Source organism: Heterodontus francisci, chromosome 22 (genome assembly GCF_036365525.1).
Source record: "Heterodontus francisci isolate sHetFra1 chromosome 22, sHetFra1.hap1, whole genome shotgun sequence".
Classification (NCBI taxonomy): Eukaryota; Metazoa; Chordata; class Chondrichthyes; order Heterodontiformes; family Heterodontidae; genus Heterodontus; species Heterodontus francisci.
Window position 1 is genome coordinate 6,875,319 of NC_090392.1, and position 72,089 is coordinate 6,947,407.

Below are 72,089 nucleotides of genomic sequence, written 5' to 3' on the forward strand. Positions count from 1 at the left end.
TGACAGTTCAGTATTCCCTCCAGGCCTTGTGTTTAAATTTGTGACAGTTCAGTATTTCCTCCAGGCCCTGTGTTTAAATTTGTGACAGTTCAGTATTTCCTCCTGGCGCTGTGTTTAAATTTGTGACAGTTCAGTATTTCCTCCAGGCCCTGTGTTTAAATTTGTGACAGTTCAGTATTTCCTCCAGGCCTTGTGTTTAAATTTGTGACAGTTCAGTATTTCCTCCTGGCGCTGTGTTTAAATTTGTGACAGTTCAGTATTTCCTCCAGGCCTTGTGTTTAAATTTGTGACAGTTCAGTATCTCCTCCAGGCCTTGTGTTTAAATTTGTGACTGTTCAGTATTTCCTCCAGGCCTTGTGTTTAAATTTGTGACTGTTCAGTATTTCCTCCAGGCCTTGTGTTTAAATTTGTGACTGTTCAGTATTTCCTCCAGGCCTTGTGTTTAAATTTGTGACAGTTCAGTATTTCCTCCAGGCCTTGTGTTTAAATTTGTGACAGTTCAGTATTTCCTCCAGGCTCTGTGTTTAAATTTGTGACAGTTCAGTATTTCCTCCAGGCTCTGTGTTTAAATTTGTGACTGTTCAGTATTTCCTCCAGGCCTTGTGTTTAAATTTGTGACAGTTCAGTATTTCCTCCAGACCTTGTGTTTAAATTTGTGACAGTTCAGTATTTCCTCCAGGCTCTGTGTTTAAATTTGTGACAGTTCAGTATTCCCTCCAGGCCTTGTGTTTAAATTTGTGACTGTTCAGTATTTCCTCCAGGCCTTGTGTTTAAATTTGTGACTGTTCAGTATTTCCTCCAGGCCTTGTGTTTAAATTTGTGACAGTTCAGTATTTCCTCCAGGCCTTGTGCTTAAATTTGTGACAGTTCAGTATTTCCTCCAGGCTCTGTGTTTAAATTTGTGACAGTTCAGTATTTCCTCCAGGCTCTGTGTTTAAATTTGTGACTGTTCAGTATTTCCTCCAGGCCTTGTGTTTAAATTTGTGACAGTTCAGTATTTCCTCCAGGCCTTGTGCTTAAATTTGTGACAGTTCAGTATTTCCTCCAGGCCCTCTGTTTAAATTTGTGACTGTTCAGTATTTCCTCCAGGCCCTGTGTTTAAATTTGTGACAGTTCAGTATTTCCTCCAGGCCTTGTGCTTAAATTTGTGACAGTTCAGTATTTCCTCCAGGCCCTGTGTTTAAATTTGTGACAGTTCAGTATTTCCTCCAGGCCTTGTGTTTGAATTTGTGACAGTTCAGTATTTCCTCCAGGCACTGTGTTTAAATTTGTGACAGTTCAGTATTTCCTCCAGGCCCTGTGTTTAAATTTGTGACAGTTCAGTATTTCCTCCAGGCCCTGTGTTTGAATTTGTGACAGTTCAGTATTTCCTCCAGGCCTTGTGTTTAAATTTGTGACAGTTCAGTATTTCCTCCAGGCCCTGTGTTTAAATTTGTGACAGTTCAGTATTTCCTCCAGGCCCTGTGTTTAAATTTGTGACAGTTCAGTATTTCCTCCTGGCGCTGTGTTTAAATTTGTGACAGTTCAGTATTTCCCTCCAGGCCTTGTGTTTAAATTTGTGACAGTTCAGTATTTCCTACAGGCCTTGTGTTTAAATTTGTGACAGTTCAGTATTTCCCTCCAGGCCCTGTGTTTAAATTTGTGACAGTTCAGTATTTCCCTCCATGCCCTGTGTTTAAATTTGTGACAGTTCAGTATTTCCTCCAGGCCCTGTGTTTAAATTTGTGACAGTTCAGTATTTACTCCAAGCCCTGTGTTTAAATTTGTGACAGTTCAGTATTTCCCCCAGGCCCTGTGTTTAAATTTGTGACAGTTCAGTATTTACTCCAAGCCCTGTGTTTAAATTTGTGACAGTTCAGTAATTCCTCCAGGCCTTGTGTTTAAATTTGTGACAGTTCAGTATTTACTCCAGGCCCTGTGTTTAAATTTGTGACAGTTCAGTATTTCCTCCAGGCCCTGTGTTTAAATTTGTGACAGTTCAGTATTTCCCTCCAGGCCCTGTGTTTAAATTTGTGACAGTTCAGTATTTCCTCCAGCCCCTGTGTTTAAATTTGTGACAGTTCAGTATTTCCTCCAGTCCTTGTGTTTAAATTTGTGACAGTTCAGTATTTCCTCCAGACCTTGTGTTTAAATTTGTGACAGTTCAGTATTTCCTCCAGCCCCTGTGTTTAAATTTGTGACAGTTCAGTATTTCCTCCAGACCTTGTGTTTAAATTTGTGACAGTTCAGTATTTCCTCCAGGCCCTGTGTTTAAATTTGTGACAGTTCAGTATTTCCTCCAGCCCCTGTGTTTAAATTTGTGACAGTTCAGTATTTCCTCCAGACCTTGTGTTTAAATTTGTGACAGTTCAGTATTTCCTCCAGACCTTGTGTTTAAATTTGTGACAGTTCAGTATTTCCTCCAGACCTTGTGTTTAAATTTGTGACAGTTCAGTATTTCCTCCAGCCCCTGTGTTTAAATTTGTGACAGTTCAGTATTTCCTCCAGACCTTGTGTTTAAATTTGTGACAGTTCAGTATTTCCTCCAGCCCCTGTGTTTAAATTTCTGACAGTTCAGTATTTCCTCCAGGCTCTGTGTTTAAATTTGTGACAGTTCAGTATTCCCTCCAGGCCTTGTGTTTAAATTTGTGACTGTTCAGTATTTCCTCCAGGCCTTGTGTTTAAATTTGTGACTGTTCAGTATTTCCTCCAGGCCTTGTGTTTAAATTTGTGACTGTTCAGTATTTCCTCCAGGCCTTGTGTTTAAATTTGTGACAGTTCAGTATTTCCTCCAGACCTTGTGCTTAAATTTGTGACAGTTCAGTATTTCCTCCAGGCCTTGTGTTTAAATTTGTGACTGTTCAGTATTTCCTCCAGGCCTTGTGCTTAAATTTGTGACAGTTCAGTATTTCCTCCAGGCCCTGTGTTTAAATTTGTGACAGTTCAGTATTTCCTCCAGGCCCTGTGTTTAAATTTGTGACAGTTCAGTATTTCCTCCTGGCGCTGTGTTTAAATTTGTGACAGTTCAGTATTTCCTCCAGGCCCTGTGTTTAAATTTGTGACAGTTCAGTATTCCCTCCAGGCCCTGTGTTTAAATTTGTGACAGTTCAGTATTTCCTCCAGCCCCTGTGCTTAAATTTGTGACAGTTCAGTATTTCCTCCAGACCTTGTGTTTAAATTTGTGACAGTTCAGTATTTCCTCCAGGCTCTGTGTTTAAATTTGTGACAGTTCAGTATTTCCTCCAGCCCCTGTGTTTAAATTTGTGACAGTTCAGTATTTCCTCCAGACCTTGTGTTTAAATTTGTGACAGTTCAGTATTTCCTCCAGGCCCTGTGTTTAAATTTGTGACAGTTCAGTATTTCCTCCTGGCGCTGTGTTTAAATTTGTGACAGTTCAGTATTTCCTCCAGGCCCTGTGTTTAAATTTGTGACAGTTCAGTATTCCCTCCAGGCCCTGTGTTTAAATTTGTGACAGTTCAGTATTTCCTCCAGCCCCTGTGTTTAAATTTGTGACAGTTCAGTATTTCCTCCAGACCTTGTGTTTAAATTTGTGACAGTTCAGTATTTCCTCCAGACCTTGTGTTTAAATTTGTGACAGTTCAGTATTTCCTCCAGGCTCTGTGTTTAAATTTGTGACTGTTCAGTATTTCCTCCAGGCCCTGTGTTTAAATTTGTGACAGTTCAGTATTCCCTCCAGGCCCTGTGTTTAAATTTGTGACAGTTCAGTATTTCCTCCAGCCCCTGTGCTTAAATTTGTGACAGTTCAGTATTTCCTCCAGACCTTGTGTTTAAATTTGTGACAGTTCAGTATTTCCTCCAGGCTCTGTGTTTAAATTTGTGACAGTTCAGTATTTCCTCCAGCCCCTGTGTTTAAATTTGTGACAGTTCAGTATTTCCTCCAGACCTTGTGTTTAAATTTGTGACAGTTCAGTATTTCCTCCAGGCCCTGTGTTTAAATTTGTGACAGTTCAGTATTTCCTCCTGGCGCTGTGTTTAAATTTGTGACAGTTCAGTATTTCCTCCAGGCCCTGTGTTTAAATTTGTGACAGTTCAGTATTTCCTCCAGGCCCTGTGTTTAAATTTGTGACAGTTCAGTATTTCCTCCAGGCCCTGTGTTTAAATTTGTGACAGTTCAGTATTTCCTCCTGGCGCTGTGTTTAAATTTGTGACAGTTCAGTATTTCCTCCAGGCCCCTGTCTTTAAATTTGTGACAGTTCAGTATTTCCTCCAGACCTTGTGTTTAAATTTGTGACAGTTCAGTATTTCCTCCAGACCTTGTGTTTAAATTTGTGACAGTTCAGTATTTCCTCCAGGCTCTGTGTTTAAATTTGTGACTGTTCAGTATTTCCTCCAGGCCTTGTGTTTAAATTTGTGACAGTTCAGTATTTCCTCCAGGCCTTGTGCTTAAATTTGTGACAGTTCAGTATTTCCTCCAGGCCCTGTGTTTAAATTTGTGACAGTTCAGTATTTCCTCCAGGCCCTGTGTTTAAATTTGTGACAGTTCAGTATTTCCTCCTGGCGCTGTGTTTAAATTTGTGACAGTTCAGTATTTCCTCCAGGCCCTGTGTTTAAATTTGTGACAGTTCAGTATTTCCTCCAGGCCCTGTGTTTAAGTTTGTGACAGTTCAGTATTTCCTCCAGGCCTTGTGTTTAAATTTGTGACAGTTCAGTATTTCCTCCAGGCTCTGTGTTTAAATTTGTGACAGTTCAGTATTTCCTCCAGGCTCTGTGTTTAAATTTGTGACTGTTCAGTATTTCCTCCAGGCCTTGTGTTTAAATTTGTGACAGTTCAGTATTTCCTCCAGGCCTTGTGTTTAAATTTGTGACAGTTCAGTATTTCCTCCAGGCCTTGTGTTTAAATTTGTGACAGTTCAGTATTTCCTCCAGGCCTTGTGTTTAAATTTGTGACAGTTCAGTATTTCCTCCTGGCGCTGTGCTTAAATTTGTGACAGTTCAGTATTTCCTCCAGGCCTTGTGTTTAAATTTGTGACAGTTCAGTATTCCCTCCAGACCCTGTGTTTAAATTTGTGACAGTTCAGTATTTACTCCAGGCCCGGTGTTTAAATTTGTGACAGTTCAGTATTTCCTCCAGGCCTTGTGTTTAAATTTGTGACAGTTCAGTATTTCCTCCAGGCCTTGTGTTTAAATTTGTGACTGTTCAGTATTTCCTCCAGGCCTTGTGTTTAAATTTGTGACTGTTCAGTATTTCCTCCAGGCCTTGTGTTTAAATTTGTGACTGTTCAGTATTTCCTCCAGGCCTTGTGTTTAAATTTGTGACAGTTCAGTATTTCCTCCAGGCCTTGTGCTTAAATTTGTGACAGTTCAGTATTTCCTCCAGGCTCTGTGTTTAAATTTGTGACAGTTCAGTATTTCCTCCAGGCTCTGTGTTTAAATTTGTGACTGTTCAGTATTTCCTCCAGGCCTTGTGTTTAAATTTGTGACAGTTCAGTATTTCCTCCAGGCCTTGTGTTTAAATTTGTGACAGTTCAGTATTTCCTCCAGACCTTGTGTTTAAATTTGTGACAGTTCAGTATTTCCTCCAGGCTCTGTGTTTAAATTTGTGACAGTTCAGTATTTCCTCCAGGCCTTGTGCTTAAATTTGTGACAGTTCAGTATTTCCTCCAGGCCCTGTGTTTAAATTTGTGACTGTTCAGTATTTCCTCCAGGCCTTGTGCTTAAATTTGTGACAGTTCAGTATTTCCTCCAGGCCCTGTGTTTAAATTTGTGACAGTTCAGTATTTCCTCCAGGCCCTGTGTTTAAATTTGTGACAGTTCAGTATTTTCTCCAGGCCCTGTGTTTAAATTTGTGACAGTTCAGTATTTCCTCCTGGCCTTGTGTTTAAATTTGTGACAGTTCAGTATTTCCCTCCAGGCCTTGTGTTTAAATTTGTGACAGTTCAGTATTTCCTACAGGCCTTGTGTTTAAATTTGTGACAGTTCAGTATTTCCCTCCAGGCCCTGTGTTTAAATTTGTGACAGTTCAGTATTTCCTCCAGGCCCTGTGTTTAAATTTGTGACAGTTCAGTATTTCCTCCAGCCCCTGTGTTTAAATTTGTGACAGTTCAGTATTTCCTCCAGACCTTGTGTTTAAATTTGTGACAGTTCAGTATTTCCTCCAGGCCCTGTGTTTAAATTTGTGACAGTTCAGTATTTCCTCCAGCCCCTGTGTTTAAATTTGGGACAGTTCAGTATTTCCTCCAGGCCTTGTGTTTAAATTTGTGACAGTTCAGTATTTCCTCCAGGCTCTGTGTTTAAATTTGTGACAGTTCAGTATTTCCTCCAGGCCTTGTGTTTAAATTTGTGACTGTTCAGTATTTCCTCCAGGCCTTGTGTTTAAATTTGTGACTGTTCAGTATTTCCTCCAGGCCTTGTGTTTAAATTTGTGACTGTTCAGTATTTCCTCCAGACCTTGTGCTTAAATTTGTGACAGTTCAGTATTTCCTCCAGGCTCTGTGTTTAAATTTGTGACTGTTCAGTATTTCCTCCAGGCCTTGTGTTTAAATTTGTGACAGTTCAGTATTTCCTCCAGGCCTTGTGTTTAAATTTGTGACAGTTCAGTATTTCCTCCAGGCCCTGTGTTTAAATTTGTGACAGTTCAGTATTCCCTCCAGGCCCTGTGTTTAAATTTGTGACAGTTCAGTATTTCCTCCAGGCCTTGTGTTTAAATTTGTGACAGTTCAGTATTTCCTCCAGGCCTTGTGTTTAAATTTGTGACAGTTCAGTATTTCCTCCAGGCCTTGTGTTTAAATTTGTGACAGTTCAGTATTTCCTCCAGGACTTGTGTTTAAATTTGTGACAGTTCAGTATTTCCTCCTGGCGCTGTGCTTAAATTTGTGACAGTTCAGTATTTCCTCCAGGCCTTGTGTTTAAATTTGTGACTGTTCAGTATTTCCTCCAGGCCTTGTGTTTAAATTTGTGACTGTTCAGTATTTCCTCCAGGCCTTGTGTTTAAATTTGTGACTGTTCAGTATTTCCTCCAGGCCTTGTGTTTAAATTTGTGACAGTTCAGTATTTGCTCCAGGCTCTGTGTTTAAATTTGTGACAGTTCAGTATTTCCTCCAGGCTCTGTGTTTAAATTTGTGACAGTTCAGTATTTCCTCCAGGCCTTGTGTTTAAATTTGTGACAGTTCAGTATTTCCTCCAGGCCTTGTGTTTAAATTTGTGACAGTTCAGTATTTCCTCCAGGCCTTGTGTTTAAATTTGTGACAGTTCAGTATTTCCTCCAGGCTCTGTGTTTAAATTTGTGACTGTTCAGTATTTCCTCCAGGCCTTGTGTTTAAATTTGTGACAGTTCAGTATTTTCTCCAGGCCTTGTGCTTAAATTTGTGACAGTTCAGTATTTCCTCCAGGCCCTGTGTTTAAATTTGTGACTGTTCAGTATTTCCTCCAGGCCCTGTGTTTAAATTTGTGACAGTTCAGTATTTCCTCCAGGCCCTGTGTTTAAATTTGTGACAGTTCAGTATTTCCTCCAGGCCCTGTGTTTAAATTTGTGACAGTTCAGTATTTCCTCCAGGCCCTGTGTTTAAATTTGTGACAGTTCAGTATTTCCTCCAGGCCCTGTGTTTAAATTTGTGACAGTTCAGTATTTCCTCCAGGCCCTGTGTTTAAATTTGTGACTGTTCAGTATTTCCTCCAGGCCCTGTGTTTAAATTTGTGACAGTTCAGTATTTCCTCCAGGCCCTGTGTTTAAATTTGTGACCGTTCAGTATTTCCTCCAGGCCCTGTGTTTAAATTTGTGACAGTTCAGTATTTCCTCCAGGCCCTGTGTTTAAATTTGTGACTGTTCAGTATTTCCTCCAGGCCCTGTGTTTAAATTTGTGACAGTTCAGTATTTCCTCCAGGCCCTGTGTTTAAATTTGTGACAGTTCAGTATTTCCTCCAGGCCCTGTGTTTAAATTTGTGACAGTTCAGTATTTCCTCCAGGCCCTGTGTTTAAATTTGTGACAGTTCAGTATTTCCTCCTGGCGCTGTGTTTAAATTTGTGACAGTTCAGTATTTCCCTCCAGGCCTTGTGTTTAAATTTGTGACAGTTCAGTATTTCCTACAGGCCTTGTGTTTAAATTTGTGACAGTTCAGTATTTCCCTCCAGGCCCTGTGTTTAAATTTGTGACAGTTCAGTATTTCCTCCAGGCCCTGTGTTTAAATTTGTGACAGTTCAGTATTTACTCCAAGCCCTGTGTTTAAATTTGTGACAGTTCAGTATTTCCCCCAGGCCCTGTGTTTAAATTTGTGACAGTTCAGTATTTACTCCAAGCCCTGTGTTTATATTTGTGACAGTTCAGTAATTCCTCCAGGCCTTGTGTTTAAATTTGTGACAGTTCAGTATTTCCCTCCAGGCCCTGTGTTTAAATTTGTGACAGTTCAGTATTTCCTCCAGGCCCTGTGTTTAAATTTGTGACAGTTCAGTATTTCCTCCAGGCCCTGTGTTTAAATTTGTGACAGTTCAGTATTTCCTCCAGGCCCTGTGTTTAAATTTGTGACAGTTCAGTATTTCCTCCAGACCTTGTGTTTAAATTTGTGACAGTTCAGTATTTCCTCCAGGCCCTGTGTTTAAATTTGTGACAGTTCAGTATTTCCTCCAGGCCCTGTATTTAAATTTGTGACAGTTCAGTATTTCCTCCAGGCCTTGTGTTTAAATTTGTGACAGTTCAGTATTTCCTCCAGGCCTTGTGTTTAAATTTGTGACAGTTCAGTATTTCCTCCAGGCCTTGTGTTTAAATTTGTGACAGTTCAGTATTTCCTCCAGGCCTTGTGTTTAAATTTGTGACAGTTCAGTATTTCCTCCAGGCCCTGTGTTTAAATTTGTGACAGTTCAGTATTTCCCCCAGGCCTTGTGTTTAAATTTGTGACAGTTCAGTATTTCCTCCAGGCCCTGTGTTTAAATTTGTGACAGTTCAGTATTTCCTCCAGGCCTTGTGTTTAAATTTGTGACAGTTCAGTATTTACTCCAGGCCTTGTGTTTAAATTTGTGACAGTTCAGTATTTCCTCCATGCCTTGTGTTTAAATTTGTGACAGTTCAGTATTTACTCCAGGCCTTGTGTTTAAATTTGTTACAGTTCAGTATTTCCTCCAGGCCCTGTGTTTAAATTTGTGACAGTTCAGTATTTCCCCCAGGCCTTGTGTTTAAATTTGTGACAGTTCAGTATTTCCTCCAGGCCCTGTGTTTAAATTTGTGACAGTTCAGTATTTCCTCCAGGCCTTGTGTTTAAATTTGTGACAGTTCAGTATTTACTCCAGGCCCTGTGTTTAAATTTGTGACAGTTCAGTATTTCCTCCATGCCTTGTGTTTAAATTTGTGACAGTTCAGTATTTACTCCAGGCCTTGTGTTTAAATTTGTGACAGTTCAGTATTTCCTCCAGGCCTTGTGTTTAAATTTGTGACAGTTCAGTCTTTCCTCCAGGCCCTGTGTTTAAATTTGTGACAGTTCAGTATTTCCTCCAGGCCCTGTGTTTAAATTTGTGACAGTTCAGTATTTCCTCCAGGCCTTGTGTTTAAATTTGTGACAGTTCAGTATTTACTCCAGGCCTTGTGTTTAAATTTGTGACAGTTCAGTATTTACTCCAGGCTCTGTGTTTAAATTTGTGACAGTTCAGTATTTCCTCCAGGCCTTGTGTTTAAATTTGTGACAGTTCAGTATTTCCTCCAGGCCCTGTGTTTAAATTTGTGGCAGTTCAGTATTTACTCCAGGCCTTGTGTTTAAATTTGTGACAGTTCAGTATTTACTCCAGGCCTTGTGTTTAAGTTTGTGACAGTTCAGTATTTCCTCCAGGCTCTGTGTTTAAATTTGTGACAGTTCAGTATTTACTCCAGGCCTTGTGTTTAAATTTGTGACAGTTCAGTATTTCCTCCAGGCCCTGTGTTTAAATTTGTGACAGTTCAGTATTTACTCCAGGCCTTGTGTTTAAATTTGTGACAGTTCAGTATTTCCTCCAGGCTCTGTGTTTAAATTTGTGACAGTTCAGTATTTCCTCCTGGCGCTGTGCTTAAATTTATGACAGTTCAGTAATTCCTCCAGGCCTTGTGTTTAAATTTGTGACAGTTCAGTATTTCCTCCAGGCCCTGTGTTTAAATTTGTGACAGTTCAGTATTTCCTCCAGGCCTTCTGTTTAAATTTGTGACAGTTCAGTATTTCCTCCAGGCCTTGTTTTTAAATTTGTGACAGTTCAGTATTTCCCCCAGGCCCTGTGTTTAATTTGTGACAGTTCAGTATTTCCTCCAGGCCTTGTGTTTAAATTTGTGACAGTTCAGTATTTCCTCCAGGCCCTGTGTTTAATGTTGTGACAGTTCAGTATTTCCTCCAGGCCCTGTGTTTAAATTTGTGACAGTTCAGTATTTCCTCCAGGCCTTCTGTTTAAATTTGTGACAGTTCAGTATTTCCTCCAGGCCCTGTGTTTAATGTTGTGACAGTTCAGTATTTCCTCCAGGCCTTGTGTTTAAATTTGTGACAGTTCAGTATTCCCTCCAGGCCTTGTGTTTAAATTTGTGACAGTTCAGTATTTCCTCCAGGCCTTGTGTTTAAATTTGTGACAGTTCAGTATTTCCTCCAGACCCTGTGTTTAAATTTGTGACAGTTCAGTATTTCCTCCAGACCCTGTGTTTAAATTTGTGACAGTTCAGTATTTCCTCCAGGCTCTGTGTTTAAATTTGTGACAGTTCAGTATTTCCTCCAGGCCCTGTGTTTAAATTTGTGACAGTTCAGTATTTCCTCCAGGCTCTGTGTTTAAATTTGTGACAGTTCAGTATTTCCTCCAGGCCTTGTGTTTAAATTTGTGACAGTTCAGTATTTCCTCCAGGCCCTGTGTTTAAATTTGTGACAGTTCAGTATTTCCTCCAGGCCTTGTGTTTAAATTTGTGACAGTTCAGTATTTCCTCCAGGCCTTGTGTTTAAATTTGTGACAGTTCAGTATTTCCTCCAGGCCCTGTGTTTAAATTTGTGACAGTTCAGTATTTCCTCCAGGCCCTGTGTTTAAATTTGTGACAGTTCAGTATTTCCTCCAGGCCCTGTGTTTAAATTTGTGACAGTTCAGTATTTCCTCCAGGCCTTGTGTTTAAATTTGTGACAGTTCAGTATTTCCTCCAGGCTCTGTGTTTAAATTTGTGACAGTTCAGTATTTCCTCCAGGCCCTGTGTTTAAATTTGTGACAGTTCAGTATTTCCTCCAGGCCCTGTGTTTACATTTGTGACAGTTCAGTATTTCCTCCAGACCCTGTGTTTAAATTTGTGACTGTTCAGTATTTCCTCCAGACCCTGTGTTTAAATTTGTGACAGTTCAGTATTTCCTCCAGGCTCTGTGTTTAAATTTGTGACAGTTCAGCATTTCCTCCAGGCACTGTGTTTAAATTTGTGACAGTTCAGTATTTCCTCCAGGCCTTGTGTTTAAATTTGTGACAGTTCAGTATTTCCTCCAGGCCTTGTGTTAAAATTTGTAACAGTTCAGTATTCCCTCCAGGCCCTGTGTTTAAATTTGTGACAGTTCAGTATTCCCTCCAGGCCTTGTGTTTAAATTTGTGACAGTTCAGCATTTCCTCCAGACCCTGTGTTTAAATTTGTGACAGTTCAGTATTTCCTCCAGGCCTTGTGTTTAAATTTGTGACAGTTCAGTATTTCCTCCAGGCCTTGTGTTTAAATTTGTGACAGTTCAGTATTCCCTCCAGGCCTTGTGTTTAAATTTGTGACAGTTCAGCATTTCCTCCAGACCCTGTGTTTAAATTTGTGACAGTTCAGTATTTCCTCCAGGCCTTGTGTTTAAATTTGTGACAGTTCAGTATTTCCTCCAGGCCTTGTGTTTAAATTTGTGACAGTTCAGTATTCCCTCCAGTCCCTGTGTTTAAATTTGTGACAGTTCAGTATTCCCTCCAGGCCTTGTGTTTAAATTTGTGACAGTTCAGCATTTCCTCCAGACCCTGTGTTTAAATTTGTGACAGTTCAGCATTTCCTCCAGACCATGTGTTTAAATTTGTGACAGTTCAGTATTTCCTCCAGGCCTTGTGTTTAAATTTGTGACAGTTCAGTATTTCCTCCAGGCCTTGTGTTTAAATTTGTGACAGTTCAGTATTTCCTCCAGGCCTTGTGTTTAAATTTGTGACAGTTCAGTATTTCCTCCAGGCCCTGTGTTTAAATTTGTGACAGTTCAGTATTTCCTCCAGGCCTTGTGTTTAAATTTGTGACAGTTCAGTATTTCCTCCAGGCCTTGTGTTTAAATTTGTGACAGTTCAGTATTTCCTCCAGGCCTTGTGTTTAAATTTGTAACAGTTCAGTATTTCATCCAGGCCTTGTGTTTAAATTTGTGACAGTTCAGTATTTCCTACAGGCCTTGTGTTTAAATTTGTGACAGTTCAGTATTTCCTCCAGGCGCTGTGTTTAAATTTGTGACAGTTCAGTATTTCCTCCAGGCCTTGTGTTTAAATTTGTGACAGTTCTGTATTCCCACCAGACCCTGTGTTTAAATTTGTGACAGTTCAGTATTTCCTCCAGACCCTGTGTTTAAATTAGTGACAGTTCAGTATTTCCTCCAGGCCTTGTTTTTAAATTTGTGACAGTTCAGTATTTCCTACAGGCCCTGTGTTTAAATTTGTGACAGTTCAGTATTTCCTCCAGGCCTTGTGCTTAAATTTGTGACAGTTCAGTATTTCCTCTAGACCCTGTGTTTAAATTTGTGACCGTTCAGTATTTCCTCCAGGCCTTGTGTTTAAATTTGTGACAGTTCAGTATTTCCTCCAGGCCTTGTGTTTAAATTTGTGACAGTTCAGTATTTCCTACAGGCCTTGTGTTTAAATTTGTGACAGTTCAGTATTTCCTCCAGGCCCTGTGTTTAAATTTGTGACAGTTCAGTATTTCCTCCAGGCCTTGTGTTTAAATTTGTGACAGTTCAGTATTTCCTCCAGACCCTGTGTTTAAATTTGTGACCGTTCAGTATTTCCTCCAGGCCTTGTGTTTAAATTTGTGACAGTTCAGTATTTCCTCCAGGCCTTGTGTTTAAATTTGTGACAGTTCAGTATTTCCTCCAGGCCTTGTGTTTAAATTTGTGACAGTTCAGTATTTACTCCAGGCCTTGTGTTTAAATTTGTGACAGTTCAGTATTCCCTCCAGGCCCTGTGTTTAAATTTGTGACAGTTCAGTATTCCCTTCAGGCCCTGTGTTTAAATTTGTGACAGTTCAGTATTTCCTCCAGGCCTTGTGTTTAAATTTGTGACAGTTCAGTATTTCCTCCAGGCCCTGTGTTTAAATTTGTGACAGTTCAGTATTTCCTCCAGGCCTTGTGTTTAAATTTGTGACAGTTCAGTATTTCCTCCAGGCACTGTGTTTAAATTTGTGACAGTTCAGTATTTCCTCCAGGCCTTGTGTTTAAATTTGTGACAGTTCAGTATTTCCTCCAGGCCTTGTGTTTAAATTTGTGGCAGTTCAGTATTTCCTCCAGGCCTTGTGTTTAAATTTGTGACAGTTCAGTATTACCTCCAGGCCCTGTGTTTAAATTTGTGACAGTTCAGTATTTCCTCCAGGCCTTGTGTTTAAATTTGTGACAGTTCAGTATTTCCTCCAGACCTTGTGTTTAAATTTGTGACAGTTCAGTATTTCCTCCAGGCCTTGTGTTTAAATTTGTGACAGTTCTGTATTCCCTCCAGACCCTGTGTTTAAATTTGTGACAGTTCAGTATTTCCTCCAGGCCTTGTGTTTAAATTTGTGACAGTTCAGTATTTCCTCCAGACCTTGTGTTTAAATTTGTGACAGTTCTGTATTCCCTCCAGACCCTGTGTTTAAATTAGTGACAGTTCAGTATTTCCTCCAGGCCCTGTGTTTAAATTTGTGACAGTTCAGTATTTCCTCCAGGCCTTGTGTTTAAATTTGTGACAGTTCAGTATTTCCTCCAGGCCTTGTGTTTAAATTTGTGACAGTTCAGTATTTCCTCCAGGCCTTGTGTTTAAATTTGTGACAGTTCAGTATTTCCTCCAGGCCTTGTGTTTAAATTTGTGACAGTTCAGTATTTCCTACAGGCCTTGTGTTTAAATTTGTGACAGTTCAGTATTTCCTCCAGGCCCTGTGTTTAAATTTGTGACAGTTCAGTATTTCCTCCAGACCCTGTGTTTAAATTTGTGACAGTTCAGTATTTCCTCCAGGCTCTGTGTTTAAATTTGTGACAGTTCAGCATTTCCTCCAGGCACTGTGTTTAAATTTGTGACAGTTCAGTATTTCCTCCAGGCCTTGTGTTTAAATTTGTGACAGTTCAGTATTTCCTCCAGGCCTTGTGTTAAAATTTGTAACAGTTCAGTATTCCCTCCAGGCCCTGTGTTTAAATTTGTGACAGTTCAGTATTCCCTCCAGGCCTTGTGTTTAAATTTGTGACAGTTCAGCATTTCCTCCAGACCCTGTGTTTAAATTTGTGACAGTTCAGTATTTCCTCCAGGCCTTGTGTTTAAATTTGTGACAGTTCAGTATTTCCTCCAGGCCTTGTGTTTAAATTTGTGACAGTTCAGTATTCCCTCCAGGCCTTGTGTTTAAATTTGTGACAGTTCAGCATTTCCTCCAGACCCTGTGTTTAAATTTGTGACAGTTCAGTATTTCCTCCAGGCCTTGTGTTTAAATTTGTGACAGTTCAGTATTTCCTCCAGGCCTTGTGTTTAAATTTGTGACAGTTCAGTATTTCCTCCAGGCCTTGTGTTTAAATTTGTGACAGTTCAGTATTTCCTCCAGGCCCTGTGTTTAAATTTGTGACAGTTCAGTATTTCCTCCAGGCCTTGTGTTTAAATTTGTGACAGTTCAGTATTTCCTCCAGGCCTTGTGTTTAAATTTGTGACAGTTCAGTATTTCCTCCAGGCCTTGTGTTTAAATTTGTAACAGTTCAGTATTTCATCCAGGCCTTGTGTTTAAATTTGTGACAGTTCAGTATTTCCTACAGGCCTTGTGTTTAAATTTGTGACAGTTCAGTATTTCCTCCAGGCCTTGTGTTTAAATTTGTGACAGTTCAGTATTTCCTCCAGGCCTTGTGTTTAAATTTGTGACAGTTCAGTATTTCCTCCAGGCCTTGTGTTTAAATTTGTGACAGTTCAGTATTTCCTACAGGCCTTGTGTTTAAATTTGTGACAGTTCAGTATTTCCTCCAGGCCCTGTGTTTAAATTTGTGACAGTTCAGTATTTCCTCCAGGCCTTGTGTTTAAATTTGTGACAGTTCTGTATTCCCACCAGACCCTGTGTTTAAATTTGTGACAGTTCAGTATTTCCTCCAGACCCTGTGTTTAAATTAGTGACAGTTCAGTATTTCCTCCAGGCCTTGTTTTTAAATTTGTGACAGTTCAGTATTTCCTACAGGCCCTGTGTTTAAATTTGTGACAGTTCAGTATTTCCTCCAGGCCTTGTGTTTAAATTTGTGACAGTTCAGTATTTCCTCCAGACCCTGTGTTTAAATTTGTGACCGTTCAGTATTTCCTCCAGGCCTTGTGTTTAAATTTGTGACAGTTCAGTATTTCCTCCAGGCCTTGTGTTTAAATTTGTGACAGTTCAGTATTTCCTCCAGGCCTTGTGTTTAAATTTGTGACAGTTCAGTATTTCCTCCAGACCCTGTGTTTAAATTTGTGACCGTTCAGTATTTCCTCCAGGCCTTGTGTTTAAATTTGTGACAGTTCAGTATTTCCTCCAGGCCTTGTGTTTAAATTTGTGACAGTTCAGTATTTCCTCCAGGCCTTGTGTTTAAATTTGTGACAGTTCAGTATTTACTCCAGGCCTTGTGTTTAAATTTGTGACAGTTCAGTATTCCCTCCAGGCCCTGTGTTTAAATTTGTGACAGTTCAGTATTCCCTCCAGGCCCTGTGTTTAAATTTGTGACAGTTCAGTATTTCCTCCAGGCCTTGTGTTTAAATTTGTGACAGTTCAGTATTTCCTCCAGGCCTTGTGTTTAAATTTGTGACAGTTCAGTATTTCCTCCAGGCACTGTGTTTAAATTTGTGACAGTTCAGTATTTCCTCCAGGCCTTGTGTTTAAATTTGTGACAGTTCAGTATTTCCTCCAGGCCTTGTGTTTAAATTTGTGGCAGTTCAGTATTTCCTCCAGGCCTTGTGTTTAAATTTGTGACAGTTCAGTATTACCTCCAGGCCCTGTGTTTAAATTTGTGACAGTTCAGTATTTCCTCCAGGCCTTGTGTTTAAATTTGTGACAGTTCAGTATTTCCTCCAGAACTTGTGTTTAAATTTGTGACAGTTCAGTATTTCCTCCAGGCCTTGTGTTTAAATTTGTGACAGTTCTGTATTCCCTCCAGACCCTGTGTTTAAATTTGTGACAGTTCAGTATTTCCTCCAGGCCTTGTGTTTAAATTTGTGACAGTTCTGTATTCCCTCCAGACCCTGTGTTTAAATTAGTGACAGTTCAGTATTTCCTCCAGGCCCTGTGTTTAAATTTGTGACAGTTCAGTATTTCCTCCAGGCCTTGTGTTTAAATTTGTGACAGTTCAGTATTTCCTCCAGGCCTTGTGTTTAAATTTGTGACAGTTCAGTATTTCCTCCAGGCCCTGTGTTTAAATTTGTGACAGTTCAGTATTTCCTCCAGGCCTTGTGTTTAAATTTGTGACAGTTCAGTATTTCCTCCAGGCCTTGTGTTTAAATTTGTGACAGTTCAGTATTTCCTCCAGGCCTTGTGTTTAAATTTGTGACAGTTCAGTATTTCCTCCAGGCCTTGTGTTTAAATATGTGACAGTTCAGTATTTCCTCCAGGCCCTGTGTTTAAATTTGTGACAGTTCAGTATTTCCTCCAGGCCTTGTGTTTAAATTTGTGACAGTTCAGTATTTCCTCCAGGCCTTGTGTTTAAATTTGTGACAGTTCAGTATTTCCTCCAGGCCCTGTGTTTAAATTTGTGACAGTTCAGTATTTCCTCCAGGCCTTGTGTTTAAATTTGTGACAGTTCAGTATTTCCTCCAGGCCCTGTGTTTAAATTTGTGACAGTTCAGTATTTCCTCCAGGCCTTGTGTTTAAATTTGTGACAGTTCAGTATTTCCTCCAGACCCTGTGTTTAAATTTGTGACAGTTCAGTATTTCCTCCAGGCCTTGTGTTTAAATTTGTGACAGTTCAGTCTTTCCTCCAGGCCTTGTGTTTAAATTTGTGACAGTTCAGTATTTCCTCCAGGCCTTGTTTTTAAATTTGTGACAGTTCAGTATTTCCTCCAGGCCCTGTGTTTAAATTTGTGACAGTTCAGTATTTCCTCCAGGCCTTGTGCTTAAATTTGTGACAGATCAGTATTTCCTCCAGCCCCTGTGTTTAAATTTGTGACAGTTCAGTATTTCCTCCTGGCGCTGTGTTTAAATTTGTGACAGTTCAGTATTTCCTCCAGGCCTTGTGTTTAAATTTGTGACAGTTCAGTATTTCCTCCAGGCCTTGTGTTTAAATTTGTGACAGTTCAGTATTTACTCCAGGCCCTGTGTTTAAATTTGTGACAGTTCAGTATTTCCTCCAGACCCTGTGTTTAAATTTGTGACAGTTCAGTATTTCCTCCAGGCCTTGTGCTTAAATTTGTGACAGTTCAGTATTTACTCCAGGCCCTGTGTTTAAATTTGTGACAGTTCAGTATTTACTCCAGGCCCTGTGTTTAAATTTGTGACAGTTCAGTATTTCCTCCAGACCCTGTGTTTAAATTTGTGACAGTTCAGTATTTCCTCCAGGCTCTGTGTTTAAATTTGTGACAGTTCAGTATTTCCTCCAGGCCTTGTGTTTAAATTTGTGACAGTTCAGTATTTCCTCCAGGCCTTGTGTTTAAATTTGTGACAGTTCAGTATTTCCTCCAGGCCCTGTGTTTAAATTTGTGACAGTTCAGTATTTCCTCCAGGCCTTGTGTTTAAATTTGTGACAGTTCAGTATTTCCTCCAGGCCCTGTGTTTAAATTTGTGACAGTTCAGTATTTCCTCCAGGCCCTGTGTTTAAATTTGTGACAGTTCATTATTTCCTCCAGGCCTTGTGTTTAAATTTGTGACAGTTCAGTCTTTCCTCCAGTCCCTGTGTTTAAATTTGTGACAGTTCAGTATTTCCTCCAAACCTTGTGTTTAAATTTGTGACAGTTCAGTATTTCCTCCAATCCTTGTGTTTAAATGTGTGACAGTTCAGTATTTCCTCCAGGCCTAGTGTTTAAATTTGTGACAGTTCAGTATTTCCCTCCAGGCCTTGTGTTTAAATTTGTGACAGTTCAGTATTTCCTCCAGGCCCTGTGTTTAAATTTGTGACAGTTCAGTATTTCCTCCAGGCCTTGTGTTTAAATTTGTGACAGTTCAGTATTACCTCCAGGCCCTGTGTTTAAATTTGTGACAGTTCAGTATTTCCTCCAGGCCTTGTGTTTAAATTTGTGACAGTTCAGTATTTCCTCCAGGCCCTGTGTTTAAATTTGTGACAGTTCAGTATTTCCCTCCAGGCCTTGTGTTTAAATTTGTGACAGTTCAGTATTTCCTCCAGGCCTTGTGTTTAAAGTTGTGACAGTTCAGTATTTCCTCCAGGCCTTGTTTTTAAATTTGTGACAGTTCACTATTTCCTCCAGGCCTTGTGTTTAAAGTTGTGACAGTTCAGTATTTCCTCCAGGCCTTGTGTTTAAATTTGTGACAGTTCACTATTTCCTCCAGGCCTTGTGTTTAAAGTTGTGACAGTTCAGTATTTCCTCCAGGCCTTGTGTTTAAATTTGTGACAGTTCAGTATTTCCTCCAGGCCTTGTGTTTAAAGTTGTGACAGTTCAGTATTTCCTCCAGGCCTTGTGTTTAAATTTGTGACAGTTCAGTATTTCCTCCAGGCCTTGTGTTTAAATTTGTGACAGTTCAGTATTTCCTCCAGGCCTTGTGTTTAAATTTGTGACAGTTCAGTATTTCCTCCAGGCCTTGTGTTTAAATTTGTGACAGTTCAGTATTTCCTCCAGGCCTTGTGTTTAAATTTGTGACTGTTCAGTATTTCCTCCAGGCCCTGTGTTTAAAGTTGTGACAGTTCAGTATTTCCTCCAGGCCTTGTGTTTAAATTTGTGACAGTTCACTATTTCCTCCAGGCCTTGTGTTTAAATTTGTGACAGTTCAGTATTTCCTCCAGGCCCTGTGTTTAAATTTGTGACAGTTCAGTATTTCCTCCAGGCCCTGTGTTTAAATTTGTGACAGTTCACTATTTCCTCCAGGCCTTGTGTTTAAATTTGTGACAGTTCAGTATTTCCTCCAGGCCTTGTGTTTAAATTTGTGACAGTTCAGTATTTCCACCAGGCCTTGTGTTTAAATGTGTGACAGTTCAGTATTTCCTCCAGGCCTTGTGTTTAAATTTGTGACAGTTCAGTATTTCCTCCAGACCCTGTGTTTAAATTTGTGACAGTTCAGTATTTCCTCCAGGCCTTGTGTTTAAATTTGTGACAGTTCAGTATTTCCTCCAGGCCTTGTGTTTAAATTTGTGACTGTTCAGTATTTCTTCCAGGCCCTGTGTTTAAAGTTGTGACAGTTCTGTCTTTCCTCCAGGCCTTGTGTTTAAATTTGTGACAGTTCAGTATTTCCTCCAGGCCCTGTGTTTAAAGTTGTGACAGTTCAGTCTTTCCTCCAGACCCTGTGTTTAAATTTGTGACAGTTCAGTATTTCCTCCAGGCCCTGTGTTTAAATTTGTGACAGTTCAGTATTTCCTCCAGGCCCTGTGTTTAAATTTGTGACAGTTCAGTATTTCCTCCAGGCCCTGTATTTAAATTTGTGACAGTTCAGTATTTCCTCCAGGCCCTGTGTTTAAATTTGTGACAGTTCAGTGTTTCCACCAGGCCCTGTCTTTAAAGTTGTGACAGTTCAGTATTTCCCCCTGGACCTGTCTTTAAAGTTGTGACAGTTCACTATTTCCACCAGGACCTGTCTTTAAAGTTGTGACAGTTCAGTATTTCCACCAGGACCTGTGTTTACAGTTGTGACTGCTCACTATTTCCGCCAGGACCTGTGTTTACTGTTGTGACCGCTCACTATTTCACCCAGGACCTGTCTTTAAAGTTATGACAGTGCCTTATTTCCCCCAAGGCCCTGCGTTGATAGTTATGGCAGATCAGTATTTCCCCCAGGCCCTGTGTTGAAATTTGTGAGAATTCAGTATCTCCTCCAGGCCCTGTGTTCAAAGTTGTGACAGCTCAGTATTTCACCCAGGACCTATGTTTAAAACTGTGGCAGCTCAGTATTTCACCCAGGCCCTGTGTTTACACTTGTGACAGTTCAGTATTTCCTCCAGGCCCTGTGTTTAAATTTGTGACAGTTCAGTATTTCCTCCAGGCCCTGTCTGTAAATTTGTGACAGTTAGTATTTCCTCCAGGACCTGTGTTTACAGATGTGACAGTTCAGTATTTCCCCCGGACCTGTGTTTAAATTTGTGACAGTTCAGTATTTCCCCCAGGACCTGTGTTTAAAGCTGTGACAGTTCAGTATTTCCCCCTGGCCGTGTCTTTAAATTTGTGACAATTCACTATTTCCGCCAGGACCTGTCTTTAAAGTTGTGACAGTTCAGTATTTCCACCAGGACCTGTGTTTGCAGTTGTGACAGCTCACTATTTCCGCCAGGACCTGTGTTTACAGTTGTGACCGCTCACTATTTCACCCAGGACCTGTCTTTAAATTTATGACACTCAGTGTTTCCTCCAGGCCCTGTGTTTACAGTTGTGACAGCTCAGTGTTTCCTCCAGGACCTGTCGTAAAGTTGTGACAGTGCCTTATTTCCCCCAAGGCCCTGCGTTTATAGTTATGGCAGATCAGTATTTCCCCCAGGCCCTGTGTTGAAATTTGTGAGAATTCAGTATCTCCTCCAGGCCCTGTTTTCAAAGTTGTGACTGCTCAGTATTTCACCCAGGACCTATGTTTAAAACTGTGACAGCTCAGTATTTCACCCAGGCCCTGTGTTTACACTTGTGACAGTTCAGTATTTCCCCCAGGCCCTGTCTGTAAATTTGTGACAGTTAGTATTTCCTCCAGGACCTGTCTTTAAAGTTGTGACAGTTCAGTATTTCCCCCTGGACCTGTCTTTAAAGTTGTGACAGTTCAGTATTTCCCCCTGGACCTGTCTTTAAAGTTGTGACAGTTCACTATTTCCACCAGGACCTGTCTTTAAAGTTGTGACAGTTCAGTATTTCCCCCAGGCCCTGTGTTTACAGTTGTGACAGCTCACTATTTCCGCCTGGACCTATCTTTATAGTTGTGAAAGTTCAGAATTTCCCCCAGGGCCTATGTTTAAAACAGTGACAGCTCCGTCTTTCCTCCAGGCCCTGTGTTTAAATTTGTGACAGTTCAGTATTTCCTCCCGGCCCTGTGTTTAAATTTGTGACAGATCAGTATTTCCCCCAGAAACTGTGTTCAAAACTGTGACAGCTCAGTATTTCCACCAGGACCTGTGTTTAAAGTTGTGACAGTTCAGTATTTCCACTAGGACCTGTGTTTAAAGTTGTTACAGTTCAGTATTACCCCCACACCCCATGTTTACATTTGTGACAGTTCAATATTTCCTCCAGGCCCTATGTTTACAGTTGTGACAATTCAGTATTTCCTCCAGGCCCTGTCTTTAAAATTGTGACAGTTCAGTATTTCCTCCAGCCCTGTGTTTACAGTTGTGACAGCTCACTATTTCCGCCAGGACCTGTGTTTACAGTTGTGACAGCTCACTATTTCACCCAGGACCTGTCTTTAAAGTTATGACACTCAGTGTTTCCTCCAGGCCCTGTGTTTACAGTTGTGACCGCTCACTATTTCACCCAGGACCTGTCTTTAAAGTTATGACACTCAGTGTTTCCTCCAGGCCCTGTGTTTACAGTTGTGACAGCTCAGTGTTTCCTCCAGAGCCTGTCGTAATGTTGTGACAGTGCCGTATTTCCCCCAAGGCCCTGCGTTTATAGTTATGGCAGATCAGTATTTCCCCCAGGCCCTGTGTTGAAATTTGTGACAATTCAGTATTTCCTCCAGGCCCTGTTTTCAAAGTTGTGACAGCTCAGTATTTCACCCAGGACCTATGTTTAAAACTGTGACAGCTCAGTATTTCCCCCAGGCCCTGTGTTTTAAGTTGTGACAGCTCTGTATTTCCCCCAGGCACTGTCTTCAAAACTGTGACAGATCAGTATTTCCTCCAGGCCCAATGTTTAAAATTGTGACAGTTTAGTATTTCCTCCAGTCCCAATGTTTACCGTAGGGAATGTTCAGTATTTATTCCAGGCCCTGTATTTACAGGTGTGACACTTCAGTATTTCCCCCAGGCCCTGTGTTTAAAATTGTGACAGTTCAGTATTACCCCCACACCCCATGTTTACATTTGTGACAGTTCAGTATTTCCTCCAGGCCCTATGTTTACAGTTGTGACAGTTCAGTATTTCCCCCAGGGCCTGTGTTTAAAATTGTGGCAGCTCAGTATTTCCTCCAGGCCCTAAGTTTAAAATTGTGACAGTTTAGTATTTCCTCCAGCCCTGTGTTTACAGTTGTGACAGTTCAGTATTTCCCCTAGGACCTATCTCTAAAGTTGTGGCAGCTCAGTATTTCCCCCAGGGCCTGTGTTTAAAGTTGTGGCAGCTCAGTATTTCCCCCAGGGCCTGTGTTTAAAATTGTGGGAGCTCAGTATTTCCCCCAGGGCCTGTGTTTACAGTTGTGGCAGCTCAGTATTTCCCCCAGGGCCTGTGTTTACAGTTGTCACAGCTCAGTATTTCCTCCAGGACCTATCTTTAAAGTTGTTACAATTCAGTGTTTCCCCCAGGCCCCGTGTTTATCAATCTGACAGATCAGTATTTCCCCCAGGGCCTGTGTTTAAAGTTGTGGCAGCTCAGTATTTCCCCCAGGGCCTGTGTTTAAAATTGTGGGAGCTCAGTATTTCCCCCAGGGCCTGTGTTTACAGTTGTGGCAGCTCAGTATTTCCCCCAGGGCCTGTGTTTAAAATTGTGGGAGCTCAGTATTTCCCCCAGGGCCAGTGTTTAAAGTTGTGGCAGCTCAGTATTTCCCCCAGGGCCTGTGTTTAAAATTGTGGGAGCTCAGTATTTCCCCCAGGGCCTGTGTTTACAGTTGTGGCAGCTCAGTATTTCCCCCAGGGCCTGTGTTTAAAGTTGTGGCAGCTCAGTATTTCCCCCAGGGCCTGTGTTTACAGTTGTCACAGCTCAGTATTTCCTCCAGGACCTATCTTTAAAGTTGTTACAATTCAGGATTTCCCCCAGGCCCCGTGTTTATCAATCTGACAGATCAGGATTTCCCCCAGGGCCTGTGTTTAAAATTGTGACAGTTCTGAAGTGGCTCAGTGTCAATTTTTTGTGTTTTTTTAAAAAGTTGATTCAAGTGACATGTGTGTCACTGGCAAGGCCAACATCTATTACCCATCCGTAATCGCCCTTTGAGAGGGTGGTGGTGAGCCATGTTCTTGTACCACTGCACTCCATGGCGGGTCGGTACAGCCACAGTGCTGTTAGGAAGGGTGTTCAAAAATGTTGACACCGTGACAGTGAAGGAAGTGCAATATAGATCCAAGTGAGGATGGTGTGTGACTTCAGTTGTTGTGTGTGGCCATATTTTTCAGATTTTGATCTTTTTGATATATTTTTAGCACGGTTTGATGTAAAATCTCTCCTAAAATCTGCCTGTCTCTCCCTCCATCTTTCTGCACATCGCTCCCTCCCTCTCTTTCTCCCCCTTACCCTGTATCTCCCTCTCTCTCCTCCTCACCTCTAAGACAAGTATATCCTTCCTTCAGTACCGAGACCAGGACTGTACACAGTACTCCAGGTGTGGGCTCACCAAACCCTGTACCATTACAGCAAGACTTCCTCACTCTTGTACTCTAACCTCCTTGCAATAAAGGACAACACTCCATTTGCTGCACCTGCATGTTAACTTTCTGTGATTTGTGTACAAGGATACCCAAATCCCTCTTAGTACCAACATTTAATAGTTTCTCAACATTTTTTTTTAGAACATTACAGCGCAGTACAGGCCCTTCGGCCCTCGATGTTGCGCCGACCTGTGAAACCATCTGACCTACACTATTCCATTTTCATCCATATGTCTATCCAATGACCACTTAAATGCCCTTAAAGATGGCGAATCTACTACTGTTGCAGGCAGGTCGTTCCACGCCCTTACTACTCTCTGAGTAAAGAAACTACCTCTCACATCTGTCCTATATCTATCACACCTCAACTTAAAGCTATGTCCCCTCGTGTTTGCCATCACCATCCGAAGAAAAAGACTCTCACTATCCACCCTATCTAACCCTCTGATTATCTTGTATGTCTCTATTAAGTCACCTCTCCTCCTCCTTCTCTCGAACGAAAACAACCCCAAGTCCCTCAGCCTTTCCTCGTAAGACCTTCCCTCATTACAAGGCAACATCCTAGTAAATCTCCTTTGCACCCTTTCCAAAGCTTCCACATCCTTCCTATAATGCGGTGACCAGAACTGCACTCAATACTCAAGGTGCGGCCTCACCAGAGTTTTGTACAGCTGCATCATGACCTCGTGGCTCCGAAACTCGATCCCCCTACTAATAAAAGCTAACACAACATATGCCTTCTTAACAGCCCTATTAACCTGGTTAGCAACCTTAAGGGATTTATGTACCTGGACACCAAGATCTCTCTGTTCATCTACACTACCAAGAATCTTCCCATTAGCCCAGTATTCTGCATTCCTGTTACTCCTTCCAAAGTGAATCACCTCACACTTCTCCGCATTAAACTCCATTTGCCATCTCTCAGCCTATCTATGTCCCTCTGTACCCTCCAACACCCTTCGGCACTATCCACAACTCCACCGACCTTCGTGTCATCCGCAAATTTACTAACCCACCCTTCTACACCCTCTTCCAGGTCATTTATAAAAATGACAAACAGCAGTGGCCCCAAAACAGAACCTTGCGCTAGACCACTGGTAACTAAACTCCAGGATGAACATTTGCCATCAACCACCACCCTCTGTCTTCTTTCAGCTAGCCAATTTCTGATCCAAAGCTCTAAATCACCTTCAACCCCATACTTCCGTATTTTCTGCAATAGCCTACCGTGGGGAACCTTATCAAACGCCTTACTGTAATCCATATACACCACATCCACTGCTTTACCCTCATCCACCTGTTTGGTCACCTTCTCCAAAAACTCAATAAGGTTTGTGAGGCACGACCTACCTTTCACAAAACCGTGCTGACTATCGCAAATGAACTTATTCTTTTCAAGATGATTATAAATCCTGTCTCTTATAACCTTTTCCAACATTTTACCCACAACCGAAGTAAGGCTCACAGGTCTATAATTACCAGGGCTGTCTCTACTCCCCTTCTTGAACAAGGGGACAACATTTGCTATCCTCCAGTCCTCCGGCACTACTCCTGTCGACAATGACAACATAAAGATCAACAACAACGGCTCTGCAATCTCCTCCCTGGCTTCCCAGAGAATCCTATGATAAATCCCATCTGGCCCAGGGGACTTATCTATTTTCACTCTTTCCAAAATTGCTAACACCTCCTCCTTGTGAATCTCAATCCCATCTAGCCTAGTAGGCTGTATCTCAGTAATCTCCTCGGCAACATTTTCTTTTTCTACTGTAAATACTGACGAAAAATATTCATTTAACGCTTCCCCTATCTCCTCCGATTCCGCACACAACTTCCCACTACTATCCTTGATTGGATTCACTCAGCAGGTCTGGCAACATCTGTGGAAAGAGAAGCAGAGTTAACATTTCGGGTCAGTGACCCTTCTTCGGAACTGACAAATATTAGAAAAGTCACAGATTATAAACAAGTGAGGTGGGGGTTGGGCAAGAGATAACAAAGGAGAAGGTGCAGATTGGACCAGGCCACATAGCTGACCAAAAGGTCACGGAGCTAAGGCAAACAATATGTTAATGGTGTGTTGAAAGACAAAGCATTAGTACAGATTAGGTGTGAATATACTGAATATTGAACATCAGCAAGTGCAAAGCTGAAGAAAAACAACCTGAAAAAAACAGTGGGTAAGCAAACTGAACAAACTAAGATGAAATGAAATAAATGCAAAAAAAGATTGTAAAAAATGTAAAAAGGAATGCAAACAAAAGGAAGAAAAAATAACTAAAAATGACTAAAAATGAAAGTAAAGTGGGGGGCTGTCATGCTCTGAAATTATTGAACTCAATGTTCAGTCCGGCAGGCTGTAGTGTGCCTAATCGGTAGATGAGATGCTGTTCCTCGAGCTTGCGTTGATGTTCACTGGAACACTGCAGCAATCCCAGGACAGAGATGTGAGCATGAGAGCAGGGGGGAGTGTTGAAATGGCAAGCAACCGGAAGCTCAGGGTCCTGCTTGCGGACTGAGCGGAGATCTTCCTCAAAGCGGTCACCCAGTCTGCGCTTGGTCTCCCCAATGTAGCGGAGACCACACTGTGAGCAGCGAATACAGTATACTACATTGAAAGAAGTACAAGTAAATCGCTGCTTCACCTGAAAGGAGTGTTTGGGGCCTGGGATAGTGAGGAGAGAGGAGGTAAATGGGCAGGTATTACACCTCCTGTGATTGCAAGGGAAGGTGCCCTGGGACGGGGACGAGGTGGTGGGGGTAATGGAGGAGTGGACCAGGGTGTCGCGGAGGGAATGATCCCTTTGGAATGCTGACAGGGGAAGGGAGGGGAAGATGCGACTGGTAGTGGCATCACGCTGGAGGTGGCGAAAATGGCGGAGGATGATCCTTTGGATATGGAGGCTGGTGGGATGAAAAGTGAGGACAAGGGGAACCCTGTCACAGTTCTGGGAGGGAGGGGAAGGGGTGAGGGTAGAGGTGCGGGGAATGGGTCGGACACGGTTGAGAGCCCTGTCAACCACAGTGGGGGGAAATCCTCGGTTGAGGAAAAAGGAGGTCATATCAGAAGCACCGTCATGGAAGGTAGCATCATCAGAGCAGATGCGTCGGAGACGGAGAAACTGGGAGAATGGAATGGAGTCCTTACAGGAGGTAGGGTGTGAAGAAGTGTAGTCGAGGTAGCTGTGGGAGTCAGTGGGCTTATAATGGATATTGGTAGACAACCTATCCCCAGAGATGGAGACAGAAAAGTCGAGGAAGGGAAGGGAAGTGTCAGAGATGGACCATGTAAAGGTGAGAGAAGGGTGGAAATTGGAAGCAAAGTTGATAAAGTTTTCTAGTTTGGGGCGGGAGCAGGAAACGGCACCGATACAGTCATCAATGTACCGGAAAAAGAGTTGGGGGAGGGGGCCTGAGTAGGACTGGAACAAAGAATGCTCGACATATCCCACAAAAAGACAGGCATAACTAGGACCCATGCGGGTACCCATAGCGACACCTTTTACTTGAAGGAAATGCATGGAGTTGAAGGAGAAGTTGTTCAATGTGAGAACAAGTTCAGCCAGGCGGAGGAGGGTGTTGGTGGATGGGGACTGGTTGGGCCTCTGTTCCAGGAAGAAGCGGAGAGCTCTCAAACCATCCTGGTGGGGGATGGAGGTGTAGAGCGATTGGACGTCCATAGTGAAGAGGAGGCGGTTGGGACCAGGAAACTGGAAATTGTCAAAATGACGTAGGGCGTCAGAAGAGTCACGGATGTAGGTGGGAAGAGACTGGACCAGCGGAGAAAAGATAGAGTCTAGATAGGAAGAAATAAGTTCAGTTGGGCAGGAGCAGGCTGACACAATCGGTCTGCCGGGACAGTCCCGTTTGTGGATTTTGGGAAGGAGGTAGAAGCGGGCTGTCCGGGGTTGTGGGACTATGAGGTTGGAAGCTGTAGAGGGAAGATCTCCAGAGGAGATGAGGTCAGTGACAGTCCTTTGGACGGTGGCTTGATGTTCGGTGGTGGGGTCATGGTCCAGAGGGAGGTAGGAAGAGGTGTCTGTGAGTTGGCGTTGAGCTTCTGCAAGGTAGAGGTCGGTACGCCATACAACAACAGCACCACCCTTGTCTGCAGGTTTGATGACCATGTCGGGGTTAGACCTGAGAGAACGGAGTGCCTCAAGTTCAGAGGGGGACAGGTTAGAGTGAGTGAGGGGGGCAGAGAAATTGAGACGACCAATGTCTCGCCGACAGTTTTCAATGAAGAGATCAAGAGCGGGTAAGAGGCCAGGTTGAGGGGTCCAGGTAGAGGGAGAATGCTGGAGGCGGGTGAATGGGTCTGCTGGTCGGGGGGAGGACTCCTGGTCGAAGAATTGAGCCCGGAGGCGGAGGCGACGGAAGAAGAGCTCAACGTCATGCCGAGCGCGAAATTCATTGAGGTGGGGGCGTAAGGGGATAAAACTGAGTCCTTTGCTGAGTACAGAACGTTCAGCATCAGAGAGGGGGAGGTCAGAGGGTATAGTGAATACACGGCAAGGGGTCAGATCAGAAGGGGTGGGGTCAGAGGGAAGTGAAGCGGAAGGAGGATCTGGAGGGGCATTAGTCCCCATCAGCTGCTGGAGCTTGCGTTCCTTAACACCTGAAAGGAAGAAAAAAAGTTTTTTGTTAATGCGTCGGATGAGACGTAAGATGAGATGAAACTGTGGAGTAGAACAGATTTGAGATAAGGTGAGACGGTGCTGCTGGAGAGAGAGGTCCAGTGTGTGCATATGGCGGCGCATAGCACTGAGTGTGGATCTCAGGATGCGGCGAGAGTAGCAGTCCGAGGAACGTTGTATTTCTCGGAGATACCTGTGATCCTGGGTGGTTTCAAAGCATGATGGGTGAAACTGCAGTTGGAATCCACGTGGAATCAGTCGGAGCCAGAGAAAGTCACTGAGGAAGGAGATGTGGCTGTGAAAACGAGTTTTGGTAGATACCTTATCAAACACCAGGAGGGAAATAGAAAGCAATGAAGGTGAACAAGGTAAAAGAGACAAACGAAAATCCCGTCGGACAGAAGAGCAGAACTTCTTCAAGGTAGGCATTCCTGGAAGAGAAGTGGCAGTGAATTAAACACTAAAATAAAAGCAAAATACTGCGGATGCTGGAAATCTGAAACAAAAACAAGAAATGCTGGATTCACTCAGCAGGTCTGGCAGCATCTGTGGAAAGAGAAGCAGAGTTAACGTTTCGGGTCAGTGACCCTTCTTCAGAACTGACAAATATTAGAAAAGTCACAGATTATAAACAAGTGAGGTGGGGGTTGGGCAAGAGATAACAAAGGAGAAGGTGCAGATTGGACCAGGCCACATAGCTGACCAAAAGGTCACGGAGCAAAGGCAAACAATATGTTAATGGTGTGTGACTTTTCTAATATTTGTCAGTTCCGAAGAAGGGTCACTGACCCGAAACGTTAACTCTGCTTCTCTTTCCACAGATGCTGCCCGACCTGCTGAGTGATTCCAGCATTTCTTGTTTTTGTTTCAGATTTCCAGCATCGCAGTATTTTGCTTTTATTATCCTTGATTGGCCCTGTTCTAACTCTTATCATTCGTGTATTCCTGATATACCTATAGAAAGCCTTAGGGTTTTCCCTGATCCTATCCACCAATGACTTCTCGTGTCCTCTCCTTGCTCTTCTTAGCCCTCCCTTTAGATCCTTCCTGGCTGGCTTGTAACTCTCAAGCGCCCTAACTGAGCCTTCACGTCTCATCCTAACATAAGCCGCCCTCTTCCTCTTGACAAGCGCTTCAACTTCTTGAGTAAACCGCGGCTCCCTCGCTCGACAACTTCCTCCCTGCCTGACAGGTACATACTTATCAAGGACACGCATTAGCTGCTCCTTGAATAAGCTCCACATTTTGTTTGTGCACATCCCCTGCAGTTTCTTTCCCCATCCTACACATCCTAAATCTGGCCTAATCGCGTCATAATTTCTTTTCCCCCAGCTATAATTCTTGCCCTGCTGTATATACCTGTCCCTGCCCATCGCTAAGGTAAACCTAACCGAATTGTGATCACTATCACCAAAGTGCTCACCTACATCTAAATCGAACACCTGGCCGGGTTCATTACCCAGTACCAAATCCAATGTGGCATCGCCCCTGGTTGGCCTGTCCACATACTGTGTCAGAAAACCCTCCTGCACACACTGGACAAAAACAGACCCATCTAAAATACTCGAACTATAGTATTTCCAGTCAATATTTGGAAAGTTAAAGTCCCCCATAACCACTGGTCTGTTACTCTCGCTCCTGTCGAGAATCATCTTTGCTATCATTTCCTCTACATCTCTGGAACTATTCGGAGGTCTATAGAAAACTCCCAACAGGGTGACCTCTCCTCTCCTGTTTCTAACCTCAGCCCATACTACCTCAGTAGATGAGTCCTCAAACGTCCTTTCTGCCGCTGTAATACTTTCCTGGATTAACAATGCCACACTCCCCCCCCCTCTTTTACCCTCTTCTCTGTTCTTAGTGAAACATCTAAATCCCGGAATCTGCAACATCCAATCCTGCCCCTGCTCTACCCATGTCTCTGAAATGGCCACAACATCAGGATCCCAGGTACCAACCCATGCTGCAAGCTCACCCACCTTATTCCGGATGCGACTGGCGTTGAAGTAGACACACTTTAAACCAAGTTCTTGCTTGCCAGTGCCCTCTTGCGTCCCTGTAACCTTATCCCCTACCTCACTACTCTCAACAGCCTGTACACTGGAACTACAATTTGGGTTCCCATGCCCCTGCTGAATTAGTTTAAACCACCCCGAAGGGTTTTCTGACACAGTATGTTGACAGGCCAACCAGGGGCGATGCCACATTGGATTTGGTACTGGGTAATGAACCCGGCCAGGTGTTAGATTTAGATGTAGGTGAGCACTTTGGTGATAGTGATCACAATTCGGTTAGGTTTACCTTAGCGATGGGCAGGGACAGGTACATACCGCAGGGCAAGAATTATAGCTGGGGGAAAGGAAATTATGATGCGATTAGGCAAGATTTAGGATGCGTAGGATGGGGAAGGAAACTGCAGGGGATGGGAACAATCGAAATGTGGAGCTTATTCAAGGAGCAGCTACTGTGTGTCCTTGATAAGTATGTACCTGTGAGGCAGGGAGGAAGATGTCGAGCGAGGGAGCCGTGGTTTACTAAAGAAGTTGAAGTGTTTGTCAAGAGGAAGAAGAAGGCTTATGGGAGGATGAGAGGTGAAGGCTCAGTTAGGGCGCTTGAGAGCTACAAGCTAGCCAGGAAGGATCTAAAGGGAGAGCTAAGAAGAGCAAGGAGAGGACACGAGAAGTCATTGGTGGATAGGATCAGGGAAAACCCTAAGGCTTTCTATAGGTATATCAGGAATAAAAGAATGACTAGAGTTAGATTAGGGCCAATCAAGGATAGTAGTGGGAAGTTGTGTGTGGAATCAGAGGAGATAGGGGAAGTGTTAAATGAATATTTTGCGTCAGTATTTACAGTAGAGAAAGAAAATGTTGTTGAGGAGAATACTGAGATCCAGGCTATTAGGCTAGATGGGATTGAGGTTCACAAGGAGGAGGTGTTATCAATTTTGGAAAGTGTGAAAATGGATAAGTCCCCTGTGCCAGATGGGATTTATCCTAGGATTCTCTGGGAAGCTAGGGAGGAGAATGCAGAGCCTTTGTCCCTGATCTTTATGTCGTCATTGTCGACAGGAATAGTGCCGGAAGACTGGAGGATAGCAAATGTTGTCCCCTTGTTCAAGAAGGGGAGTAGAGACAGCCCTGGTAATTATAGACCTGTGAGCCTTACTTCGGTTGTGGGTAAAATGTTGGAAAAGGTTATAAGAGACAGAATTTATAATCATCTTGGAAAGAATAAGTTCATTAGAGATAGTCAGCACGGTTTTGTGAAGGGTAGGTCGTGCCTCACAAACCTTATTGGGTTTTTCGAGAAGGTGACCAAACAGGTGGATGAGGGTAAAGCAGTGGATGTGGTGTATATGGATTTCAGAAAGGCGTTTGATAAGGTTCCCCACGGTAGGCTATTGCAGAAAATACGGAAGTATGGGGTTGAAGGTGATTTAGAGCTTTGGATCAGAAATTGGCTAGCTGAAAGAAGACAGAGGGTGGTGGTTGATGGCAAATGTTCATCCTGGAGTTTAGTTACTAGTGGTGTACCGCAAGGATCTGTTTTGGGGCCACTGCTGTTTGTCATTTTTATAAATGACCTGGAAGAGGGTGTAGAAGGGTGGGTTAGTAAATTTGCAGATAACACTAAGGTCGGTGGAGTTGCGGATAGTGCCGAAGGATGTTGCAGGGTACAGAGGGACATAGATAGGCTGCAGAGCTGGGCTGAGAGATGGCAAATGGAGTTTAATGCGGAAAAGTGTGAGGTGATTCACTTTGGAAGGAGTAACAGGAATGCAGAGTACTGGCCTAATGGGAAGATTCTTGGTAGTGTAGATGAACAGAGAGATCTTGGTGTCCAGGTACATAAATCCCTGAAGGTTGCTACCCAGGTTAATAGGGCTGTTGAGAAGGCATATGGTGTGTTAGCTTTTATTAGTAGGGGGATCGAGTTTCGGAGCCACGAGGTCATGCTGCAGCTGTACAAAACTCTGGTGAGACCGCACCTTGAGTATTGCGTGCAGTTCTGGTCACCGCATTATAGGAAGGATGTGGAAGCTATGGAAAGACTGCAGAGGAGATTTACTAGGATGTTGCCTGGTATGGAGGGAAGGTCTTACGAGGAAAGGCTGAGGGACTTGAGGTTGTTTTCGTTGGAGAGAAGGAGGAGGAGAGGTGACTTAATAGAGACATATAAGATAATCAGAGGGTTAGATAGGGTGGATAGTGAGCGTCTTTTTCCTCGGATGGCGATGGCAAACACGAGGGGACATAGCTTTAAGTTGAGGGGTGATAGATATAGGACAGATGTGAGAGGCAGTTTCTTTAATCAGAGAGTAGTAAGGGCGTGGAACGCCCTGCCTGCAGCAGTAGTAGATTCGCCAACTTTAAGGGCATTTAAGTGGTCATTGGATAGACATATGGATGAAAATGGAATAGTGTAGGTCAGATGGTTTCACAGGTCGGCGCAACATCGAGGGCCGAAGGGCCTGTACTGCGCTGTAATGTTCTAATTCTAATTCTAAGAGCAATAACAAATCTCCCCCCCAGGATATTGGTACCCCTCTGGTTCAGAGGGAACATTTGAAAAATGTACTGTGTTTCTATTCTTCCTGCCAAAGTGAAGAACCTCACATCTCTCCACATGATATTCCAGCTGCCACTTTCTTGCCCACTCTCTTAACCCGTCCATCTGCCAATGCAGTATCTTTGTGCCCTCCTCACAGCTTTCAGTACCACCTAACTTTGTTTCATCAGCCCATATAAACCCAACATCGGCCGTGTTTGAGAGAGGAACCTTTCTCCTGACAAGTATTAAGAAACAACTGGTTGATATTTTGTGCAGGATATTTCTGCATATTTATTGGAGTTGTTAAGATGGAAGATCTTGAATAAGAGATTAGAGTGTGTCCTTTTGTGCCCTCTCCCACCCTCACATCCAGAATTGGAAACACAAACACACAGAGACACATAGACAGCCAAGTAAACACAGATAGACTAACACGTCCAGATAAAAACACACACGCGCACACACACACACACACACACACACACACATAGAAATCCACACCCAGGCACATCCACTCCCACTGATCGAGAGAGAGAAAAACCCACACAGAGACACATATATTCACATTGACCAACTTAGACAGATAAACACACATACTGCCTTCTGTTTAAATACTGTTTTTACAAACATCATAATCTCTCTTTTCTCCTTTTATATTTCACTCTCGGGTTTTAAATTTATTGTCAATCTGATTTCTCAGGGACCAGGAGAATTTTGGCTTTCCTTTTCTTGCCTTTGGGGTCAGGGGTTATTGGTGAATCCCAGTGTCCGTCCAGTCTGTTTACCCCTGACCCAGCGCTGTGTCCCCGAGGGGGGTGGAGGGAGTAGGGAGAGTGTCAGTCCCAACCTCTTAAAGGGACCCCGCACTGCCAGAAATGCTCCTTCGGTTTAGATCTTCGAAGGAATCAGTAGGAAATTGAACAAGGATGGGAACAAAATGACATTGAATCTTCCAATATTAATTTATTCAGTGATGTTAATAAACAGCAAATTATCTGCCAACCCCAAATTCACACAAATACTATTGTGAATTCGGATTAATAATTTTAAAGGAGAACCTGTTGTTAATTACTTGCATTTAATTTGCTAAAAAATGACCAAGACCTTGTTTATTTCAGGATGTAATATTAATAAAAAACTTAGGAAGACAGGAGGAGGCCGTTCGGCCCCTCGAGCACGTCCAATCCCCAGGAGACATTTTATTCCTCACCCTCTCCCTTACTATGTGTGTGTGTCTCTCTCTCTCAACCCGTCTCTCTCTCTCTCTTTCCCTCACCCCGTCTATCTCTCTCTCTCTCTCTTTCCCTCACCCCATCTATCTCTCTCTCTCTCTTTCCCTCACCCCGTCTATCTCTCTCTCTCTCTTTCCCTCACCCCGTCTATCTCTCTCTCTTTCTCTTTCCCTCACCCCGTCTATCTCTCTCTCTTTCTCTTTCCCTCACCCCGTCTATCTCTCTCTCTTTCTCTTTCCCTCACCCCGTCTATCTCTCTCTCTCTCTCTTTCCCTCACCCCGTCTATCTCTCTCTCTCTCTCTCTTTCCCTCACCCTGTCTATCTCTCTCTCTCTCTTTCCCTCACCCCGTCTATCTCTCTCTCTTTCCCTCACGCTGTCTATCTCTCTCTCTTTCCCTCACCCCGTCTATCTCTCTCTCTCTCTCTTTCCCTCACCCCGTCTATCTCTCTCTCTCTTTCCCTCATCCCGTCTATCTCTCTCTCAGAAGACGACTAAAAAATCAAATAGGATTGCAGAAAATATGGAAGTATGGGGTTGAAGGTGATTTAAAGCTTTGGATCAGAAATTGGCTAGCTGAAAGAAGACAGAGGGTGGTGGTTGATGGGAAATGTTCATCCTGGAGTTTAGTTACTAGTGGTGTACCGCAAGGATCTGTTTTGGGGCCACTGCTGTTTGTCATTTTTATAAATGACCTGGAAGAGGGTGTAGAAGGGTGGGTTAGTAAATTTGCGGATGACACTAAGGTCGGTGGAGTTGGGGATAGTGCCGAAGGATGTTGTAGGGTACAGAGGGACATAGATAGGCTGCAGAGCTGGGCTGAGAGATGGCAAATGGAGTTTAATGCGGAGAAGTGTGAGGTGATTCACTGTGGAAGGAATAACAGGAATGCAGAGTACTGGGCTAATGGGAAGATTCTTGGTAGTGTAGATGAGCAGAGAGATCTTGGTGTCCAGGTGCATAAATCCCTGAAAGTTGCTACCCAGGTTAATAGGGCTGTTAAGAAGGCATATGGTGTGTTAGCTTTTATTAGTAGGGGGATCGAGTTTCGGAGCCACGAGGTCATGCTGCAGCTTTACAAAACTCTGGTGAGACCGCACCTGGAGTATTGCGTGCAGTTCTGGTCACCGCATTATATCGGTAGTGTTCCCTACTGGATCTCTTGTTGCGGCATCAGTTCTCATGTGGCCTTGGAACCTGCCGTCACCAGCTTAAAAAGAATCCATTGTGGCTCTGCCCCTGAGCCCAATGGGTTAATTTGTCCAATTCTATCTGTCAATTTAGAAATGTAAAATTTAACAATGTCCAATATGTATAAATTTGACTCTCAGCAATGCAAAAAGCTGCAGTGGGTTAAGTTCTTTGTTTGCCTCCAAGGGCGCGGAGCAAAACATTCTCAGCGACGTCATTTTCTGAAACTTTTTTTTTCTGATCGAAAACAACTATCCATTTTAAATTTATTTCAATCCTTTTGGTATCCTTAGGGTTTAAAAACAACAAAATCATGTGTAATATTTTCAAATTCAAAGGAAAGCATCTCCATCAGGAAAGACAGCATTTTAGATTACACTCCAATTGTTTCCACATTTTTTAGTATTTTTTGTAAGAGGTTCCTAATCCAAGGATTTTTACAACAAAGATGATTCCAATTCCAATTCATTGCAATAATATTTAAAAATCAAAATTGCCGATGTTATATGAGTGAGTCCTCTGTCCGGAACTTAAGACTCCTCCAAAACTCGACATGCTAAACTTGAAAGTTCATTGTGGTTGCAAATGACATTTCCAGTTCTTCAACTTAAACAGGTCAATTAACCTTAACAGTATTAATTCAATTCAGACTTATTAACTGATAATACTTATTAACTACACACAGAACAGAATAGCACGTGCTTATTTTAAAATATAGGTAAATTACATCATTTTCTTGCTCTTACTTCAGGCGCCTTTTCAAATGACTGTAATAAAACCAAAAACTAAATAAAAAGTTATTTAACATTCTTACAACAAAAGACTTAACACCAGGTCCTTACACAAACTTAAATCTTTTTAAACAGACAGAATCTTTCCTTTACCTCCTTTTCTATCCTTTCTTTCCCTTAAAACAATATAACAGTCAGTAAAACATGTCTTCAAATTTAGACTGCAAAATAAAACAATAGCAGACTTTCCAATTAAAACAATGTTCCAAACCCCAAATTAGATTTCTGCCAGACCTTCAGACCTTCAAGGCTGAAGCTTATCCCTCAGAAAATTGTTCATTGCCTTTTCACAATTGCAAAACCAACTAAAAATAAAACTTTAACTTAAAATATAATTCAATTTTATATCCCATTCCTGGGTGCACAACACTAAATAGAAATGAACACACTCAACAATCACTTTTCACAATCATTTAATTCCAAACAACTTCATCGACTTCAATTTTCAACATTAAAGCCAGACAACAAAGAGTTAACGACAGTCACTTTTACAGAACACAAACTGTACATCCCAGATATTCAATTCATTCGTGGAAGCTTCCACCATTCTCACAATTGAATCAAATACACCGTAACTTGTTTTTACTTTAAAACATACCTATCTTTAAAACACATATTTACCGTGACACTTCTGCATCTCCTTCAAGGGGGCAAATGGACGTGGGTCGCCTTTCTCCAGAGGACATGGATTACTCGTCCCCGGGGGCGACCCTTCCTTCTTGGAAGCCGTTAAGTCCATTCTTGCATCTACTTTCTCAAAACCTTCTAATTTTACGAGTTAATTTCTATGGAGTAAACAACATTAACACAAACAAAAGACAAAACCACACACAAAGAGACGAACAGGCGCAGTTAATGTTAAATTCTCAAGGTCAGTGAACCGGCTCATCCCTGTCTCTTCAGGTCAACGGTATTTTCGTTCTCCAACTCTTGTCACCCGCATCTTTCTCCAGGGCCAGATCAGCGGGTGTACTCAGGAGCCCCGAAAACGTGCCTGTTGGGTCAATTTGGTAATTTAGTTACAGCCCCAGTCATCTCTGTCCCATATCTTGTCACCGTATTTTACTCACTTCCCATGTGTGAGAGTTAACTTCGTATACTCAATGGGATCAGGTATTCGGCCCAGCCAATGATGCCAGATTCCTAAATTTACTGGATTTTCCACTTATCTACTTTTCAACTTCCCTTCGCAGAATTACTCACTTCCCATGTGTGAGATTTAACTTACTCAATTTTAGAACTTTTCTGATCAGGTTTCATCCAATTCTTCCTTGACCACTCTGTCCCCCCTCTCCCAGTTATCTGGTCTTCACGTGGGGCCCAGTCGCCCTCTTAATTCCGGCTCAGGCAGCGTGATTGAGACACTAGGGTCGCAGAAAAGTTGACTTACCCCTGATCCTGTCGATTAGTTTTTTCACTAGGTTCTTTTGGATCCCGTGAACTCAGGGATCCTGACGACTACACAAAACTGTTGGAGAAAATCCAGATTGTGCCCAATTGTTGTACAAATTCTCTGGACTCAGACGTTGGGAACAAACACTTTATTTTTGATATCATGGGGGAGCAGCACTGGATCGCCTTTAGGTAAGGTGTGCTCCCCCATGATATCAAAAATAAAGTGTTTGTTCTCAACGTCAGAGTCCGGAGAATTTGTTCAACAATTGGGCACAATCTGGATTTTCTCCAACAGTCATCCGTCTGCAGTGACAGTTCAGGGGATTGTTTGTCCATGGAACGAGTCACCACACAATCAGTGAGAATGCCAGGGACCTTCTCCTGTAACTGCTCTGTCTCCCTGACCTCTTTTGGTCTCTCCAGAGCTACTGGGGAAGCTGCCACCTTTTCCCCTGTCAGATCATTACCCAGGAGCTGATCGACCCCTCCACCGGTAAACTAGGTACAATCCTCATGTTTACCAGTCTTGAAACTGGGTCACATTCCAAGTGCAGTCGATATATAGGTATGGTCATATATCATCTTCCGATACCATTCACTAACACTCTAGCATTCACTGCACTCTCTCGGGTAAAGGTATTTTCCCAGCAGAAGGGTTTGTTTGGCCCCTGTATCCCTCAGTATGATTATGGGTTTGCTTGTCCCACTCGAGGGGTATGGGGTCACTTTTCCTTGGAATACAAATTCCTGGTAACTCTCAGGGATTTTGTTAAGTTTTCCTGCACTCTCTCTGGTGGGGTTACTGTGTCTGACTGTTACAGTTAAAGGCACAGCCTGACCTGCTGTGCTTTCCATCAGGGCCCGTTTTCCAGCACTGATCTAGTGGACTCTCATTAATCCTACAGGTTTTCCCCGTCACTTCCATTAGTCAACTCAATGGTGACCTGCCTTATTACAGTGGAAACACGCAGCTCTTCAGCCATTACTCCTGCTCTCAGCACCTATTTGGCCTGAGGATGGACCCTTGTGTGTCCCGCTTCTTGCCCATGACTGCTCGGGCTCCGATCTCCCCTCCACCTTTTATTCTCGGATCTTTGGGGTGACGAGGAAAGGGCTTTCCTCTGGGGTTAAGGCTTTGTGTACATGGGAAAATTCATCAGCCAGAATACCTTTGAACCTTCTGTCCCTCTAGGTGGGTTTTACTGGGAGGGGGCGAGTTTGTGAACTCCTCGAGAGGGTTCACCGCTCTGAGGGTTTCATATGTGGGCTCTATCTTGAGAGCTCATATCACTGGCCAAAAACAAACACAAAAATGGACTGTAAAATCTTCTATAGATACGTGAAAAGGAAACGTTCAGCTAAGACAAATGTGGGTCCATTACAGGCAGTGTCAGGAGAATTTATAATGGGGAATGGAGAAATGGCAGAGAAGCTAAATGATTACTTTGTGTCTGTCTTCACTGAGGAAGATACAAGAAATCTCCCAGAGTTAGCGATCCAAGGGATTCGGGTGAATAAGGAAATGGATTTAATTAGTATAAGTAAGATGGTTAGCTTGGAGAAATTAATAGAGCTGAAGGTTGACAAGTCCCCAGGACCTGATATTCTACATCCCAGAGTGTTGAAAGAGGAAGCTTTGGAAATAGTGGATACATTGGTGAATATCTTTCAATATTCTGCAGATTCTGGAACTGTTCCTGTAGATTAGAAGATAGAAAATGTCTCCCCAGTATTTAAGAATGGAGGGAGATAGAAAACAGGGCACGACAGACATGTTAGCCTTACATCAGTCTCTGGGAACAAGCTATACTCTATTCTAAAGAATGTGATAAATGGATCTGATTGGGCAGAGTCAACATGGATATATAAATGGGGAACAATGTTTGACGAATCTGTTGGAGTTATTTGAGGATGTTGCTCACAGAATTGATAAAGGGAATTCGGTGGACGTGGTATACTTGGATTTTCAGAAAGCTTTTGATAAAGTCCCCGACAGGAGGTTGGTTAGTAAAATTGAAGCACATGGGATAGGAGATGATGTACTGGCATGGATTAAGGATTAGGTAACAGGCAGAAAGCAGAGAGTAGGAATAAATGGGCAATTCTTGCCTTGGCAGGCTGTGACTAGTGGGGTACTGCAGGGATCAGTGCTTGGGACCCGGCTGTTCACAATATGTATCAATGACTAGGATGTGGGGACCAATGTAATATTTCCAGGTTTTCAGATGCCAGTAAACTAGATGGGAATGAGTGTTGATGAGGAAGATGCAAAGCGGCTTCAAGGGGATTTGGACAGCCGTAGTGAGTGGGCAAGAACATGGCAGTTGAAATATAATGTGGAAAAATGTGAGGTTATCCACTTCGGTAGCAGGAACAGATGTGCAGAGTATTTCTTAAACGGTAAGAGAGTAGAAAGTGTAGTTTTACGAAGGGACCTGGATGTCCTCGTCAATAAGTCAGTGAAAACAAACATGCAGGTGCAGAAAGCAATTAGGAAGACTAATGGTATGTTAGCCTTTATTGAAGTGGATTTGAGTGCAGTAGTAGTGACGTTTTGCTGCAATTGTATGAAACCTTGGTTAGACTGCCCCTGGAGTAATGTGTGCAGTTTTGGTCCCCTTACCTTAGGAAGGATTTTATGATCATAGAGGGAGTGCAATGACGGTTCATCAGACTTGTTCCCGAGATGGCGGGACCATCCCATGAAGAGAGATTGGGGAAACTGGGCCTGTATTCTCTAGAGTTTCGAAGAATGAGAGGTGATCTTATTGAAACCTACAAAATACTGAAAGTGATAGACAGGGTAGATGCAGCTAACATGTATCCCCTGGTTGGGGAGTCTAGAACCAGGGGAAACAATTTCAAAATAAGTGGAAATGCACTTAGGACAGAGATGAGGAGACATGCCTTTTCTCAGAGGGTTGTGAATCTTTGGAATTCTCTACCCCAGAGGGCTGTGGAAGCTCAGTCATTGAGTATGTTTAAAGCAGATATTAACAGATTTATAAATGGAGTCATAGAGTAGTACAGCATAGAAACAGGCCCTTCGGCCCACCGCGTCTGGGCTGACTATAATGCCGATCTATACTAATCCCAACTGCTTGCATTAATTCCATATCCCTCTATGCCTTGCTCATTTAAGTACCTGTCCAGATGCCTCTTAAATGTCGTTACTGTTCCTGCCTCCACCACATCCTCAGACAGTTCATTCCAGATACCCACTATTCTTTGTGTGAAACATTTACCCCTTTGATCCCTTTAAACCTCCTCCCTCTCACCTTAAATCTATGCACTCTAGTTTTAGTCACCCCTACCATGGGAAACAGACTCTGGCTATCTCCCCTTTCTATGCCTCTCATAATTTTATATACCTCTATCCTGTCTCCTCTCAGCCTCCTTCGTTCCAGGGAAATCAGACCCAGCCTATCCAGTCTCTCTTTATAACTCAAGCCCTTCAAACCAGGCAACATCCTTGTGAATCTTTTCTGCACCCTCTCTAGCTTAATCACATCTTTTGTGTAGTGCGGCGACCAGAACTGACCACAATACTCCAAATGCGGCCTAACCAAGTTCTGCACAACTGTAACATGACGTCCCGACTCTGTTCCTCAATGCCTCGGCCTAAATACCAGTGACATAACGGGAAATGGGGATTGTGTCAGAAAAAGGCATTGAAGTGGATGATCAGCTATTATCATATTGAATGGTGGAACAGGCTCGATGTCCTACTGCTGCTCCTATGTTCCAATGTTCCGAAATTGCTTAACTCTTTCAAGCGCCAGGTAGGTTTGGTCAGGCTGCTTTACAAAGATTCTGAATTTCTGCTGGTCCAGCTCCAGTACTATCTCATATGGGCCCAGGATAGCATTTTAAGTCCTCTCATAATCTGATGAACTTTCATCTTTTCCTCTTATTTTATTTTGTAAAACCAGCATCCAGTTCTCTGACGGTCATTGCAGTTGCTTTGAAAACTTTTTAAAAGTAATGAAAAGTGCTGCCATATCCTCCTCATTGAACTTTAGAATGAACTGGGAGATCTTTAAGAGCTCAGCACATGATCCTGAGCTAGGGATAGCTCCGTCAGCAGCTGTGCCTTCACTGGGTGTACTGGGACTTCCTCTAGTTGTTTGAGCCACCTTAATTCCCTTTTCTCCTTCTCCTTCTGGAACACTCTTACTTTTTCCCTTTCTTGACTCTCACTCTGCTCTTTCTCGCTCTCTCTGGAATTCTAATTCAAGTCTCTTCTGTTCTAGTTTTACCTTAGCTAACATTACTCTATCTTTTAGTGATTCTAACCCTGTTTGAGCCTTCAGATTCAAGTGAAATATGGTTGGTCACAGTCTTACTATTTCGGGTTTCCTAGCTTTTGGACGGAGTGTAATCCCTAACCTTCCAGCTACATTACTCAACTTTCCAGCAGACAGGGTTTTAACCTGTACCAAGTTACTTCACTCTGTATGTAACACCTTTATTCAAAAAGGGAGGCAGACAGAAAGCAGGAAACTACAGGCCAGTTAGCTTCACATTTGTCTTGGGGAAAAAGTTGGAAGCTATTATTAGAGGTGGTATAATCGGCACTTAGACCAAATCGAGGTAATCAGGCAGAATCAACATGGCTTTATGAAAGTTAAATCATGTTTAATCAGTTTGTTGGAGTTCTTTGATGGAGTTACATGTGCTGTGGATCAAGGGGAACCGGTGGATGTACTGTACTGAGATTTCTATAAGGCATTTGATAAGATGCCACATCAAAGTTTACCGCAGAAAATAAAAGCTCATGGTGAAGGGAGTAACTTATTGGTATGGATAGAAGATTGAGTAGCGAACAGGAAACCGAGTGTCGGCATAAATGGGTCATTTTCTGGTTGGCAAGATTAAACAAGTGGTGTGCGACGGGGATCAGTGCTGGGGCTTCACCTTTTTACAATTTATATTAATGAATTGGATGAAGGGACCGAAGGTATAGTTGCTAAATTTTCCGATGACACAAAGATATGTAGGAAACTAAGTTATGAACAGGACATAGGGGACTGCAAAGGAATATAGATAGGTTAAGTGAGTGGGAAAAGACCTGGAAAATGGAGTATACTGCAGGAAAGTGTGAAATTGCCCACTTTGGCAGGAACAATAAAAAGGAAGCCTGTTATCTAAATGGTGAGAGATTGCAGTGCTCTGAGATGCAGAGGGATCTGGGTGTCCAAGTGCATGAATCACAAAAGGCTAGTAAGCAGGTACAGCACGTAACTGGAAAGCTAATAGAATGTTATTGTTTACTGCTAGAGAAATTGAATAGCAAAGTATGGAGGTCATGCTTCAGTTTCACAGGGCATTGGTGAGACCACATCTGGAGTATTGTGTACAGTTTTGGTCTCCTTGTTAATAGAAGAATGTAAATGTATTGGGGGCAGTAAAGAGAAGGCTTATGAGACTGATAGCTGGAATCGGCGGGCCGTCTTATGAGGGAATATTGGACAGGTTAGGCTTGTATCCGCTGCAGTTTAGAAGGGTAAGAGGCGGCTTGATTGAAACATATAGGACTCCGGGGGGTCTTGACGGGGTGGATGTGGAAAGGATGTTTCCCATTGTGGGAGAATCTAGAATTAGGGGTCACTATTTAAAAATAAGGGGTGGGGGTCACCCATTTAACACACAGATGAGGAGATTTTTTTCCTGTGAGGGTCGTGTGTTTTTGGAAATCTCTTCCTCAAAAGGCGCTGGAAGCAGAGTCTTTGAATATTTGTAAGGCAGAGGTAGATAGATTATTGATAAGCAAGGGGTTGAAGGTTATCGGGGGCTGGTGGAAATGTGAAGTCGAGTTTACAATCAGATTAGTCATGATCTTATTGAATGGCAGAGCAGGCCTGAGGCGCCGAGTGCCCTACTCCTGCTCCTAATTCATCTGTTCATATTTTCATAAACTGTGGCTTAGGATGGTACTGTCTCCGAATGTGAACTTTTTAGTGCTGTAGCAGCGAAAGCCACAATAAAATCTACATTGAAATCTTCATTTTTTTCTGGGAATCAATTGTTTTTCCTACTTCTAATTTCTCGTTTGTCATTGGGTTACAATCAATTTCTGTTACAGCCATGTGAGGAGTGGTCCCAGGTCCCCTCTTGTCCTATCTCAGATTTGACCACAGTAGGCTTTATTCCTTTTTAGCAGTGGACGTGCTGACCACCTCAGTGAGTATTTTACCTTATACTTTTATTGTGCTCGTGAAAGAGCCAATCAGACAGGTTTTCTTGAGATTAAACAAGAGGTGAGTTTATTAGACTTAACAAACTAAACTGGATCTAAATAAAATAATAAACATGTACGCCAGACATTCACGCAGACACGAGAATCATACACAAATAAATTAGAGTGAGAAATACACTGGTGTTGGATGAGAGTCCATGATAAATAAAAAAAAATACACAGTCTGTGAGGTTGGATAATTCTGTGGTCTGCGCCTTTGCCACTCTTGCATATGAGTTTCATGTCATCTGCAGGAGTTGAAATTGTTTATTTTTACATTTAATTCTATATCATGTATCTATCTATATGTCAGGAACAGCACTGGTTCTAACACGGACCCCTGAGAAATAGCACTGTACACTCCCCCTCCCCCAGAATAAACAATGTCTGTTCACAACTTCTCTCTGCTTTCTGTCCCTGAGTCAATGTCATATCCACACTATCACTGTCACATTAATTCATGTCTTCCATTTTTCATAACAAGTCTATGAAATGTCATTTGATCACAGGCCTTTTGAAAGTTCATATACATAACACGAAACAAGCTGACCTCATCAACACTCACAGTTATGTCATCAACTAACTTGATCAAGATTATCAGACATGATTGATTATCAAGCTATCCATCCTGTTTGTCATTTATTATCAGATGTTTTTCCAAGAAAGATATATTTTTGAGCTGGGTTATGGCCTCCAGAAATTTCCAATCGCCGACATAAGACTGTTTGGTCAGAAGTTACAGGGTTTATCCCATCTCTTTTTTTAAACAGGGTGCATAATTTACAGTCCTCCACTCCCCTGTCACTACTCCCATAGCCAAGGAGGAGTGAAAGCTTCTGGCCAGTGACTCTGCCACTCCTTCCCTTAACAAACCTCATACATAACATCCAGTCTGGGTAAATGTTCTACTTTATTTTGGGACACTAAATGTTGGTTTGACAGGGGTTAACTGAATATGTTTGTTCAGTGTGTGTAATTAATGTCAGTCTCCATGCACCCTAATTGAGTCATTGGAGAGTGTTCCACTTCCATTAATAAGGGATTTCTTTCAATGTGTTATTCCAAGCCGGGAGCATCACCCCCACACTAACAGCAGCTCCAGAGAGTGGGAAAGGATTGATCAGAATCTGAGAACAATAGATTGGAATTTTACAAAAATGGTCAGCAAGAGTTTATCCTATTGGTTTGGCGAAGTTACTGCAGATTATTATTGGAGAAAATTAGAAATGCAAATCTATTATGCACTAAAGATGATTCAAACGATTTACTATCCCATCCTCGCTATTATTGGTGTCCCTGGTAAGTCTCTGTATCCAACTATTATATCTATAAACTATATGTCACTGACTTGTGCTCTTTGCATGTAAATCCTGGGAATACTGAAGCCTCTGTCTTCAGTCTCTCTCACAAAGTCTGCTCCCTATCCACTGTCTATATCGACCTCACTAGCCAATGGCTGAGGCTGAAACAGACTGTTTACAACCTCTATGTTCTATTTATACCTGAGCTGAGTTCATCGTCATGTTCTCTCCATCACTTAACCTGCCTAATACCACTTCTGTAATATCACCCATGTCCACCTCTGTCTCAAAACATCTTCTGCATAAGCCCTCATCCGTGCCTTTGTTAAATCCACACTTGACTATTCCAATTCTGTCCTGGTCACCCTCCCAGTTATAAACCTCCATAAACCACAGACCATCCAGAGCTCTGCTGCCTGTAAACTAATATACACCAAATCCCGATCACCCATCACCCCAAATCCTGATCACCCATCAACCCTGTGCTCACTGATCTACATTGGCTCCCGGTCTGGCAGCACCTTAATTTAAATATTCTCATTCTTGTGTTTGAATCCCTCCATGGCCTCACCCCTCCAATTAGTCCCATTTCCCTGTCCATATCCCATATTCTTGAAAATCTTATGCCTTCAACTCTTTTCCCAATTCCCCATTGAAAGTGAGTTGCTTTTTCTCTCTATCCCTCCCGGCTGTGAATTTCGTGCTGGTGCCAATGTTACAGAAACCTTGATCCATAAAATGATGCTATCTGCACAGCCGGTCGCTTCTAGTGTGGCCAACACAGTGCCCCATGCTGGGCAGGGGACTTGCCCGGGCGTACTTGGTATGTGCTGTTAGTGTAAGGAGGGTTCAAGGTGACGTCAGTGCACCAGCCCAACAGTGTTGATGTCTTTCCTTGAAACTTGGTCTGTGGATGTCCACTGACAACCTGTGTTAGTCACTTGTTATTTCAAAGGACCAGGCATCCAACTTACAGGTCAGGGGCTTTTGACTTGCTAATGCCATTGTAAAGTTAGTGGAGGTGCTTTGGATGTTTTTCTGGACGTTGTGTTGTGAGCTGCTGCAGACATTCAGGCAGGACAGAGGACTTTGTGACCCAATTCTGGACGAGGTTTGGGGACTGTAGTTACTGTGTCTCTGGGTCTGTAACATGACCAACAAATGGAGCAGAGGCTGCAGAGAGGGGAATCTATGTCAAAAGGCAAGAGGAGGGGGCTCTGCCCTACCCACCAGAGAAGCTTGCTCCTGCATGGCAGCAAGCATGGATCACATGACCTCAGTCTGAGCTTCCATTGCAGCACTGAGACGTTGGGTGTCTGCCGTCTGTGCTGCAGTGGAAGCTGAGACAATGATTACCAGATACTGTATCATGGCTGGGTCTGCTAGTGATGTCATGGAGTTAGTGACCACTTCCACAGGGGAAAGAGTGGGCTTCAGTCTCTGTGAAATGCCCTGTGCCATGTTGGAGCCGGACTCCTCCATGTTCCTTAACAGTGATAACAGACTGTCTGACAGGTCTGTCAATGGACAAAGTATCTCAGTGTACATGTCCATCAGCATTCTCCTGTATGCAGTTCCAGCAATGTTCATATCTGAGTCCTGTGTATTATAACACATTTGTGACCTCGCCCTCTGGTGAGCTGACACATGAACTATCCTTTCCCCCTGGCCTGGCTGCAGCTCACTCGTGCTCGGTGACTCACCACGTGCAGATTCCGACTCTGTACCAGCCTCTAAAGCACACACAGTGTAAGTATTTGATCTGTTGGCTGTGAGTATTAGACCAAGTGATGGTGCTTCGCCATCAGTGCTGTGCTGCTGCTCTCTCTCTGTCTCCTGGAGCTGCTGTGACTGGAAAGCTGGTAGTTTTGAGTTATAATTGGAAAGTTTAAAATTAGAAGGGGAAAGTTGGGGTGAGGGATTGAGGGTGGGATGGAAAGCAGGAGGTCAATGGTCCCACCATCTGAAGCTTGTACATCATCCCAGACAGCAGGATGAGGGGGAAGTGGGAGTTAACAAGGGACATAAGGCAGGAACATAGCATCATCCTGAATACTGTCGGTGATGCCGGATGCTACGGGCTCTGTCACAGCCGGTCCCATGATGTGAAGAACCATCTCGTCCCTCAGGCTCAGGGGATGAAGGTATGCCTAGCCCTCGCCGGAACACTGCTGTATCCTGTGATTATGGGCCGCCTTGTCCTGTACGAGAGAGCAGAATGGCAGTGATTGTGTTTCACTGTGTTTGGGTGATTTGCCTACCATAGCTGAATAGTTGGAGGTATGTGGAGGCATTGAGAGGTGGGTGTGAGGCTGGCATCAGTGGAATGTGTGTGAGGGTGAGGTGGAGTAAGTGAATGTTTGGTTTGAATCCTGAGTGTTGGGGATTGCTGATGGGTGAGTGATGGGGGTGTGGTACATTGAGCAATGTGCGAGGTTGGTTGTGTTGGGGGTAGGAGATGCCATGTGGAGATGAATTCACCGGCATTGATCACCCGTGTGAGCTCATTAAACTTCTTCCGACTCTGCTGCCAGGTCCTCGGGGCCGGACTTCTTGCATTGACCTCCCTGGCCACCTGCTCCCATTCCCTTCAGAGAGTGTTACTTGAGGGTCTCGGCCAAACGCCATGAAAACGTGGCCTCCCTCCTCCTGTCCCCCTCCATGACTAAGGCCTCCATCACCACATCCGTGAACTGCAGATCCCCCTCTCTGTCCTAGGATTCCATTTACCTTGTTTCCAATTGCAGAATTCACAGTCAGCAGCACACACAGCCTCCTGTGATTCAGTGCAGCTTCCCTTTAAGAGGGACAGACTGCCTTTAAAAGCTGAATGCTGGCTGAAACACGAACCAGCCTCACGCACACTTCCCTCCCAGTTAATGTGCAGACAGACATCAGCGTGGGTCACCCTGGGCAGCAAGAAGAATTCATGGAAATGAGGAGAAAGCAGAAGCTTTGTGTGTCACCTGCCTCAACAAGAACGGGCACGGGGAAATCATGAATCACAAACCCTACGCACAGAAGGAGGATATTCGGCCCATTGTGTCAGTGCAGTCTCTTTGAAAGAGTTATCAAATTAGTTCCTCTCTCCTCCTCTTGACCCACACCCCAGCTTTTTAAATTCCAATTCATGTATTTGCTGAATTCTCTTTTGAAAGATATTATTGAATCTGCTTCCACCATGTTTGCAGGCAGTGAATTCCAGATCCCAACAACTCGCTGTGTAAGAAAATTCTCCTCATTTCACCTTTGGTTCTTTGTCAATTACCTTCAATCTGTGTCTTCTTAATACTGAACTTAATGACACTGATAACAGTTTCACATTAATTAACCTATCAAAACCCTTCATGATTTTGAATTCTATATTTAATCTCCCCTTACCCTTCACTGCTCTAAAGAGAACAATCCCAGCTTTTCCAATCTCTCCACGTAACTGAATTCCCAGATCCCTGGTACAATTCTAGTAAATCACCTCAGTATATTCACTAAGTCCTTGACATCCTTACCAAAGTGTGGTGATCAGAATTGGACACAATTCTCCAGCTGGGACCTAACCAATGATGGATAAACATCAGCATTTCCTCCTGAGTTTTATTACTCTGTGCCTCTCTCTCTAACACCAAGGACACTACATGTTACATTCAAAGATCTGTGTGTGTACACCCCAGGTCGCTCTAATCCAGCACCCACTTTATAATGGTACCATTGAGTTTACGTTGTTTCTCCTCATATTGTATACCCAAATTTTGCGAGGAGCAGCTTGGACAGAAGGAGGTGCGGAGCGAACTTACAGCTGAGCGGTCAATTTCAGTGCAAGTTACAATTTAATCCACTTTTGTTTCGGAGGACCAGGGGACTGCTGGGTAAGGGAAAACTATTTATTTGGGCAGTTTTTAAATCATTTTCTTTTTGCGAGGAGCAGCTTTGACAGAAGGAGGTGCGGAGCGAACTTACAGCTGAGTGGTTAATTTCAGTGTAAATTACAAGTTAATCCCCTTTTGTTTCGGAGGACCAGGGGACTGCTGCGTAAGGGAAAACTATTTATTTGGGCAGTGGCAGTACCAGAGATACTACACGTGTAGTGTCTCCCACCCACCCTCCTCCTCTAACCAAAAAAAAAGGACTCTGGTGTGTTGATAAGGTAAGCTTTTTATTTAAAACGTTCAGTCCGTCGGATTGCTAAGCGAACAAGTTTTGACTTTGTTTTTTTTGGTTTTTCAGTAGACTTGTTGGGAATCTAGAATAGTGGGAATGGAGGTTAAGGCAGTTGTATGTTCCTCCTGCAGAATGTGGGAGGTAAGGGTCGTCAAGAGTGTCCCTGCTGACTGCATCTGCGGGAAGTGCACCCAACTCCAGCTCCTCGCAGACCGCGTTAGGGAAATGGAGCTGGAGCTGGATGAACTTCGGATCATTCGGGAGGTGGAGGGGATTATTGACAGGAGTTATAGGGAGGCAATCACACCTCAGGTAAAAGAAGTAGATAGATGGGTTACCGTCAGGGGAAGGAGAGGGAACCAGCAGGCAGTGCAGGGATCCCCTGTGGCCGTTTCCCTCAACAACAGGTATACCGTTTTGGATACTGTTGCGGGGGAAGACTTACCAGGGGTAAGCAATGGGGTGCATGTCTCCAGCACAGAGTCTGTCCCTGTTGCTCAGAAGGGAAAGGGGAAGAGGAGCAGAGCATTAGTCATTGGGGACTCCATAGTTAGGGGAACAGATAGGAGGTTCTGTGGGAACGAGAGAGACTCACGGTCGGTGTGTTGCATCCCAGGTGCCAGGGTACGTGATGTCTCGGATCGTGTTTTAGGGATCCTTCAGCGGGAGGGGGAGCACCCCCAAGTCGTGGTCCACATAGGCACCAACGACATAGGTAGGACGAGAGATGGGGATTTAAGGCAGAAATTCAGGGAGCTAGGGTGGAAGCTTAGAGTGAGAACAACCAGAGTTGTTATCTCTGGGTTGTTGCCTGTGCCACGTGCTAGCGAAGAGAGGAATAGGGAGAGAGAGGAGTTGAACACGTGGCTGCAGGGATGGTGTAGGAGGGAGGGTTTTGGTTTCCTGGATAATTGGGGCTCTTTCTGGGGTAGGTGGGACCTCTACAAACAGGATGGTCTTCACCTGAACCAGAGGGGTACCAATATCCTGGGGGTGGGGGGGGGGGGGGGAGATTTGCTAGTGCTCTGCGCGGGGTATCAACTAAATCAGCAGGGGAATGGGAACCTAAATTGTAGTTCCAGTGTACAGGCTGTTGAGAGTAGTGAGGTAGGGGATAAGGTTACAAGGACGCAAGAGGGCACTGGCAAGCAAGAACTTGGTTTTAAGTGTGTCTACTTCAACGCCAGGAGCATCCGGAATAAGGTGGGTGAGCTTGCAGCATGGGTTGGTACCTGGGATCCTGATGTTGTGGCCATTTCGGAGACATGTGTAGAGCAGGGGCAGGAATGGATGTTGCCGGTTCTGGGATTTAGATGTTTCAGTAAGAACAGAGAAGAGGGTAAAAGAGGGGGGCGTGTGGCATTGTTAATCAAGGAAAGTATTACAGCGGCAGAAAGGACGTTTGAGGACTCGTCTACTGAGGTAGTATGGGCCGGGGTTAGAAACAGGAGAGGTGAGGTCACCCTGTTGGGAGTTTTCTATGGACCTCCGAATAGTTCCAGAGATGTAGAGGAAAGGATAGCAAAGATGATTCTCGACAGGGGCGAGAGTAACAGGGTAGTTGTTATGGGGGACTTTAACTTTCCAAATATCGACTGGAAATACTATAGTTCGAGTACTTTAGATGGGTCTGTTTTTGTCCAGTGTGTGCAGGAGGGTTTTCTGACACAGTATGTTGACAGGCCAACAAGGGGCGATGCCACATTGGATTTGGTACTGGGTAGTGAACCCGGCCAGGTGTTAGATTTAGATGTAGGTGAGCACTTTGGTGATAGTGATCACAATTCGGTTAGGTTTACCTTAGCGATGGGCAGGGACAGGTATATACCGCAGGGCAAGAATTATAGCTGGGGGAAAGGAAATTATGATGCGATTAGGCTAGATTTAGGATGTGTAGGATGGGGAAGGAAACTGCAGGGGATGGGCACAAACGAACTGTGGAGCTTATTCAAGGAGCAGCAAATGCGTGTTCTTGATAAGTATGTACCTGTCAGGCAGGGAGGAAGTTGTCGAGCGAGGGAGCCGTGGTTTACTAAAGAAGTTGAAGCGCTTGTCAAGAGGAAGAAGAAGGCTTATGTTCGGATGAGACGTGAAGGCTCAGTTAGGGCGCTTGAGAGTTACAAGCTAGCCAGGAAGGATCTAAAGGGAGGGCTAAGAAGAGCAAGGAGAGGACACGAGAAGTCAATGGCGGATAGGATCAGGGAAAACCCGAAGGCTTTCTATAGGTATATCAGGAATAAAAGAATGACGAGAGTTAGATTAGGGCCAATCAAGGATAGTAGTGGGAAGTTGTGTGCGGAATCAGAGGAGATAGGGGACGCGTTAAATGAATATTCTTCGTCAGTATTTACAGTAGAGAAAGAAAATGTTGTCGAGGAGATTACTGAGATACAGCCTACTAGGCTAGATGGGATTGAGGTTCACAAGGAGGAGGTGTTAGCAATTTTGGGAAGTGTGAAAATAGATAGGTCCCCTGGGCAAGATGGGATTTATCCTAGGATTCTCTGGGAAGCCAGGGAGGAGATTGCAGAGCCGTTGTTGTTGATCTTTATGTCGTCATTGTCGACAGGAGTAGTGCCAGAAGACTGGAGGATAGCAAATGTTGTCCCCTTGTTCAAGAAGGGGAGTAGAGACAGCCCTGGTAATTATAGACCTGTGAGCCTTACTTCGGTTGTGGGTAAAATGTTGGAAAAGGTTATAAGAGATAGGATTTATAGAAAAGAATAAGTTGATTTGCGATAGTCAGCACGGTTTTGTGAAAGGTACGTCGTGCCTCACAAACCTTATTGAGTTTTTATCGAAGGTGACCAAACAGGTGGATGAGGGTAAAGCCGTGGATGTGGTGTATATGGATTTCAGTATGGCGTTTGATAAGTTTCCCCACGGTAGGCTATTGCAGAAAATACGGAAGTATGGGGTTGAAGGTGACCTCGAGCTTTGGATCAGAAATTGGCTAGCTGAAAGAAGACAGAGGGTGGTGGTTGATGGCAAATGTTCATCCTGGAGTTTAGTTACCGGTGGTGCACCGCAAGGTTCAGTTTTGGGGCCACTGCTGTTTGTCATTTTTATAAATGACTTGGAAGAGGGTGTAGAAGGGTGGGTTACTAAATTTGCGGATGACACGAAGGTCGGTGGAGTTGTGGATAGTGTCGAAGCGTGTTGTAGGGTACAGAGGGTCATAGGTAGGCTGCAGAGCTGGGTTGAGAGATGGCAAATGGAGTTTAATGCGGAGAAGTGTGAGGTGATTCACTTTGGAAGGAGTATCAGCAATGCAGAGTACTGGGCTCATGGGAAGATTCTTGGTAGTGTAGATGAACAGAGAGATCTTGGTGTCCAGGTACATAAATCCCTGAAAGTTGCTACCCAGGTTAATAGGGCTGTTGAGAAGGCATATGGTGTGTTAGCTTTTATTAGTAGGGGGATCGAGTTTCGGAGCCACGAGGTCATGCTGCAGCTGTACAAAACTCTGGTGAGGCCGCACCTTGAGTATTGCGTGCAGTTCTGGTCACCGCATTATAGGAAGGATGTGGAAGCTTTGGAAAGTGTGCAGAGGACATTTACTAGGATGTTGCCTGGTATGGAGGGAAGGTCTTACGAGGAAAGGATGAGGGATTTGGGGTTGTTTTCATTGGAGAGAAGGAGGAGGAGAGGTGACTTGATAGAGACATACAAGATAATCAGAGGGTTAGATAGGGTGGATAGTGAGAGTCTTTTTCCTCGGATGATGATGGCAAACACGAGGGGACATAGCTTTAAGTTGAGGGGTGAAAGATATAGGACAGATGTCAGAGGTAGTTTCTTTACTCAGAGAGTAGTAGGGGCGTGGAACGCCCTGCCTGCAACAGTAGTAGACTCGCCTACTTTAAGGGCATTTAAGTGGTCATTGGATAGACATATGGATGGAAATGGAATAGTGTCGGTCAGATGGTTTCACAGGTCGGCGCAACATCGAGGGCCAAAGGGCCTGTACTGCGCTGTAATGTTCTAATTCTAATTCCAATTCAAATGTCTCACTTCACACTTCACTGTGTTAAAATACATCTGCCATGTTCCTGTCCATTTCACCAGTCAGTCTCTGTCCTGCTGAAGTCTGTTACTATCCATCACACTGTTTATTAACATTTCTGAGATTCCTGCCTTCTGAAAACGTTGAAATTGTCCTCTCTGTACACAAGCCCATTGCATTAACATACAGCAACAGTGATTCCAACAGTGACGCTGGGGAACCGCACTTTGTATTTCCCTACAGACTAAACAACAACCATTCTCCGCTACTCTCTGCTTTCTGTCACTGACCTAATTTCCTGCATGCTGACATTGAAAATAAAAAAAGGACTTCCATTTATGTAACGCCTTCATGACCACTGCATGTCCCAAAGCGACTGACAACCAACGAGTACTTTTTACCGTTTAGTCTGTCTTGTAATGTAGGAAAAAGACTGCCAATTTCCGCACAGCAAGATCCCACAAGCAGCAGTGTGGTCATGATCAGATCTGTTTCTGTAATGTTAATTTGAGGGGTAAATGTTGACCAGGACACTGGGAATAATTCCCCTGACCTTCTAAATAATTCCATAGGATCTTTACATCCACCTGAGAGGGCAGACGGGGCCTGGCTTTCCCTTTTCTTTGATAAGGCGGCACCTCGGACAGTGCAGCACTCCCTCAGTACAGGACTGCAGTGTCAGCCTTGATTCTTGTCATCAAGTCCTGCAGTGACACTTGATCCTAGAAGCTTGTGACTGAAAGGGGAGAGAGCGACAAACTGAGTCACTGCTGACATTGGTCCTTTAATCCCATGTGTTTCTAATTCGGTAACACAGCTGTTATGTGCTACTTTATCAAACAGCTGCTGAAAGGATAGGAATATTGGGAAAATACAGGCAGGAACAATCATAGAATCATAGAATAGCACAGCCCTGATGATGTCATTCTGCCCATCAAGTCAGTGCTGGCCCATTCAAAGAGCAATCCAGTTACACCCACTCCCTGACTCTTTCACTATATCCTAACATTTTTCCTGCTTCAGATATTTATCCAATTCCCTTTTGGGATCTACTATTGAATCTGTATCCATCAGCCTATCAGACAGTGCATCCCAAATCCAAACCACTCAGAAACAAAAATCCTCAGATCTGCTTCTCTTTCCAATCGCCTTAAATCTGTGTCTCTGGTTAGTGACCCCTTGGACATTGGAAACAGTTTCTCTTTATTTAATTTATCTAAACCCTTCCTAATGTTAAACAGCTCAATCAAATCTCCTCTGTGAGTTCTCTGCTCTAAGCAGAACAACCACAGCTACATAACTGTAATCCCTCATGCCTGCACAAATTCTCGTAAAACAGTTCTTTACCCTCTCCGAAGGCTTCATGCCCTTCCTAAAGTGTGGTTCCCAATATTCGACACAAGACTTCAGGTGCAGCTGAACTAGTATTTTATATATGTTTCACATAATGTCATTGCTTTTGCTTTTTTTGCCTCTATTTATAAAACCGAGGATCCCATATATTTATTAAAGGTTTGGCTACAAAGATTTGTGTACAAATACTCCAGGTGTCTCTGTTATTTCACCACCTTTATAGTTATACCATTTAACTTGTATTGTCTCTCCTCATTCCTCCTTTCAAAATGTATTACCTCACACATCTGCAATGCCAATTAAATATTGAGAAGATTGAAGCCATTGCTTTCTGTCTCTGCTTCAAATATTTCCTAGCTACACACTCCATCCCTCTCCTTTGTAAATGTTTGAGACGAAAAGCCAAACTGTTCACACACTTGGTTACATAGTTAACCTTGAGATGCCTTGCGATGAGCTTCTGACCAAATATTCACACCATCAGTAAAATGGCGTATTTCCACCCGCGGTGGAGTTGCATTTCTGGTTAAAAAGGGAAGTAATACAATAGTGAGGAAGGATATGAGATCTGATGATGTGGAGTCTGTATGGGTCGAGCTGAGAAACACTAAGGGGCAAAAAACGTTAGTGGGGGTTATATATAGACCCCCAAACTGTGGTGGTGATGTGGGAATGGTCTTAAACCGGAAATAAGAGATGCATGCGATAAAGCAACATTTGTAATTATGGGTGACTTAAATCTGCATATAGATTGGTCAAATCAAAGTTGTCACAATAACGTAGAGGAGAAATTACTGGAGTGTATACGGGATGGTTTTCTGGACCAATATGTTGAGGAACCAAATAGAGAACAGGCCATCCCAGACTGGGTATTGTGTGAAGAGAGAGGAATAATTGACAATCTAGTTGTGTGAAATCCCTTGAGGATGAGCGACCATAATATGATAGAATTTGTCATGAAGAAAGCCAACAGTGACGTCAGAGGAGAGCTGCAAGCTGATTGGTTGGGTGAGTAGCAGCTATTAGTGCATGTAGATATCTTTAAAAAAGTGAAAAGTTTATTTTTGTGGGAAAAGAACTCTGGTGATAAGGTGAGTACTACTGAAGTGTTTCTTTTTTTAATTCAGTGTAGTTTATTAAGAATCTTAGATTGAAGTGGGTAGAAAAAGGCCCCTCATGTAATTAGTATTTTTTTAAATTAATGGTGTAACTAATTAATCTAAGGGTAGGTCATGACAGGAGAGGTCAGCCCCGCGATCTGCTCCTCCTGCCCTTTGTGGGAAATCAGGGATGCTTCCAGTGTCCCTAGTGGGCATGTGTGCAGGAAGTGGATCCATCTGCAACTACTGGCGACCCGCATTATGGAGATGGAGCTGCAGGTGAATTCACTGTGGAGAATCCATAATGCTGAGGACGTCGTGGATAACATGTTTAGCGAGGTGGTCACACCGCAGATAATAGCTGCACAGGCAGAAAAGGGATGGGTGACCACCAGACAGTGTAGTAGGCACAGGCAGGTAGTGCAGGAGTCCCCTGTGGCCACAACCTCTCAAACAGATAGACCACTTTGGATACTGTTGGGGGGGATGACCTCCCTGGGGAAAGCAGCAGCAGCCAGGCCCATGGGACCACAGAGGGCTCTGCCGCACAGCAGGACAGGAAAAGGGGTGTAAGAGCTATCGTGATAGGAAATTCTATCGTAAGGGGTGCAGGTAGGCGTTTCTGTGGCCGCAAAAGAGGCACCAGGATGGTATGTTGCCTCCCTGCTGCGAGGGTCAAGGATGTCTCGGAGTGGCTGCAGGAAATTCTGAAAGGAGAGAGTGAGCAGCCAGAGGTCGTAGTCCATATTGCTGCGAACGACATAGATAGGAAAAGAGATAAGGTCCTGCAAAGTGAATATAGGGAGTTAGGCAGAAGGTTAAAAAGTAGAACCTCTAGGAGTAATCTCAGGATTTGGCCTAACCATCAGCCTCAAGAAAATGAACATCATGGGACAGGATGTCAGAAATGCTCCATCCATCAATATCGGCGGCCACGCTCTGGAAGTGGTTCAAGAGTTCACCTACCTAGGCTCAACTATCACCAGTTATCTGTCTCTAGATGCAGAAATCAACAAGCACACGGGAAAGGCTTCCACTGCTATGTCCAAACTGGCCAAGAGAGTGTGGCAAAATGGCGCACTGACACGGAGCACAAAAGTCCGAGTGTATCAAGCCTGTGTCCTCAGTACCTTGCTCTATGGCAGCGAGGCCTGGACAACGTATGTTAGCCAAGAGCAACGTCTCAATTCATTCCATCTTCGCTGCTTCCGGAGAATACTTGGCATCAGGTGGCAGGACCGTATCTCCAACACAGAAGTCCTCGAGGCGGCCAACATCCCCAGCTTATACACACTACTGAGTCAGCGGCGCTTGAGATGGTTTGGCCACGTGAGCCGCATGGAAGATGGCAGGATCCCCAAAGACACTTTGTACAGCGAGCTCGCCACTGGCATCAGACCCACCGGCTGTCCATGTCTCCGCTTTAAAGACGTCTGCAAATGCGACATGAAGTCCTGTGACATCGATCACAAGTCGTGGGAGTCAGTTGCCAGCGATCGCCAGAGCTGGTGGGCAGCCATAAAGGATGGGCTAAAGTGTGGCGAGTCGAAGAGACTTCACAGTTGGCAGGAAAAAAGGCAGAAGCGCAAGGGGAGAGCCAACTGTGTAACAGCCCCGACAGACAAATTTTTCTGCAGCACCTGTGGAAGAGCCTGTCACTCTAGAATTGGGCTTTATAAACACTCCAGGCGCTGCTGCACAAACCACTGACCACCTCCAGGCGCTTACCTATTGTCTCTCGAGGTAAGGAGGCCAAAGACAAAGAAGAAGAAGAATCTCAGGATTACTCCCTGTGCCACGTGCTAGTGAGGATAGGAATAGGAGGATTAGGCAAATGAAAGTGTGGCTGAAGAGCTGGTGTAGGCGGGAGGGCTTCAGCTACTTGGATCATTGGGATCTCTTCTGGTGCAGAGGTGACCTGTTGAAGAGGGTCAGATTGCACCTAAACTGGAAGGGGACCAATATCCTTGCGGGGAGGTTTGTTACTGCTGCTCGGGAGGGTTTAAACTAGTCTTGCAGAGAGGTGGGACTCAAAGTAGTAGTCTCTCCGATGAGATAGTTAGGGTAAATGTAGAGGTTAATGCAAGCAAGTCCAGTAGGCGGGCCTGGCAGTGGCCTGACAGGGAGCGTGGAAGGTCTGGTCAACTAAACTGCAAGTACTTTAATGCAAGAGGCCTAACAGGTAAGGCAGATGAACTCAGAGCATGGATCAGTACATGGGATTGTGATATTATAGCTATTACAGAAACGTGGTTGAGGGATAGGCAAGACTGGCAGCTCAATGTTACGGGGTACCGATGCTTCAGTTGGAGGGAAGAGAGGATGGGGAGTTGCACAATTGATTAGGGAGCACATCACGGCAGTAGTTAGAGAGGATATCCCGGGGGGAACGTCCAGTGAGGCCATATGAGTGGAGCTTAGAAATAAGCAAGGGGTGGTCTCTTCGATGGAATTATACTATAGGCCCCCCAATAGTCAGAGGGAATTGGAGGAGCATATATGCAGGGAAATCACAGATAGGTGTAGGAATTTTCGGGTTGTAATAGTAAGTGATTTTAACTTTCCTGATATTGACTGGGACTGCCTTAGTGCTAAGGGATCAGATGGGCAAGAATTTGTTCAGTGTGTCCAGGATAGTTTTATGAAACAGTATATGGATGGCCCTACGAGAGAAAAGGCGACACTCGACCTCCTCTTTGGAAATGAGGATGGGCAGGTGGATTATGTGTTAGTGAGGGAGCACTTTGGGACCAGTGACCATAACTCTATTAGCTTCAAGATAGTTATGGAAGAGGATAGGACTGGTCCTCAGGTTCAAGTCCTAAATTGGAGGAAGGTTGATTTCGATGGCATCAGACAGGAACTCTCAGAAGCTGAATGGAAGGGGCTGTTTACAGGTAAAGGGACTTCTGGCAAGTGGGAGGCTTTTAAAAGTGAGATAGGAAGAGTTATGGGCCGGCATATTCCTGTTAGATGGAAGGGCAAGATTGGCAAGTTTAGGGAACGTTGGTTGACGAGGGATATTGAGGGTCTGGTCAGGACAAAGAAGGAGGAATATGTCAGGTATAGGCAGTGGGGATCAAACGAGTCCCTCCAGGAGTACAGTGGATGGAGGAGTACACTAAAGAAAGAAATTAGGAGGGAGAAATTGGGCCATGAGATTTCCCTGGCAGCTAAGATAATGGAGAATCCTAAAATATTCTATAAGTATATTAAGAGTAAAAGGGTAGCTAGGGTGAGAGTCAGTCCCCTTAAGGATCAGTGTGGTAATCTACGTGTGCAGCCACGTGAAATGGGCGAGGTCTTAAATGAATACTTCTCGTTTTTATTTACCATGGAGACGACATGGAAGCTACTGAGTTCACAGGAGGGAACAGCGATCTCCTGGAGCATATCAACATTACAAAGAAGGAGGTGTAGGAGGTTTTGAAGCTCATTAAGGTAGATAAATACCCAGGGCCTGACCAGGTGTATCCTAGGATGCTATGGGAAGAAAGGCAGGATATTCCTGGAGCCCGAGCAGAGATTTTTGCATTATCGTTAGCCACAGGTGAGATACTGGAAGACTGGAGGATAGCTAATGCTGTGCCTTTATTTAATAAGGGCGGCAGTGATAAGCCAGGGAACAACAGGCCGGTGAGCCTTACATCAGTGATGGGAAAGTTACTGGAAGGGATTCTGACAGACAGGATTTATATACATTTGGAAAGGCAACGTCTGATTAGGGATAGTCAGCATGGCTTTGTGCATGGGAATCATGTCTCAGGAATTTGAGTGCGTTCTTTGAGGAGGTGACCAAGAGGATTGACGAGGGCAGGGCGATGGACGTTGTCTACATGGACTTTAGCAAGGCCTTTGACAATTTCCCGCATGGTCGGCTGGTCCAGAAGGTTCAAACACATGGGATCCAGGGTGTGCTAGCCAATTGGATACAAATTTGGCTTGGTGATCGGATGGCAGTGGGGGGTTGTTTTTCAGTTTGGAGGCTGGTGACCAGTGGTGTGCCGCAGGGATCGGTTCTGGGCCCTCTCTTGTTTGTCATATATATTAATGACTTGGATATGAATGCAGGGGGCATGATTGGTAAGTTTGCTGATGATACAAAAATTGATGGAATAGTAGAAAGTGAAGAAGGTTGTCTAAGGTTACAACAGGATATAGATAAACTTGGAAAGTGGGCAAGGGATTGGCAAATGGAATTTAATGCAGACAAGTGCGAAGTGATGCATTTTGGGAAGTTAAACCAGGGCAGGTCATGTACAGTGAATGACAGGGCCTGGGGAGTGTTGTTGAGAAGAGAGACCTTGGGGTGCAAGTGCATAGTTCCCTGATTGTGGCAACACAGGTAGACAGGGTGGCGAAGAAGGTGCATGGCATGCTTGTCTTCATCAACTGCGGCATGGAGTACAAGAGTTGGGACGTCATGTTACAGTTGTACATAACATTGGTTATTCCGCATTTGGAGTACAGTGTGCAGTTCTAGTCGCAGCACTACAGGAAAGATGTGATTAAGCTAGAGAGGGTGCAGAAAAGATTTATAAGGATATTGCCTGGTTTGGAGGGCTTGAGTGATAAAGAGAGATTGGGTAGGCTGGGTCTGTTTTCCCTGGAGCAAAGACAGCTGAGAGGGGACATGATGGAGGTATATAAAATTATGAGAGGCATAGACAGAGCAGGTAGTTAGAGTCTGTTTCCCATGGTAGGGGTGACGAAAACTAGAGGGCATAGATTTAAGATGAAAGGGAGGAGGTTTAAACGGGATTAAAAGGGTAAATTTTACACACAAAGAATAGTGCGTATCTGGAATGAGCTGCCAGAGGAGGTGGTGGAGGCAGGAACAGTGGCCACATTTAAGAGTCATCTGGACAGGTATTTGAATGAGCAAAGCATAGACGGATATGGAATAATGCAGGCACGTGGAATCAGTATAGATCGGCATTATGGTCGGCATGGACGCAGTGGGCCGAAGGGCCTGTTTCTATGCTGTACGAATCTCTGACTCTAAGATGGAGAGTGACGTAGTTGATTCTGAGACTAGGGTCGTGAATCTTAATAAAGGAAAGTATGAAGGTATGAGGCACGAGTTGGCTATGATGGATTGGGAAACGTTACTTAAAGGGATGATGGTGGAAAGGCAATGGCAATATTCAAAGAGTGCATTGATGAACTGCAACAATTGTTTACTGCTGTCTGGCGCAAAAGTAAAATGGGAAACGTAGCCAAACCATGGCTTACAAGGAAAATTAGAGAAAGTATCAGATTCAGGGAAGAGGCATATACATTCGCCAGAAAGAAGCAACAGACCTGAGCATTGGGAGCAGTTTAGAATTCAACAAAGGAGGACCAAGGGATTGATTAAGAAGGGGAAAATAAAGTACACGAGTGAGCTTGCGGGGAACATACAACCTGACTGTAATGGTTTCTGTTGGTATGTGAAGAGGAAAGGATTGGTTAAGACAAATGTAGGTCCCTACAGTTAGAAACATGGGAATTTATTAGGGGAAACAAATAAATGGCTAACCAACTAAATGCATACTTTGATTCTGTCTTCACAAAGGATGACACAAATATCTTACCAGAAATGTTGGGGAACACAGGGTTTAGTGAGAGGAAGGAACCGAAGGAAAGCAGTATTAGTAGAGAAATTGTGTTGGAGAAGTTGATGGGATTGAAGGCTGACAAATCCTCAGGGCCTGATAATCTGCATCCCAGATTACTTAAGGAAGTGACCCTGGAAATCGTGGATGCATTGGTGGTCATCTTTCCATCTTCCTTCGACTTTGGAACAGTTCCAGCTGATTGGAGGGCAGCTAATGTAACCCCACCATTTAAAAAGGGAGGGAAAAATAAAGCAGGGCATTATAGACAAGTCAGCCTGACGTCGGTAGCGGGAAAATTCTGGAGTCCATTATCAAATTTTTTAGGGCAGAGCACTTGGAGAACAGTGGTAGAATCGGATAGAGTCAGCATGGATTTCCGAAAGGGAAATCATGCTTGATAAATCTATTAGAATTCTTCGAGGATGTAACTAATAGAGTTGATGAGGGGGAGTCAGAGAATGTGGTTTATTTGGACTTTCAGAAGGCTTTCGACAAAGTCCCACATAAGAGATTAGTGAGTACAATTAAAGCGCATGGGATTAGTGGAAGTGTATTGCGATAGATAGAAAACTGGTTGGCAGATGGAAAAAAAGTGTAGGGATAAACGGATCTTTTACCAAAAGGCAGGCAGTGATTAGTGGGGTACCACAGAGATCGGCGCTAGGACCCCAGCTATTCACACTCCATATTGCCGATTTCGATGCGGGAGCTAAATGTAATATCTCCAAATTTTGAGAAGACACACAACTGGGTGGGAGGGTGAGTTGTGAGGAGGATGCAGAGTGGCTTCAGGGTGATTTGGACAAGTTGAGTGAGTGGGCTATTGCATGGCAGATGCAGTATAATGTGAATAAATGAGAGGTTACCCACTTTGGTAGCAAAAACAGGAAGGCAGATTATTATCTGAACTGCGATAAAGTGAGAGAGGGGAATACGCAACGAGACCTGGGTGTTCTCGTACACCAGTCACTGAAGGTAAGCATGCAGGTGCAACAGGCGGGAGAAAAAGGCGAATGTTATGTTGGCCTTCATGGAGACAGGATTCGAGTACAGGAGCAGGGATGTCTTGCTGCAGTTATACAGGGCGTTGGTCAGGCCGCAATTGGAATATTGTGTGCAGTTTTGGTCTCCTTCTCCGAGAAAGGATGTTCCTGCTATAGCAAGAGTGCAATGAAGGTTTATCAGACTGATTCCTGGGATGGCGGGACTGACGTATGAGGAGAGATAGGATTATATTCGCTGGAGTTCGGAAGAGTGAAGAGGGATCTCATAGAAAGCTCTAAAATTCTAACAGGACTTGACAGGGTAGTTGCAGGAAGGATGCTCCCGATGGTGGGGGAGTCCAGAACAAGGTGTCATAGGCTAAGGATACGGGGTAAACTTTTCAGGACTGAACTGAGGAGAAATTTCTTCACCCAGAGAGTGGTGAGCCAGTGAAATTACGTCATCACTCCCATGTACAAGAGGGATTGGATTATGCTGGCCAGTGCCTCTGCTACTTCCACCATTCCATCCCTCAGCAACCCTCATGCATCCCATCCAGACTGGGTAAATGATCTACTTTATTGTGATACAAAAAGTGCTGTATTGAAAAGGGTTAACTGAATCTGTTTGTTCAGTGACTGCAAATAATGTCAGTCTCCATGGACCCTAATTGTGTCACTGGAAGTTTTCCATCTTCTATTAATAAGGGGCTGTCATGTGTTGTCCCATAGTTTCAGCCGGAACATCAACCCCGGCACAACAGAGATCAGCGGCTCCAGAGAGAGAGAAAGGATAGATCAGAATCTGAGAACAACAGATTGGAATGTTACAACAATGGGTCAGAATCTGAGAACAATAGCTGGGAATGTTACAACAATGGACAGGAGTTTATCCTCGGATCTTTACTACCTTTCGACATATTATGATCGGTACTCATTAAACTCTCGTATACATCTCGCACTGAAGATTATTCAATACATTTACTATCCCATCCTGGCTATTATTGGTGTCCCTGGTAAGTCTCTCTATCTAGATATTAATTCTATAAACCAAGTCTAACAGCATTACTGCTCCTATAATTTACTCTGCACTTTTTGCTGCCGTTGTATTCCTGGTGAATATGTCCAGCTATTAGCTCGATAAACCATTGCCAACTTTATTGGCTTTCTTGACATTTGCTCTCTCATCTTTACTACTGTTGCTGTCTCTATTTCCCGGTAGGGCATTGTAAACCCCGTTTCACTGAAATACTGTTCTGTTATGTAAATTTTAGGAAGACTGAAGCCAGTGTCATTGATCTCCATCACAAACTCCATCCCCTATCTGTGAAACAAATACACCACCCTGTCCAATATCTGAGGCTGAACCAGACTGTTTGCAATCGGTGTGTTCTATTTAAACCTGAGCTGAGTCCATCTCCATATTCTCTCCATTACCAACCCTGTCTATGGCCACCTCTGTAATATCCCCCACCTCCACCTCTGTCTCAGCCAATCTGCTGCATAAACCCTCACCTGTACCTTTGTTAAATCCACACTTGACTATTCCAATTCTATCCTGGTCACCCTCCCAGTTATAAACCTCCATAAACCACAGCCCATCCAGATTTCTGCTGCCTGTATCCTAACTCACACCAAATCCTGATCACCCATCACCCCTGTACTCACTGATCTACATTGGCTCCTGGTCTGGCAGCACCTTAATTTTAATATAGTCATTCTTGTGTTTGAATCTCTCCATGGCCTCACCCCTCCAATTAGCCCCATTCTCCTGCCCATTCTCATATTCCTGAAAATGTTTTGACTTCAATCTTTTCTCATATCTCCTTCTGAAGTGAATTCCTTTCCCACTGTATCTGTCCCGAGCCACTATTTTAGACTGTACAGCACTACTGGTGCTGACGGTACAGAAGCTGGGATCCATACAGAGATGTGAACTGCACAGGCAGGCACTTCTAGTGCGGCGTGCAAAGTGCCCCATGCTGGGCAGGGCTCCAGCTCAATCGTACCATGTTTGTGTTGTTGCTCTGCGGATGGTTTTGAATGTGATGTCAATGTACCATACCGGCAGCTTTGATGTACGTCTTTGAAACTTGGTCTGTACATGTCCACTGACCGCATGTGTTAGTCAGTCTCAGCTGAACATACATTCAGCAACATGAGGAACCCCCTCTAGTATCAATTAAAAGGACCAGGCATCCAACTTACAGGTTTACTTACAGGCTTTTGACTTACTTCTATTATTGTAAAGTTAGTGGAGGTGCTGTGGATGGTTTGTTGGAGGTTGTGTTGTGAGCTGCAGCAGATATTCAGGGAGGACAGAGGATTTGGTGACCCAACTCTGCACGAGGTATGGCCTATCAGGGGAAAACAGCAGCAGCCAGAGCAGTGGTACCACGGCTGGCACTGTTGTTCAGCAGGGAGGGACAAAGCGCAGAAGAGCAATAGTTATAGGGGACTCTGTAGTTATGGGCACAGATAGGCGCTTCTGTGGACGTGAAAGAGACTGCAGGATGGTATGTTGCCTCCTTGGTTTCAGGGTCAAGGATATCTCTGAACGGACAGGGGGCATTCTGAAGGGGGAGGGTGAACAGCCAGAGGTTGTGGTACACATCGGTAGCAATGACATAGGCAGGAAGAGTGATGAGGTCCTACAGGGGGAGTTTAGGAAGTTAGGCAATAAGTTACAAAACAAGACCTCGAGGGTTGTAATCGCTGGATTCCTCCCAGTGCTACGTGCTAGTGATTCTAGAAATAGGAAGATAGTGCAGCTAATCACGTGGCTGAGCAGCTGGTGCAGGAGGGAGGGTTTCAGATATCTGGACAATTGGGATCTCTTCAGGGACAGATGGGACCTGTACAAGAAGGACGGGTTGCATATAAACTGGAAGGGCACTAATATCCTGGCTGCAAGGTTTGCAAGCATCACTCGGGAGGGTTGAAACTAGTGTGGCAGGCGCGGGGGTGGGGGGCGGGGGGGGACCACAGCAGTAGGACAGCTAGTGAAATAAATGAGGAAGACATAGTAAAGAACGCCAGTAGGACGAAGAGGAAGAACAGGCAGGGAGATGTTTCTGAGCACAGCGGGACTGGTGGTCTGAAGTGCATTTATTTCAATGCGAGAAGTATAACAAGGAAGGCAGATGAACTTAGAACTTGGATTAGTACTTGGAAATATGATGTTTTTGCTATTTCTGGGATCTTGGTTGAGGGAAGGGCAGGATTGGCAGCTAAATGATGCAGGTTTTAGAAGCTTCAGGCGGGATAGAGGGGGATGTAAAAGGGGTGGGGTAGTTGCATTACTGGTTAAGGAGAATATCACAGCTGTACTGCGGGAGGACACCTCAGAGGGGTCATGCAGAGAGGCAATATGGGTGGAGCTCAGGAATAGGAAGGGTGCAGTCACGATGTTGGGGGTTTAACTACAGGCCTCCCAACAGCCAGCGGGAGGGAGAGGAGCAGATATGCAGACAGATTTTGAAAAGATGTAAAGGTAACAGGGTTGTGGTGGTGGCTGATTTTAACTTCCACAATATTGACTGGGATTCGCTTTGTGCGGCTTGGATGGGGCAGAATTTCTGAGGAGCCTCCAGGAGGGCTTCTTGAAACAGTATGTAGATAGTCCAACAAGGGATGGGGCCATTCTGGACCTGGCATTGAGGAATGAGCCCGGCAAGGTGGTCGAAGTTGCCGTGGGGGATCATTTCGGGAACAGTAACCATAATTCCATAAGTTTTAAGGTACTTGTGGATAAGGATAAGGGTAGTCCTCGGGTGAAGGTGCTAAATTGGGGGAAGGCTAATTATAACAATATTAGGCAGGAACTGAAGAATTTAGATTGGGGGCGGCTGTTTGAGGCTAAATCAACATCTGACATGTGGGAGTCTTTCAAACGTCAGCTGATTAGAATCCATGTTCTGGAAAAAAGACAAGTTTGGCAAGTTTCGGGAAGCTTGGATAACACGGGATATTGTGAGCTTAGCCAAAAAGAAAAAGGAAGCATTTGTAAGGGCTTGAAGGCTAGGAACAGACGAAGCACTTGAGGAATATAAAGGCAGTAAGAAGGAACTTAAGCAAGGAGTTAGGAGGGCTAAAAGGGGTCATGAAAAGGCATTGGCAAACAGGATTAAGGAAAATCCCAAGGCTTTTTATACATACATAAAGAGCAAGAGGGTAACCAGGGAAAGGGTTGGCCCACACAAGGACAGAGATGGGAATCCATGTGTGGAGCCAGAGGAAATGGGCGAGGTGCTAAATGAGTACTTTGCATCAGTATTCACCAAAGTGAAGGACTTGGTGGATGATGAGCCTAGGGAAGGGAGTGCAGATAGTCTCAGTCATTTCATTAACAATAAGGAGGAGGTGTTGGGTGTCTTGCAAAGCATTAATTTAGATAAGTCTCCAGGGCCTGATGGGATCTACCCTAGAATACTGAGGGAGGCAAGGGAAGAAATTGCTGGCGCCTTGACAGAAATCTTTGCATCCTCATTGGCTACAGGTGACGTCCCAGAGGACTGGAGAATAGCCAATGTTGTTCCTTTGTTGAAGAAGGGTGGCAAGGATAATCCACGAAATTATAGGCTGGTGAGCCTTACGCCAGTGGTAGGGAAACTATTAGAGAGGATTATTCGGGACAGGATTTACTCCCATTTGGAAACAAACGAACTTATTAGCGAGAGGCAGCATGGTTTTGTAAAGGGGGGGGGGTCGTGTCTTACTATTTTGATTGAGTTTTTTGAGGAAGTGACGAAGATGATTGATGAAGGAAGGGCAGTGGATGTTACCTGTATGGACTTTACTAAAGCCTTTGACAAGGTCCCGTATGGCAGACTGGTACGAAAGGTGAAGTCAAACAGGATCAGAGGTGAGCTGGCAAGATGGATACAGAACTGGCTTGGTCATAAAAGACAGAGGGTAACAGTGGATGGGTGTTTTTCTGAATGGAGGGATGTGACTAATGGTGTTCCGCAGGGATCACTGCTGGGACCTTTGATGTTTGTAGTATATCTAAATGATTTGGAGGAAAATGTAGCTGGTCTGATTAGTAAGTTTGCGAATGACACAAAGGTTGGTGGAGGTGCGGATAATGATGAGGATTATCAGAGGATACAGCAGGATATAGATCAGTTGGAGACTCGGGCAGAGAAATGGCAGATGGAATTTAATCCGGAAAAATGTGAGGTAATGCATTTTGGAAGGTCTAATGCAGGTGGGAGGTATACAGTAAATGGCAGAACCCTGAGGAGTATTCATAGGCAGAGGGATCTGGGCGTACAGGTCCACAGGTCACTGAAAGTAGCAACACAGGTGGATAAGGTAGTCAAGAAGGCATACAGCATGCCTGCCTTCATCGGATGAGGCACAGAGTATAAAAACTGCCAAGTCATGTTGCAACTGTACAGAACCTTAGTTAGGCCACAGTTGGAATGTTATGTGCAATTCTGGTCGCCACACTACCAGAAGGATGTGGAGGCTTTGGAGATTGTACAGAGGAGCTTTACCAGGATGTTGCCTGGTCTGGAGGGCATTAGCTATGAGGAGAGGTTGGATAAACTCTGATTGGTTTCACTGGAACGACGGAGGAGGAGGGGCGACATGATAGAGGTTTACAAAGCTATGAGCGGCATGGACAGAGTGGATAGTCAAAAGCTTTTTCCCAGGGTGGAAGAGTCAGTTACTAGGGGACAAAGGTTTAAGGTGCGAGGGGCAAAGTTTAGAGGGGATGTGCGAGGCAGGTTTTTGACACAGAGGGTGGTGTGTGCCTGGATCTTGCTGCCAGGGGAGGTGGTGGAAGCAGATACCATAGCGACGTTGAAGAGACATCTTGACAAATACATGAATAGGAAGGGAATAGAGGGATATGGGCCCCGTAAGTGCAGAAGGTGTTAGTTTAGGCAGGCATCAGGATCGGCGCAGGCTTGGAGGGCCGAATGGCCTGTTCCTGTGCTGTACTGTTCTTTGTTCTTTGTTCTTGACTGTAGTTACAATGTACCTTGATCTGTAACGTGATCAACAAATGGAGCAGAGGCTGCAGAAAGGGGAAGCTCTGTAAAGAGGGAGGAGGACCGGGTTCTGCCCGCTTATATTCAAACCTGAGCTGAGCTCATCTCCATTTTCTTTCCATCACCAACCGATTCAGCATTTCGTGTCTGCACTGGCTCTCCGAATGAACAATTCACCTAATGCCGTTCCCTGCATTCTCCCTGTAACCCAACACATTCTTCCTTCTCACATAACAGTCTATTCAGCTTCAATTGAACCTGCCTCCACCACACTCTCAGGCAGTGCATTCCAGACTCTAACCACTCACTGTGTGAAAAAATATTTTCCTCAGGTCGTCTTTGCTTCTTTTACCCATGACTTTAAATCTGTGCCCTTTCGTTCTCGATCCTTTCACGAGTGGGAACTGTTTCTCTCCATCTACTCTGTCCAGACACCTCATGATTTTTGAAACCTCTACGAAAGCACCTCTCAGCCTTTTCCGAGGAAAACAGTCCTAACTTCTCCAGCCTATCTTCATAACTGAAAATCCTCATCCCGGGAATCATTCACGTGAATATTTTCTGTACTCTCTCCAATGACCTCACGTCTTTCCTCAAGTGTGGCACCCAGAACTGGTCGCAATGCCACAGCTGAGGCTGAAATAATGTCTTATATAAGTTCAACATAACTTCCTTGCTCTTGTACTCTATGCGCCTATTAATAAAGCCCAGGATACTGCATGCTTTATTAAACACTTTCTCAACCTGTCCTGCCGCCTTCAATGACTTCTGCACATATACACACAGGTCCCTCTGCTCCTGCATACCCTATAGAGTTGTACCCTTTATTGTATATTGTCTCCCCATGCTCTTCCTATCAACATGAATCACTTCACATTTCTCTGTATTGAACTACATCTGCCACCTGTCTGCCCATTCCACCAACTTGTGTGTGTCCTTTTGAAGTTCTACACGATCCTCCTCACAGTTCACAATGCTTCCAACTTTCGCATCAGCTGCAAACGTTGAAATTGTGCCCTGTGCACCCAGGTTTAGGTCCTTAATATATATCAGGAAAAGCAAGGATCCCAACACTGATGTCTGGGGGACTCCAATGCAAACCTTCCTCCAGCCTGCAAAACATCCATTAACCACTACTCTTTGTTTCCTGTCACTCAGCTAATTTCGTATCCATGTTGCGACCGTCCCTTTTATTCCATGAGCTACAAGTTTGCTCACAGGTCTGTTGTGTGGCATTGTATCAAAAGGTTTTTGCATGCAGGGAATAGTTAAATGTCTGGAATGCACTGCTTGAGAATGGTGGAGGCAGGTTCATTTGAAACTGAATAGTCCGTTATATGAAAATCAATGAACATCAACAGAATTGCCCTCATCGACTTTCTCTGATACCACCTCAAACATCTCCACCAAATTAGTTAAACATGATGTACTCTCAAGAAATCCATGCTGGCTTGTTTAATTAACTCGCATTTGTCCATGTGACTATTAGCTTTGTCCAGGATTATTTCTTTCTAGAAGTTTTCCCACCACCGAAGTTTAACTGACAGGCCTGGAGTTGCTGGCCTTATCTTTACACCCTTTTTTGAACAAGGGTGTAACGTTTGCAATTCTCCAGTCCTCTTGCATCACCCCCAAGTCTAAGGAAGATTGAAAACTTATGTCCAGTGCCTCTGCGATTTCCACCCTCACTTCCCTCAGTATCCTTGGATGCATCTCATCTGTTCCTGGTGCTTTATTCAATTTAAGTACAGACAGCCTATCTAAGACTTCCTCTTTATCAATTTTAAACCCCACTAGTGTCCGACTTACCTCCTCTTTCAACATTGCCTGGGTTGCATCTTAGAATCATAGAAAGTTTATGGCACAGAGAGAGGCCACTTGGCCCATCGTGTCTATGCTGTCCAAAAAACGACCCATCCATTCTGATCCTGCCTTCCAGCATTTGATAGATTACAGCAGTTGAGGTGCATGTCCAGACAACTTTTGAATGAGTTGTGGGTTTCTGCCTCAACTACCATTTCAGAAAGTGAGTTCCAGGCTCCCACCACCCGCTGGGTGAAAAATAAAATCCGCAGCTCCCTTTTAATCTTTCTGCCAATTACTTTAAGTCCATGCCCCCTCGTCACTGACCTCTTTGCTAAGGTGAATGGACCCTTCACCTCCACTCTATCCAGGCCCCTCCCGGTTTTGTACATTTCAATCAGATTTCCCCTCAGCCTTCTCTATTCCAAGAAGAACAAACCCAGCCTGTCCAATCTTTCCTCATAGCTACATTTTTCCAAACCTGGCAACATCCTCGTAAATCTCATGTGTACCCTCTCTAGTGCAATTACATCCTTTCTGTAATGAGGTGACCAGAACTACACACAGTACTCAAGTTGTGTCCTAACCAATGAGTTAAACAAATCTAGCATGACCTCCCTGCTCGTATACTCTATACCTCGGCTAATAAAGGAAAGGATTCCATATCTTCTGCCTTGGGTAAGACAGGTGGAAATTATTCATTTAGTACCACAGCTATATCCACTGCCTCCATGTGCAAATCCCCTTTATGGTCCTGAGTCGGCCCCATGGTTCCTTTTACTACCCTTTTACTGTTTAGATGCCGAAAGAAATTAAAATTAGAACATTACAGCGCAGTACAGGCCCTTCGGCCCTCGATGTTGCGCCGACCTGTGAAACCATCTGACCTACACTATTCCATTTTCATCCATATGTCTATCCAATGACCACTTAAATGCCCTGAAAGTTGGCGAATCTGCTACTGCTGCAGGCAGGGCGTTCCACGCCCTTACTACTCTCTGAGTAAAGAAACTACCTCTCACATCTGTCCTATATCTATCACCTGTCAACTTGAAGCTATGTCCCCTCGTGTTTACCATCACCATCCGAGGAAAAAGACGCTCACTATCCACCCTATCTAACCCTCTGATTATCTTATATGTCTCTATTAAGTCATCTCTCCTCCTCCTTCTCTCCAACGAAAACAACCTCAAGTCCCTCAGCCTTTCCTCGTAAGACCTTCCCTCCATACCAGGCAACATCCTAGTAAATCTCCTCTGCACCCTTTCCATAGCTTCCACATCCTTCCTATAATGTGGTGACCAGAACTGCATGCAATACTCCAGGTGCGGTCTCACCAGAGTTTTGTACAGCTGCAGCATGACCTCGTGGCTCCGAAACTCGACCCCCCTACTAATAAAAGCTAACACACCATATGACTTCTTAACAGCCCTATTAACCTGGGTAGCAACCTTCAGGGATTTATGCACCTGGACACCAAGATCTCTCTGTTCATCTACACTACCAAGAATCTTCCCATTAGCCCAGTACTCTGCATTCCTATCACTCCTTCCAAAGTGAATCACCTCACACTTTTCCGCAGTAAACTCCATTTGCCATCTCTCAGCCCAGCTCTGCAGCCTATCTATGTCCCTCTGTACCCTACAACATCCTTCGGCACTATCCACAACTCCACCGACCTTCGTGTCATCTGCAAATCTACTAACCCACCCTTCTACACCCTCTTCCAGGTCAGTTATAAAAATGACAAACAGCAGTGGCCCCAAAACAGATCCTTGCGGTACACCACTAGTAACTAAACTCCAGGATGAACATTTGCCATCAACCACCACCCTCTGTCTTCTTTCAGCTAGCCAATTTCTGATCCAAAGCTCTAAATCACCTTCAACCCCATACTTCCGTATTTTCTGCAATAGCCTACCGTGGGGAACCTTATCAAACGCCTTACTGAAATCCATATACACCACATCCACTGCTTTACCCTCATCCACCTGTTTGGTCACCTTCGCGAAAAACTCAATTAGGTTTGTG